A 63,369-nucleotide genomic window follows, 5' to 3' on the forward strand; every position below is an offset into this window, starting at 1 on the left:
TGGGCCTAAAGCCTGGGGTCACAGCTGAGTGCTGGGTGAGCCTGGATCCTGTCTGTTATGGCCAGTCTGGAGGCTAGGTCTGCATATGCCAGACTGATGACTAGGGCTGCAGGGCTGGCCTTGCCCTGGGGCAGGCCTGGAGCTTGATTCTGGGAGGGCTGACTTGGTGCTGGGGTGGGGGTCAAAGCCCAGGGATGCTGAGGCCTACCTGGCACTGGGGCTGATATGGAGCCTAGGGCTACTGGGGTCAGCCTGGCACTGGGGCAAGCCCAAAGCCTGCATTTCCTTGTCAGGCCTGGAGCCTGAATGTGCAATGTCTTGTCTAGCACTGGGGCAGCCTTCGAGATTCAGTCCTCAATTACCATCCTATAGTCTGGGGCTTGTTTGGTACTGGGTTGTGCTGGGGTGGGCCTGGTTTGTGGGTCCAAGGAAAAGTCTGGCACTCACTTTCCTGGAGTGCAGTGGCGTGATCTCAGCTCACTGCAACTTCTGCCTCCCAGATTCAAGCAATTCTCCTGCCTCAGCCTCCTCAGTAGCTGGGATTACAGGCGCCTGCCACCATGCCCGGCTAATTTTTGTATTTTCAGTACAGATGGGGATTCACCATGTTGGCCAGGCCAGTGTCGAACTCCTGACCTCAGGTTATCCGCCCACCTTGTCCTCCCAAAGTGCTAGGATTACAGGCGTGAGCCACCGCACCTGGCCAGCACTTTCTTAATAAAATCATTTACACACAAACCTGTGGTTCAAGGGAACAAAACCTAAGACACTACTTCAATTTTCTATTGGGTTTGACTTCAGGCCAATCCTCCTCTTTTTGGTAGAAGCTTTTTTTTTCTTTTTTAATTCAAGATGTGTTTTGGATATAAGGCCACCTTTCATCGAGAACCTCACATCCCTCCTGGGATGATAAAAGACCCTTTGTCTTTTCTAGCAAATCCTTTCTGGTATAAAGACCGCTGTCCTTCTGGTTTGAGTACTCTGGTTTCTACAGAATTTATCTTCTATCTCTGAGGCATGTCTTTGCTGGTGAATTTACTTTTTTCTGCACACCTAATCTAATATTTTGTTTGATCTGCATGTCTGGTTTAAAATTTTTGTGAACATTCTTATCTTAATTTGATTATGTGCATCTGTAAGTGATTTGGCTTTTTTTTCCCTTGCTTGTTTCTAAAAATCTTCTAAGAGCAAAAATAAACATTCTAAATGTTGGATACAGAATTATTAACTAAACACCACTAGAGCAGTCACCACCACTAAAACACTGATCTAACTCCTGATGTTCTTTGATGCTACTTATGGGATTTTCTTTGCTCTCTAGAAATTAAGGAGAAATGGAGTGGGATTTTCAAACATGAAGATATGCCAGGTTTTCTGGGACTCCGGCTGGCTACATATTACTGACTCAGAGTAAAAATGGCCATTATTCAAAATTTCTTTTAAAAAACAATTAAACCCTGCAGCTATAAAGTTAACATGTACAGACTTCTAAATTCTCTATGTCTCTAAGTGTTTTGTTTTGTTTTGTTTTGTTTTGTTTTCTGCCTACTTGGAATCTGCTAATTTTTCTGCTGGAGTTGAGAGAAAACTTTCTGCTTATGACATTCCAGCCAAGATTTTTAAAGTGCTCTTTAGAAGCTTTCAGACGAATAGCTTTACAAATTATAACAGCCATGGCTATTTCAAGTTTTTGTCATCCACAGCTATTGCTTTGGTTTTTCTCTAAAAGCATTTTCAATTGATTACATTTTAAAATTGTATTTCATGGAAAAGACTCTAACAAGTAGTCTTGAACACAGATTTCTGATAACTTTAAGATCAATGAACTAAATAAAATGTCTTCAAAACTCAAATGAAGAAACTGATGGGTTCATGAAACTGAATAAGATAAAGCACAACAAAATTAATTGCATAAGATTGAATAACTGATGAAGATAATGTTTTGATGACTTTTATTTGAAATGTTCCTTACTTACATGTTTTGTTTTACAAATTTCAGAAAATTTTCCTTTTCAGCTATCCATATGTTACAACAATTTGGTAAAGTATACTTTGTGAACAAAGGTGGAAATATTTGCTTTTTCTCCCTACTTGATTCCTCCAAAATTTAGAAACTATTCTTACTATGTTTTTAGCAATGTGGTTATTTACATAAGTTCAATAAGAATCTGTTCTCTATTTATAACAGGATACAATTGGAAACATTGGTTATATTACCAAGGCTTTGACTAAAATATCATATTTGGGAATGTGCATGAAATGCCTGGCTTCAAAGGTTTACAGCCTTACAGTGAATGAGTAAAAATTGTCACTTCCTAGCAGGCCCAAGAAACTTAAGTCTAGCTCTGTTGCCCAGGCTAGAGTGCAGTGGTGTGATCTCAGCTCACTGCAACCTCCACCTCCCAGGCTCAAGCAATTCTTCTACCTCAGCCTCCCGAGTAGCTGGGACTATAGGCATGCATGCCACCACACTCACACCACCATCCCCGGCTAATTTTTGTGTTTTTAGTAGAGACAGGGTTTCACTATATTGGCCAGGCTGGTCTCTAACTCCTGACCTCAAGTGATCCGCCCACCTCAGCCTCCCAAAGTACTGGGATTACAGGCGTGAGCTATTGCACCTGGCCAAGACTGTAGATAATATCTCAAGTCTGCCTCGATTTGACTTCCTAACTTCAAGAGATTTTTTTAATAAGGGATTTCCTATGTGGTTAGTGTATAGAGAAAAATTTATATTTCTAAAGAAAAGCTATAATATACCTGTTATTACACTGTAGTTTTGTATGTTCTTTCTGTGTTCTTATTATCCATCTACAGACTAGACTAGGTCCTGAATTCTTCTAGATTTCTCCAATCCAACTTTCCTCCATGGAATTACTAAGAATGATAACTTTTCTGTTTCTAAAGCCCTATCAGCAGAAACTAAATGAATTTTAAGAAACAAGTCTTATGCCTGACGTATAGTCCACCCAAAAAGTTCACAAAACCACCCGATGTCATAACTAGAGACATTCAAACTGCAAGCCAGTACGAGAAGTTGATGTTTTCACTCTGTAGATAGCTTTTCTGAGGACATCTGAACAAGACTCTGTATCTTAATGAGACTCTAACCCCTCTTAATGCTACCTTTTACACTTGGCAGGATAATTATCATTTGATTTATTCTTTCAGTTGATTATATGTAAGCCTAGGATCCTGGCTCAAAACCATTATGCAAACTGAGATTGTCATATTAACATTTATTTTATTTGGGAATTTTCCCTTTTTAAACTTTGTGGCTGCTACTTGTTAAATTTTTGTAGAAGTACAACTCTTAACAGAATAATACAGTAGTTCCAGCACTTTGAGATGATAGCAAAAGACTACAAAACAGATGAAATTGAACTTAATAATGGACTCTAGGTAGACTCAGCCTGAGGGCCACTCCCTTCAGAACTCCCTTGTTGCTCAAATGTGGCTTAAAAAGTTTTGACACTGACTTCTAGCCACCATTCACTCCTTCCAATATGGGATGATATCAATAATCCAGGACAGGCCTTTTTTGGCACCAATGGACATCAAAAGCTAACTACAGGATGATTAATTAGTGACGCTTTTGGAGAAAGATCTTGATAAAAATAAAAATAAAAACTCCCTAACAAACAGAGTAAGGGAAGCCCCTAAAGAGAAGGTTCTCATGCATAAATGCCTGATAACAAAAACAATCATGAAAGACTGCAAAAACCATGACTTGTACAAACGACATTGCAACCTTATGCAAAAAATACTTCTGTTGAGGACACTTGCCCAGCCTTGGACTGGCATCACCCTTATTATTAATCCTTGAAGCCAAGGATAACTATCTCAAAATAATTATGTAATCATCCTCATTTTTTCTTTGAAAACCTTTGTCTTCCTTTACTTCCCTGAATATGCACATAGTTTACTGTGGCACACATATTTTCATTGCAATGCCCTATTCCCAAATAAATATTATTTTCTTTTAGAAAGCCTCTCTGCGGCTGTTATTTAGGTTGACAGAGGACAATGGCAGCTAGCAAGGCCTATCTTGACTAATTCAGCTTCCAACTACAGCACAGAGGAAGATGTCCAAACTAATATGGGGAAAAAGTTAAAATTTCTACAATAGAGGGAATGTGGATATATTAATAACCCTATGCTAATTGGCATATACACTGCAGTGGACTGAATTGTGTCCCCCTCAAGATTCATATGTTGACACCCTAACCACCACTTTGATTATATTTGGAGATGAAGGCTTTGGGAGGTAATTAGGGTTAGATGAGGTCATGAGGATGGTACCCTGGTCTGATGGGATTACTGCTCTGATAAGAAGAAACACCAGAACTTGATCTTGCCTGCTGTCTCTCTCTCTGTCTCTCTCTCTCTCTCTCTCTCTCTCTCTCTTTTTCTCTCAACACAGTGAGAAGGCAACCATCTGCAAACCAGAAAGACAGCCCTCACCAGAACCCAATCATGCTGGCCCCCAATCTCGGACTGTCCATCCTCCAGAACTGTAAGAAAATAGATATCTGCTGTTAGAGCAACCTGCCTATGGTATTTTGTTATGGCAAAATGAGCAGACTAAATACATGGACTTTGTGACTACTTAGCAAATAACTAACATAAATTTGATAAATGAACAAACAAAAGACTTCCCTGAATTCTGTGGCCAGACCTATGAAAAGCAGCACTTGACAGTTCCCTTCAAAGCTGTTCCCTCTGTTGCTAAAGAAAGCATTTGGAGGTGATGAGTTCCTTGTTACATGGGCATGGAAAATCCTTTGGTGGATTGCAGTTAAATAGGAGGTAGAAGCAAGTATGTGGAAATGTCTTTAAGAAAATATTTTTTAATTGTCAGATCTACCAAAAAACCAGTGTGATATGCCAGAAACAGCCCAAGAAGTGGAGTAAAAGAACTGGGTTGGGGACCCAGGGTCTCCAAGGTTTGACGTTGAGCAGATCATCCAACCTATCTGAGCCTCCATAAAATGAAAGTAGTAAAGCCCACATCACACAGCCACTGTGGAGCTCACAGCTACAAATCCCTGTCTATATGAATGGAAGTCGTTGTTGCTTCATAGTCTCAACCTATCTGAAAGTCTCTGATGCAGTTTTCAGGTGCCACCTGCATCCCACACACGGCCAAGGGCCGACTTCACCTGCTCCCTGCTGGTGAACAGCAGCACTGCACCTCATGTCTGACACTGGAGCCTCTGCAACCTGAAAGTTTACTGTTCCCTTCCACTCTAGCTGGTATTTGTCTTACTCAGTTGCAGTGTTGAACTGGTAGCCTTGTGTGTATTCATTATTTGCTGATAAGTGTTCCCTGGGTTTAGTCATGATTTCCACACAAAAGAAGGTATAGAGTGTCCCTGTATCTCTATGGACATTAGCAGTAAATAAATAGCTTAGGCTAGATGAAAGTGCCCTGGCTTTGAAGTCAAACAGGCTTGAGTTTGCAGACCCTATGCCATGCCCTTAGCAACAAGGCCATCTTGGGCTTCCCACTGGCATTCATTGAGAGTTGTCACCTTTCTTAAGTCATTTAGTCTTCTAAGAAAATACCAAAATATTAAGAGAAGCAAAACAAACAGTTCACATGACTTCAAAGACTGTCACTCCATCACTGTGGATACAGAGTTTCCCACAGCACCCATCTTATAGATACAGAGTAAGAAACTCAGGTTCAGAGAGATTAGCCAATCTATCCAAGGACACTAAGTTTATGTTTGTTTCTATCTTTATTATTGCTTATTTTAACTGAGATCATCACCTTCAACTTGACGAAAAGCCCATTATGGTAGAGGAAGAATGGGGAGATGCAGAGAGAAGGGGTGGAGGATACAACCGGGAAGTCATTTTCCACAGAGAAAGGCAATTCTGCTTCAAGGAGCCCCCAGCAGAGATTCCCAGTTTCCTTCTGGGGTCTAATTCAGCCTGAACTGCCCCTCCACCCCACCAGCCCCCAGAATGATCATCCAAGCCATTTCCATCTGAGGGTATCCTCTTTCCTTTATTCATGATGAAATTCATCTCTCATTTTCTCAAGCTGTTAAGCTACTGACACAAACTATTAAGCAACAACCACATTCAAGAACGGGGCGAGACCCTGAAGACACAGATGAATGGCATGTTAATTTGATTGATCATTGGAGATGTGTTACAAAATCTAGACTTGCAGATTATACTAAGCAGTATAAAATCCAAGCCAACAGGAAGGGCTGTGGAGACAGCATGCTGCTTCTGGTTTGAATCTTGTCTCTGACCGCGCCTTTTTACTCTTCTCTTTAGGTTTTTTCCTCCACCTGCTTGGCATGTCAAAATTTTCCAGGACTCTGTCCTTTTCTCTTTTTCCTCTACCTTTCCACAGATTATCTCATCATCATCATAGTTTTAATTTCCAATATATTGATAATGCTTGATATATCTGAAAGGCCCTGGCCTTTCCGGAGCCTAAGTTCCAGTGGAGAAACAAACAAATAAACCAATAATACCATTAGTTCATAACCACCTCCCAAAGTGTTTATTGATCATGTAGGGGCTGGGACACCATCTCAGAATAAGACAGAATCTCAGCCTCCACAAAGCTTACAACTTCATGAGTGATGAAGAGAAGTAAGACAAAACCTTAGCACAGCATGAAAAGCAAGAGTTTTCAGGGCCTCTCATTAGGGACCTCTGCCTTGGAGGACTGAGAAGGAATAAACAGAAGACGTGATGTTGGTGCTGGGGTTTTAGGAACCATTAGGTTATCAGGCAGAGAAGCACATTCAGAGGCACTGATCTAAGAACAGGTTCTGGTGTATTCAGGAAACAGGTGTTCTGATTGAGTCCAAGAGAACAACAGGGACAGGGAAAAGAGTGGATGTGGAAAAGGAGGTCTCAGTGATGCTGGCAAAGGGCCTGGTGCATCAAAACAAGAAGTTTCTATTTTATCCCACGGTTAATAGGAACACAAGGGCCTGATAAGTCAGATGTGTTTTGTGTTTGATTGATTGCTTTGTTTTTACAGAAATATTACAATGTAAGTGGTATGAAAAATGAAAGGCAATAGTGTGATTAATGAAGCAACTGGGTGAGAATGATAAGAACATTAACTCAGGCCATGGCATGGAAAGAAAGGGAGGGACTACAGTCAGGAAACATTTCTGAGCTCAAAATCATAAGGCTGGCAACTAATTGGTTGTAAATAATCGATACTATATATATTGAGGACTATTATGCTCTTGGTTGCTATTAGGCATTTCATCTATATTATCTCATAATAATCTGCATTGTCTTCACAATGGCCTTATAGGTTATGAACTTATACATCCCATTTTGCAGATCTGGAAACAAAGGCTTCGATTTGGCCCCAATTCCATCCACATCCAAAGTATAAGTGCTGAGCCGGTAACTGCCTCCCACATTGAATGTGGATGAAGAGGAAGGGGGAAAGGTGACATGGAGTTTTCCAGCTTGGAAAAGGCTGTTGGAGAAAGGAGACACATTCACTGCTGGATATGTGAGAGCTGAGATGTCCACTGCAGAGCCCCATTGCACATATGGGCCTGAAGCTCAGAGAATGATCTTGGCTAGACCCATAGAATCAAGCATTATCAATATATTGAAAATTAAAACCAAGATGATGATGAGGCAATCTGTGGAAAGGTAGAGGAAAAAGAGAAAAGGACAGAGTTCTGGAAATTTTTGACATGCCAAGCAGATGGAGGAACTAAAGAGGAGAGTAATAACGGGCAGTCAGAGACAAATTCAAATCGGAAACAGCATGCTCTCCCCACAGCCCTTCCTGCCGGCTTGGATTTTCTCTGCCAAGGAAAGCTTACCATAATCTGCAAGCCTAGATTTTGTGACACAACTGCAATGATCAATCAAATTAACAAAAAACATATCTGACTTGTCAGCCCCTTGATGGGTCTCAGCTACCCACCCGCAAGACAACATTTTTTATTTTATTTTATTTTATTTAGACATTGTCTTACTGTGTCACTCACGCTGGAGTGCAGTGGCACAAACTTGGCTCACTGCAACCTCTGCCTCCCAGATTCAAGCGATTCTCCTGTCTCAGCCTCCCTAGTAGCTAGGACTATAGGCACATGCCACCAGGCCCAACTAAATTTTTTTTTTTTTTTTTTTTTTTTGTATTTTTAGTAGAGACAGGGTTTCGCCATATTGGTCAGTCTGGTCTCAAACTCCTGACCTCAGGTGATCCACCCGCTTCGGTCTCCCAAAGTGCTGGAATTACAGGCAGGAGCCACCATGCCCGGCCCCAGGACAACATTTTAATGAAAACATTGAAGTTTTGCCAGTCTAGGGCTGACCTCTCAGAAATGACCCTTTTCACACTTCTCCTTGCAGAAAAGTTTTTATTTCTATACTTAGAACAAACCCCTGCAAATAAGAAAACAGTTTTCCCCAGTGCCATACAGAATGCTGTCAAAATGTGTTTCAAAATCCCAACAGGTCACACTTGCATATTCACTCCTTCAGAATGCTGGGATAAATGAAGCAGGCTGACTTTTTTCACAGAAACCCTTTTGCTTTCCACAGCCATGGCCAATCACCAATCACACATCTCAGCTATGGGACTGTCTAGATCAGTCATGCCCAATAAGAGTATAATGTGAGCCACCAATGACAGCCTCAGAAACACAGACATACAGATTAGAAAGGAAGAAATAGAACTGCCTGTGTTCACAAATGATAGGATTGTCTATGAAGAAAATCCCAAAGAACTGACCAAAACAATACCTGGAACTAATAAGTACAGCAAGGCCACAGGATACAAGTTTCACAGACAAAAGTCAATTGCTCTCCTATATACTAGTAATGAACAGTTGAAATGTGAAAGTTCAAATAATACAATTTACAATAGTACCAAAAACAATAAAATACTTAAGTATAAATCTAACTAAAGGCTGGGTGTGTGTGGTGGCTCACACCTGTAATCCCAGCACTTTGGGATGTCAAGCCTGGAGGATCACTTGAGCCCAGGAGTTTGAGACCAGCCAGGGCAACATAGTGAGACCCCACCTCTACAAAAAAAAAAAAAAGTAAATAAATAAATAAATATCGAACTAAAGATGTACAGGATTTATATGCAGAAAACTACAAAACTCTGATGAAATAAATAAAATCTAAATAAATGGAGAGATATATTCTGTGTTCAGAGATTAGAAGACACAGTACTGTTAAGATGTCAACTCACCCAAATTAATCTATAGATTTAATGCAATCCCAATCAAAATCCCAGCAAGCTATTTTGTAGATCTTGACAGAATGATTCTAAAATTTATATGGAAAGGCAAAAGACCTAGAATAACACAGTACTGCAGGACACAAACAAAGTTGGAAGATTCACATCATCTGATTTCAAGACTTGCTAGAAAGCTATAGTAATAAATATTGTGTGGTATTGGTGAAAGAATAGACATATATATCAATGGAGAGCCCATTGGGCCCTAGTCAACTTACCTTTAATAAAGGAACAAAGAAAATGAGTCATTTTAAGAAATTGTGCTGAAATCATTGGGTGACCTATTTCAAAAACTGAACCTAGACATAGACTTTACACCCTTCACAAAAATGAAAAAAAAAGATCATAGACGTAAATGTAAAATGTAAAACTATACAGCTTCTCTAGAAAACATAGGAGGAAATCTAGGTAACCTTGGGTATGATAATGAGTTCTGAAATACAACACCAAAAGCACAAGTCATGAAAGAAAAATTAATAAATTGGACTTCATTAAAATTAATAACTTCTGTTCTGCAAGTGGTAACGTTAAGAGAATGAAGAGACAAACCATAGACTTGGAAAAATATTTGTAAAACACCACGTAATAAAGCACTTATATCCAAAATATGCAAAGATCTCTTAACACTCAACAATAAAACAAACACAAACAACTCAATTACAAAACAGTCAAAATATTTAAGCAGATATCTCACTAAATAAGAAATGCAGATGGCAAACAAGCATATGAAAAGATGCTAAATATAATTTGTCATTAGGGAATTCCAAATTAAAATAACAATGAGATATTATTATGCATCTATGAGAATGGTCAGGATCCAGAAAGCTGATAATATCAAATGCTGGTAAGGATGCGGAGCAACAGGAACTATCATTTGTTACTAGTTAATACAAAATGGTATAGCTCTTTGGGGAGATAGTTTGGAAGTTTTTTACAAACTAAACCTAGTCTTACCACATGATCCAGTAATCATACTTCTAAGAATCTACCCAACTGATTTGAGAACTTAGGTCCACAAAAATGTGCATGCAAATATTTATAACATTTGTGCCATTGACTAAAGGTGGTGACATTTTCATCACATATCAGAGGGTACACACTATCAACATGACATCACTATTGGGTTGACCTGGATCATCTGGCAATGTAGCATTAGCCAGGTTTCTCCACTGTAAAATTACTTTTATTCCCCTTTTTGCACACGGCACTCTTTGGACGAAAGTCACATGTGCAATCCACACTTAAGGAGTGGAGAGTTATGTTCTACCTTCTTCGGGGCAAAGGATCTATGTAAATTATTTGGAATACTTTTTTCTCTTCTCTTCCATTTATTTATTTATTCAATTATTTGTTTATATTAGTATGGAGTCATGGATGTTTATTTTATACTCTAGATTATAATCCAATACTAATTCATTTATGTTCTTGTTCAAATTGTTTCATTTTGGCCATTAAGAATTCTTTCAGTTGGCTCCTGTATTTTTTTATATACCCCACCATTTTACTATTACTATTTTTGAGTAGTGCCTTGCTTACTGGTACTATAAGAGGTTCCAAACTTATATTGTATATTTCTTCTCAATCCTAGAGTCAGCCATTTCTCCAAGAAGCTTTGGTTTATTTCTTAGAGAATGGTATTAGAAACCAAGATCTGGCTACTAGGTGTGCTCACTGCTATCTCTGCACTCTTTCTCCCAAAAGCCCATAACCCCATTCTCATTATGAGAAAGATTAGACAAATCCCAATTGAGGGACATTTTACAAAATGCCTGACCAGTAATCCTCAATATTGTCAAAGTCATCCACAACAAAGGATGTCCCAGAAGCCATCACAACCAGGAGAAGCCTAAGAAGACATGACGACTAAATACCTGGTGCCATCACTCAGGGAAAGCAGAGAAAGCAGATGGAGAGGATCCTTATGATGGGGGAGGGAAAGGAGCCCTTAAGGAAAACAATGAAAGACAAGAAGAAAGAAATCTGAAAGGTGTATTGACACCAGAACCACAGAAAATGAAAGGTTTCAAAAATATGTAAAAAATAATGAGGTGTGTCAGATACAGTAAAGACTGTAAGAAGAGGAGTGAGTGACAACTGTCCCCTTGGACTTGGCTTTTACAGTGTCCTCAGGAAACCAAGTAAGAGCAATTCCAGTGGAGTAGCGCCAAGTGGGGGTAAGGGCAGAACTGTAGTGCAGAGTAAATAGTGAGAAAGAGAATAATCTTTCTAGAGATGTGAGTGAAAAGAATAAAAAAGAGATTAGAAAGTAACTAAAGAGAGCAGTGGAGTTAAAACAGATTTATTTTTGTTGTTTTGTCCAAATTGTTTCAGGATGAAAGAATCTTGAGTATCTTTATAAACTGTGAGTATGAAGAGAGAGAAGATAGTATGTGAAGATGCATTAAATAAATTCATTCTACAAATATTTTTTGGATTCTTGCTCTGTACAAGAACATTTTTTTGAGATGTCTATGTTCAGCAGAAAACAAAACAGCTGAAAATCCCTACTCTCCACGGAGCTGACATTCTAGTTGTGGGAGATAAACAAGATAAATGAGTAAATACATTGTATGAAAGAGGGTGCAATAAAGCAAAGAAAGGAGACAGTGCTGGAAGGAAAGGGTGTTGCATTTGTGGGTGGGGTGACCAGGGAAAGTCTCATTGAGAAAGTAGCATTTGAGTAAGAGCCTGAAGAATATGAGAGAGAGGGCTATGTGAGTGTCTGAGGGAAAAGCACCGCAGGCAGAGGGAACAGCAAATCGAAGACCCTGAGGCAGAAGCCTGCCTGGAATGGTCAAGGAACACCAAAGAAGCCAGTGAGGCTCGAGCAATGAGAGAGGGAAGAAAGAGTAGAAGGTGTGGTCAGAGGCAAAATGAGAAGCTGGATCGTGTAGGACCTTTCAGGTCATAGTAACAACCTTGGCTCTTATTGTGAGTGACATGGGGAGCCATTAGAGGGTCTTGAGCAGAGGAGAGACAGGATCTGATATGGATTTTAACCAGATCTCCCTGGCTTCTGTGTTGAGAATAGACTGAAGGGCTGAAGGACGTCAGAATCAGAGGGACCAATTAAGAGGCTATTGCAGCACTTCATGTAAAAGATGATGCTGACTTGAACCAGAGTAGCAGCAAGGGAGGGTGTGAGAAGTGGCTGAAATAATATATTTTTAAGGCAGAGCCAGCCAGATGAGGGGAATGGGAGAAAGGAAGGAGTCAGTGGTTCTTTGTCATTTGGCTATGGATCATGAAGCTCCATGCAGGCTCCACAGCTTGAATCAAGTATAAGAGTCCTTCCATGTGTCACCCTTGGCTTACTATATGAACACCACACTGTTACCCACATGCGTGGTTCAGTATTAGGGTGATGTGCCCAAAGTTCACCTGGAGAGCTAAGGGTGGGCTCAGGGTCAGTTGGCCGCAGTACCAGGCCTGACAGTGGAATTGCCATTTACTGATTTGTCCTGAGTGTGGAAGTGTCGCTTACTGAGCTGAGGAAGACTGTGGTAAGAGAGCTCTTGAGGCAAGATCAGGAGTTTGGCTTTGGGCATGTATTAGATGTTCTATGACACACAAACGTGGAGAGATAAATACATGGCAGAATTTGAACCTGTATTAAAGAAAAACGTGGTCAGGTGCAGTGGCTCACACCTATAATTGTAGCACTTTGGGAGGCCGAGGTGGGCAGATCACCTGAGGTCAGGAGTTCGAGACCAGCCTGGTCAACAACGTGAAACCCTATCTCTACTAAAAATACAAAAATTAGCCAGGTGTGGTGATGGACACCTGTAATCCCAGCTATTCGGGAGGCTGAGGCAGGAGAATCGCTTGAACCTGAGAGACGGAGGTTGCAGTGAGCTAAGATTGCACCACTGCACTCCAGCCTGGGTGACAGAGCGAGACTCTGTCTCAAAAAAAAAAAAAAAAAAAAAAAAAAAAAAACAGTTTCCACTGTAAATATAAATTTAGGAGGTAAAGGTGATGAGTTTAAAAAGAGAGCTCAAGGAACATGAACAGGATGGGATCGAGGGACGGAGTGAAAAATTGACCTTCTGAAGCTGATGACAAGGAAGCTTTGGGAATGTGGTTGCAAGAACATTTGCAAGGTTGCAGGAAGTGGAGCGAGATCCTGACAGATGGCCTCAACTTTCTCTGCTGAGCTGTAGGGGGTTGGGAAGGAAGTTTTGGGAAAGAGGTAAAATGTGGGCACGAATATACATGAGGATAGTGCTAGCAGGAGCCTAGACAGGTAGGAGACTTGTCCCAAGGCAGTGCTGGGGCCCCAGCCTGCAGGCAGGGGAGGCTTAGTTCCTCTGACCTCCAACTCTTGGGACAGACAGCATCACTACTCTGGCCCCTGATGTGCCAAGAGCAGTTTTGTGGCCAGAAGTACCAGGATGCCAACCCCCCGACCCACCCGTGTAGCAAGCAACTGTCCCAGCAGGTTTGCATCTCCAGCCATTCTCCCGTCCTTTCTGTGCCTGTACCTGCTGGGTGCCCCGCCTCTTCACCAGGCAGGTCTGGGCAATGGCTCAGCTAAGGGTGCTCCAACTCCACACCCACCAGGGTTGGCCCGACCCTAGCCCTGACCATGGAGCCAGCTCACCTGCACCACCTACTGGCGAGGCACGGCAGGACTCCAGCGCCCTTCTGCTGCTATTCCCCAACCCCCCTTCCACACCAACAGCCCCTGGGACTTAGAGCTCACACTAGGACTCAGACTCCAAAGCATTTCAGACCTGGAAAATGCCCAGGTCACCAGCTGCAACCCCACTGTTTTACAAAAGAAGATACTGAAGCTATTCGTTCATTCCACAAATATTTATGGAGCTACCATTATGTGATGGTGTACCTGGCATCACTCAGGAGCTAGGGATGCACTGGGAAGGTCCTGCCCTCATAAATGGAACAGGCCATTGAGGAAGACAGATATAAAATAAATAGCCACAGAATTAAAGATACAGCTTTAAATGGCGCAACGTTGGAAAGGGAAAAGTTTATGAATGAATTTATGGCTGGCAGGAAGGAGGGCTCCTCTCTGAAGACATGACCTTAAGACTGGAAACTGAAGGTTGAATATAAATTGGCCAGAAAAAGAAATGAAGGTGGGAGAAACATTCCAGACAGAGGAAACAGTATGTGAGAAGGCCCTGATGTCCACAGCCTATGAACAGAGGGCCCTGTCAACAACAGGGCTCTAGGGCTCCGTCTCACCTCATGGGGAGAAGAGCCTGTAAGGCACACATCTGTTCCCTGATGGGCCCCTCCCGCCCTCATCCCCCTCCCTCATCCCCCTCATCTCTAAATGAAAGCCTCCCTAAGGGAAGGCAATATTGCTTGCTCTTACTTTAATTGGTTTGAACATATGTATTTTATCCCTCAACTTCATAATATTATGAGTTCTTCCTCTCTTCCTTTAGATAGCAACCCAGAGAATTTCACTGTTGCCCAAATTTGACAGAATAGCAAACCAAGAAGGTTGATCAAGTATCCTTGGCTTCACTGAAACTAGCATCTAAACCAAGACTCCCTGTGCTTTTAAACAGCAACACACCTTTAACTTCCTTAAACACCAGAAGGCTATGCATCATGAAGCTCCATGCAAGCTCCACAGCATGAATCAAGCATAAGAGTCCTTTCACATGTCACCTTTGCCTTACTATATGAACACCACACTGTTACCCACATGCCTGGTTCAGTATTAGGGTGGTGTGCCCAAAGTTCACTTGGACGGCTAAGTGCCGGCTCAGGGTCAGTTGGCCACAATACCAGAAGATGCACCCCTGAAACATGAACCTCATCACCTGTGTGTAAAAAGACTAAGAGAAGAAAGGCAAGTAAGAATGGAGTTAAGGGATATTCTTGCCTTTCAGGGAAAGTCAATAATGAAAATTCCAGATTTGGGATCCATAAGAATATTGGTGATAAATAAAATGATTGTGGGTATTCAGTAAGGAAAATTGACTAATTCATAATAATGAGCAGTGGTGTTGGTACCACACACACACATACAAACACACACACATCAGCCATGATTCCTCTTTCCCTCAGCAGTCACAGAATTACCACGATTGGATGATAGATAGTACCTGTCAGTGCTCTTGTGGGCGGTGCAATGAACAAAAGCAGAGACTTGTGGCTAATGGATTACTGTCAGCCTGGAGGTAGATCTCTGCAAAACCTACACAAGGCTATGGTGGTGTGGGGAAACAGACACTACCTAAGCTGAGTCTGTTATTCATGTATAAAGTTGGGGGGATAATAGTGCCCTCCTCACAGGGTTCTCGTGAAGGTCAAATGGCGTGATCTATGCAAAAGTTCCTGATACTCATTGCCCAATACATGTGGATATTTGGGGCATGGGTGTTAATGAAGGATTTGAATAAAAATGCTGGGCCAGGGGTAATCCCAACACTTTGGAAGGCCAAGGTGGGTGGAGCCCTTGAGCCCAGGAGACCAAGGAGCCCTTCAAGACCAGCCTGGGCAACATGGTGAAATCTTGTCTTTACAAAATACAAAAATTAGCCAAGCATGGTGGTGCACACCTATAGTACCAGCTAATCAGGAGGCTGAGGTGGGAGAATGGCTCGAGCCCAGGAGGTCAAGGCTGCAGTGAGCTGAGACCGTGCCACTGCACTCTAGCCTGGGTGACAGAGTGAGACCCTGTCTCAAAAAAAATAAAACAAAAAACAAAAAAAAAAACAACCTGAAGATGAAGTGAGCAATGACACGTAGAGGATGACAACATCAAAATTCAAAAAGATTTCAACAGATTTGAACTAAAGGGAACACCACTAATACAACACTAATTCAAGACAAACCAGAGTCTTGCAGTTAGGTTGAAAAACAGGCCTGGTGAAGATAGGAAGTGGTGAGAGGTGGGTTAATAACAATCATGATGAAGTGGAGGCTGACGGCATGATGCAGTGGCCAGACAGGTAAAGCAATCTTGGGCTGCATTGCTATGGCCAGGGTTGTTATTATCACATGAATTCAGAGCTACAGCATTTACAGAGGGTTTCACTTGTACCACCTATTAATTGAAGAATATTGTTAGATCAAGGGAAGTGATTACTCCAATGAACGCTGAGTCAGGGAATCCCTGGAATTTTGTCTTCTGCCAGTCACTAAGTGTAAAAGGAATATAAGTAACCAAAAATCCGGTGTAATATGGGCAAAGGAACAAAAACCCAGCTCAGCATTGACACGCACTAGCTATGCGACCTTAAGGAATTGACTTCATCTCTCCAAGCTGAGCCTTGGTTTCTTCAACAGAATGGCAGGTCCTGCCCTATAGAGCCGTCTTGAGGATCAGATGAAATCCCATATACCACGTGCCTACCACAGAGTCTGCAAGCAGAAAAGACAGTCCATTGTCATTAGGCCCTCAGCCCTCTCAATTATCCACTTACGGGTATCTGCTCTGTAGGTCTGCTGGAACCTGGTTTCATTTCACATCAGTTTCCTTCTCACCCCTTTGTCATTACACACTGGGCCCTTCCCCCATCCTCACCCCAGTCGGAGCTGAGTGGGGACAGACCCAGACAAAGCCACTGTACTTGCCCCCTTCCCCAAGACATGCCAATGGACTATCACAGCACGTTCCCCAGACCTGAGGCTCAGCATGTCCAACATGCTGACGGAGCACCAGCTACACACCAGGACTAGGTATGTAGCATCGGTGTGCTAAAGGGGGTTCCTGCTTTCACAGAGCTTATAATCTAGTGGGAAACACAGATGATTGAAACACGTATACACGCACAGAGAGAAAAACACATAAATAAGTAATTACAAGTGAACAGAGTAGAGGGAAATCCTAATTTGGGGACCTCAAGAGCTAGACTCTTAGATGAAGTGGCACATGAGCTGAGCACTGAAGAGAGAAGAGGAAACTCCCCAGCTCCCCTTCCAGACAGGCAGCTGTTTCACTTTTGGGTACCAGAGGGCTCTCAGCCACTCTGAGAGGGAGCCCCAGCTCTCCACCCATGGGGTGACATTCTTACTCCAGCCTACCATGGAAAGTTCCCAAGACATCCCTGCCACACCTCCTGGGAGCTCCACCCCTGCCCACCAGTCCTTCCACCTAATAACCCCTTCCCCTTTTCCAGGGCCAGGCTCTCATTAACGCCCCACCCAATGGAACCTGCTGGGCCAGAAACACACTGGGTGTGCTCAGTCTCGCTCCCAAATGCATACCTTGCCCACAGCCACCCTGCCCCTGGCCTTCTGACCCTCTCCTCCCACTCCCAGCACCCCCGCAGCCCTGGGGCAGGGTGTGGAGATGATTTTCAGGGCACAGCATGGAGATAATTTGTGGGTGTCTACTGTACTGAGTCTCAGACCCGCTTCCCCCACTAATCCTTTCACACTGCCATATTCTAGATGTTGGTGAAAGAGAAGAGAAAGAATAAAGACAGGGACGAACAGGAGCAGACAGACAGAAAACGAGGAGCATGAAGAGACAGGCAGGGAGGCCGCGTGAGAGAAAAGAACAGAGAGGCTGAGAGGGAGGGGAAGGAGGCACAGACAGACACAAGACACAATGGTGGAAAGAAAAACGCCCACAGCATGGAGAGGAAGAGCCCAGGAAGCACGGGGAAGGGTGGTAGGAAGCTCAGGAAGAAAGGTTTTCCTAAGTCAGCCAGTTGGAACAAAGCCACCGCCAGGGGAGCAACTGCAGCCACCTCTCCCGCCCCGCCGCCCACTCTCCACTCCCCCCCCACTCCTCCCCACCCACCCCCAGCCCCAGAGGCTGCATCCACCACAGTGAGGGGTCACAGGAGCCTCCACAGAGGCAGGGTGGAGGGCATTGGTGCTGGAGAAGACAGAATATCTCCTCCAAATCTCACCAGCAGAGGGGAAGCCGCCAGAGGGTAAGGGCCAAGGATGGCCTGGCATTAAGAGGGAGTTCCCTGTGAGAGATCTGCGGAGGCTCAGCTGTGGAGACACTGGAATTTTCCACTCTGCGACAAGCGTCTGAGACCAGCTGAGGGAAACACTGCCTCTGCCCAATCCACCCTGGCTTTCCTCCTACAGACGCTTAGGTGGCCCCAGCAGTGTGCCAGGCCTTGTGCTGGCCCAGGAGAGGGAGTGAGGGAAGCAGGTGCAGCCTTCGGAGAGTCCAGGCCGGCAGGGAGAAGGCACGCGGGCAGCAAAGAGACACTATGAGGCCGGGGCCAAGTCCATGGGCGCCTGCGGTGGGAGACGCCATTTCTAGTTTGGAGAAGCAGGTTCTGGAAGATCAAGCCTTTGAAAAGCAGCTAGAAAAGAAAAAAAAAAAAAATCACCTACCCGGGAGGCTAAGGCAAGAGAACGGCGTGAACCCAAGAGGCAGAGCTTGCAGTGAGCCGAGATTGCACCACTGAACTCCAGCCTGGGCCACAGAGCAAGACTCCGTCTCAAAAAAAAAAAAAAAAAGGGGGGGGGGTTGGAGAGGTCAAGAGAGGGCAAGTTATGCAGACAAAGGCAGGAACATGGGAAAGCCCAGAGTGTGAGACTGCAAGTGACCCGCACGGGCTTGTTCTGTGGGAAAAAGACTGTGGAGGCCCTCACTGGCATACTCATGTATTGTTAGTTGACTCAGTGGGAAAGGAGAGGCCATACCATGATTTTAGCACAGGAGCAATAGGAATCATGCCGTGCCTCAGCCTCGGAATCTGGATGCTCCTTCCTCTACTTAACTCACAGGGCGAACTTGAACAGGTCTTCTACCTCCTTCCGGTTCAGTGTTCGGTGAAACAGGAGGCTTTAACCAGACTGATATTCACTATGCTGGAACCAAAGAAAACTTTGGAATCTTTTTTTCCCAGCTTATAATTGTGAACAACCACTGAGTCAATGAGCTCTGGGCCCTTCCCACCCTGACGATGCCAGGGGCCATGAAGGGGCTGTGCCCCCTCCTTCACCGTTGGCTCCTTCAAACCTGCCCCACCCACTGGCAGGCCTGTCTGGTTCCTCCCTGCTCATCACAAAGTCTGGGCACAACCTGCACCAATTTTCCCCAGGCAGCTGCCGTTGATGCCCACGAAGGCACATCCTTCCTGCCCCTCACACAGGAGTAATAGACAGCAACAATCACACGCCTCACCCGATGCCAGTGGTATGGTTCTCCAATGCTGAGCACGAGTTCTCAGACCCTTACACCTGATCATTCATTTAATCCTCACGACAATCCTCTGAGGTGGGTGTTAGTACTGCCCCTCACTCTAAATGATTAAGGGGAAGCTGGGAAGAATTTCTGTATAAAAAGACACAGGAGAAGCAAACTGCCTGGAATAAGCTGCCTTGAATTTGCCTTGAAAGAGCGTTTGCTGGTCAGGTGCAGTGGCTCAGGCCTGTAACCCCAGCACTTTGGGAGGCCAAGGCAGGTGGATCACAAGGTCAAGAGATCGACACCATCCTGGCCAACATAGTGAAACCCCATCTCTACTAGAAATACAAAAATTAGTCCATCTCAAGTAAAAAAAAGAAAAAAGAAAGAAAGAGCATTTGCTGGTTGAGTGCTCTGATTTTATTTAGTATGTTTAAGATCAATAAAAGTAGATACTCTGGGAAAAACAATAATCCAGACCATGCAGTTTTTGTTTTTTGTTGTTTTTGTTTATTTGTTTGTTTTTTTGAGACTGAGTCTTGCTCTGTCACCCAGGCTGGAGTGCAATGGCACTATCTCAGCTCACTGCAACCTCCACCTCTCCGGTTCAAGCAATTCTCCTGTCTCCGCCTTATGAGTAGGTGGGACTACAAGTGCCTGCCACCACGCCTGGTTAATTTTTGTGTTTTTAGTAGAGATGGAGTTTCACCTTTTTGGTCAGGCTGGTCTTGAACTCCTGATCTCAGGTGATCCACCCACCTCGGCCTCCCAAAGTGCTGGGATTACAGGCATGAGCCACCGTGCCCAGCCAATATTGTTGTTTTGAGGACTTCATGAGTGCTGATAGAGATGGGGAGTCTACAGTCTCTTCCAAAGTTCATAAGGGGTGGGGGTTGGGGAGGGAGGTTAATGAGTCCCTAAGGCCTGGGAATGGTGTTTAAATCAAAAGGAGGAGACCGTCTATTTTGGAGGATTGTAAGGAAGGCCAAGAATTATAAGGATACCTTTCTCATGAAACCATTTCTCAGCATCTCAGTCTACCCCTTTGGCTACTTCCTGCATGAGGGAGTGTTAAACTCACCGCTGCTGGGGAAGGTTCCTCTGGGAAACCTGTGCCTACTCCTACTCCCCACCCCTCCACCAGAAAGGGGCCAGCAGGAGTGTCACTTCTTACGGCAGGAGGAAGACCTTTCACTACACAAGTTCTCCTGGAGCCACCTTCCTCTGATTGTACAAATGGGGCAAGGGTTCTGAGTCTCCCTGGGTTTATGTGACCCTCTAGACAAACCATTCTTCCCCTGCTTACATAACCAGGATGCCATAGGGCAAATGACAAATGGACAGAATCAATCTAATGAGATCGGAGGGACTGTTTTGAAAGCATAGAGCTGGCCGGGCGAGGTGGCTCAAGCCTGTAATCCCAGCACTTTGGGAGGCCGAGGCGGGTGGATCACGAGGTCAGGAGATCGCGACCACCCTGGCTAACATGGTGAAACACCATCTCTACTAAAAATACAAAAAATTAGCCGGGCGTAGTGGCGGGCACCTGTAGTCCCAGCTACTTAAGAGGCTGAGGCAGGAGAATGGCGTGAACCAGGAGGCGGAGTTTGCAGTGAGCCGAGAGTGCGCCACTGCACCCCAACCTGGGCGACACAGCGAGACTCCATATAAAAAGAAAAAAAAAAAAAACCACACAGAACTGTATACAGATTAGGCTGTTAAAGCCTGCCTTGTAAGAGATGTGAAACACTCTAGAAGCAAAGACACAGCATCAGGACTCAAAACATGTACAGGGGGAAGAAAGCCCATGTTTCTGGCTCCCCTTCTTCCTAATCCCCCCAGCTGACTGACAAACCCTCATCTTGGCCAAGGGTATTCCAAAGGAAACCTGAAAATCTAGTTCAGGCCATGTTGGGAAGTGGGGTCGGACATGGCTCATTATACCCTCCTCCCTTAGGGATTCAGGCACAACTGACCAGTATTAACCTTAAAACAGAGATCTTAAGACTGACCAAACAGACTGTTGCAAAAAGATATCAACATGACAGGTAGCAGGCCCTAAAAGAAATTGAAGTATTTTACCCCAAACTATACTTATTTGACATATTTTGAAATGGCCCTGTAATGCTGTCTCTTGTGGGGAAAATTCCCATTCTATAGAGAATTCTCTTCCCCATCCAGGTCTTTTCCCTGATCCAGAAGAGAATTGACGGAAGAGTCTGGCACCTTTTAGGTCTGATGAGAGCTCCGCAGCCTGCTACCTGGAGGTTTCATGTGCATGATAAACCGTGGTCTCCACAACCCCCATCTTAACCCAGACATTCCTTTCTATTGGTTCCAGGTCTTTAGATAATAACTCTTTCAACCAATTGCCAATCAGAAAATCTTTGAATCCACTTATAACTTGGACGCCCTCCCGCCGCCCACCCACCTCCTGCTTGGAGTTGTCCTACCTTTCCAGTGAAAACAATATGCATCTCACATGTATCGATTGATGTCTCATGTCTCCCTAAAATATATAAAACCAAACTGTAGCCTGACCATGTGGGGCACATGTTCTCAGGATCTACTGGGGCTGTGTCACAGGCCATGGTCACTCATATTTGGCTTAGAATAAATCTCTTCAAATATTTTACAGAGTTTGACTCTTTTTGTCAACACCTTCCCTTGTTTCCAGATCAAAACCTGTGAAAACAAGAGCCAGCTCAGGTGCTTTCAGTAAACAGCAATACGTCATCACGCCCCCATCTGAAAAAAAGGAGCTTCCCTCTGGGCAAGAGGAGCCCAGGTAGGGAGGGCTACAGAGCACCAGGGCTCTGGGCTCTTTCTAAGCCCAACACCCAGCGGGGCCCTGCCAGGCAAGGGCAAGTGGCAGGCACTGGGCAGCTTGTGTGGACACAGCCCTGGCCTGACCCTAGGGAAGCACATGCTCCCTGCCTTCAGGGTGCTTTTGGGGGACATGGACGCAGGACCCTAGCAATACAGTCACCATTACAGACAGGCCACCGGAGCCAGCTCTGAGCCTTGGACTGGGAGGGAACAGGAACGGAGAGAATGCTGGTGGGATGGGGACACCATCCAGAACGGCTACCCCAGAGGGGAAGTTCTGAAGCAAATTGGCAAGGTGAACAGGGACCAGGGTCCATTCATTCATTTATTCATCCATTTCTTTAACAAACATCTGCAGAACCTACTAAACTCCAAACACTGCTGAGGAACTGAGGACAGAGATGAATAAAATAGAATTCCTCCCTTGGAGAAACTTACAACCCAGAGGAGAGGACGGACATATCTATAAAAAATTACACCCTTAAGTAAGGGCTGCATCCAAATATGTACCAGTCCATGTGTGAGCAGAGAGGAGGGGTGGGCACACTGACCTGGGTCATGGGTGAGGGGTGAAGGGTGGGAGCTTCCAGGCAGACAACAGGGAAGGCTCACCAGGCAGACAGAAAGAGAGAGAGAGAGAGAAGACAGGGGTTGGGGAGAGAGAGAGAGAAATGCCACAAGGACCAGCCCATTGTCTCACCCGACTGAGGAGGTAGGTGCCCAGGGGAGAGGTAGGTGAGGAGAGAGGAAGTCTAAACTCAGACCAGGAGGGCTGTGAATGCCCAGCTGCGAGGTTTAGGGGCTCCTGGAGGATGTTGGCAGGAAAGGGCATGACCATTCGAACCTGAGAAAGGATGGGCTGGCAGGGGAGGGGGACACAAGGTGCTGAGCCAGGGTGTCTGGTGAGGATTGGAGAGACCCAGCAGGGGAGGGAGGGTAGTCTCAGAGGGAGTGGGGCCTCCTTCAGTGCTTGAAATGAGGCCAGGTGCTGATGATGTTGTACAAAGCCTGCCCAGGGGACAGGATGCTGACCACGTCACTGTGGCCCACCAGCAGGTAGTTTGGAGTCAGGTACCCCTCAACCACGGCACACTGGATCAGGTCCTGGGCCGCCTCCAGAGCTGCGGCATTTGGTGGCTTTTCTGCAAAACACATTTTCCCCATCAGTCATTAGGGGTCAAAGTTTCTTGATTAGGGAAGGGACAAGCACCTAGATTCCAGTTTCTTTCTTCCCCCCGCCCCCGCCCCATTCCACAGTCACCATAGCCAACACATTTACATAAATTGTGGCAATCAGGCACAAAAAGAAAACAAGGTCACAGCTTTCTCTGATTCCTCCATGCCAAAGTTTCTTCCAGAAGGTTAAAAAACTGCTCTGGAAGAGAACTGCAGCACAATACACCACTTCTGAGCAGGTATAAAGCAGATACAGCACCACAGAGACGCCTACTGGTTTTCCATAACAGACATTGGTGCTCCCCAAATTGTTGCCATGACTACCAAGAAAGGGGACCCATTTGCCAACTGAGCGATAAAAGCACTGAAGTTTCCAAAAGACTTTTCCCCCCTTGCTCCATGTTTGCCTTGGATATAGAGCGAGGTGGAGCTGGGCATGGGGATGGGTGGATTTGGGGGTAAATGCTCTGTCTGAAAGGGGATCTTGGTGACATCCTGTATTAAGAGTCCACTTTAAAGCTAAACTGTTCCACTCACACTGCCAGACACTACAGGACTGCCTTTCCCGCCATGCTTCCCAGACATGCCGCCTGGTCTCTCAGCCCCCAGCACCCCTCTACCGCATGCTCACCCCTTACCTACAAAGTAGCCGATGAAGGCAATTCCTAGGGCAATATCATTGAATCCATAAGTGTGAGAGCCTTGGACGTGCCATCCAACCCCTTCATACACGCCACCATCCTGGCCCACCAGGAAGCTTAAGTCAGGAAAAGAAAATGAAGACAGTCACTCTGGGAAACAGAATTTAAATACTTCATTCACTCCTTCAACCATTCGTTCATTCTTTCATCCATTCACCAGATATTGACTGGAGATCTCTTATGTGCCAATGTGGACAAGGACAGAAAACAAAACAAAACAAAAAAACACCACAATCCACTTCAACCTGGCCTTTGTTCCCACCACACCACTAAATCTGACCCCTCCAAGGTGAGCAGTGGCTTCCTGGCACTCAGTACAATGGACACTTATTTTACTTCTGGACTACACTGACCCTGTTGACCACTCTCTTAAAATGTTCCCTTCCCTGGGCTTCCACAGTCGCACCCTTCCACAACCATGACTCACTCCACCCTTCCCCTGCTGCTCTCTCAGGCCCCTCTGCCACCCCGCTTCCCTTCCTCAAACATGGTGGTCCTCTGCACTCTGGTCTAGGCCATTCTCTCACTCAACGTATTCACCCTGGAAAATCATTGCCACAGCTTCAAGAACTACCTGTAAAAACAGTGCAAGCAAACTCGCCTTCTTCTAAAATTTCTCCAGCTAGAAAACTGGACAACACTCTGAATGCCTTCTAGCCTCTCACTCAGTCCACCTGGTCACCAATCATGGCTTGTCAGCTGTGTCTCCTACACAACTTCTAAATTCCTCCACTTCTTTCTAGACCGACTGCCATGGTCCCACTCCAAGTCACTGGATCACTGCAATAGCTTCCTGCCCAGAGTTTTGCCTCCTTCCAATCCATTCTTAAAGTAGCACCCAGAGTGATTTTTCTAAAATACAAATCCTATCATAGGGCATGACCTCCCAAATAGTCTGCAGCTGCCTTTCAAATAAAGTCAGTCTCTCTGAGTCCGCTATGAGGCCCTCTGCAATGTGGCCCCCACAGGCACTCCCACCCTTACTGCTCACCACTCCACTCTTTCAAATCTATTTGCAATGCTCTGTCTGAACCCTGGGCCCTGGCAAATGCTGTTCCTCCTCACCCAGACACTCTTCCTCCTTCCTTGCCTGAATAAACCCCACTCCTTATCCTTGTCCTAATGAAGATACTCCTCCCTCTAGAGGCTATTCTCAGACCCCAGTCACTCCCTGCAAAGCCTTGATTAGAAGCTCATCCTATACATTATCCTGTTCTGCATCCATCACAGTGCTCAACACTTTGACTTGTAGTTACTTGTTAGCCCTCCTTCTCTCATATCTATCAGTGAAAGTTGTCAGAATCAAAATGGAGTCAGTTGTGTCAAACTCTAACAAAAATAAATAAAGCCAGGAGGTTGAGAACGGTGGACCCTCATGCACACAAGCCTACAATAAGAACTAGTGCAAAGACTCTGAAGGACTCTTATGCACACAAGCCTGTAACAAGAGCTTTTGCCAAAAAACGTTCGAAACTGCAGCTTGTTACCAGCCACAAGAACATCTGGTGATGAAGAACACTTGCCCAACACACTGTCTCCACTAACGAACTGGTGTCACCTCCTGCCTCCTGTGATAAGCGCCAATGTTCTCCAGTGTTCCCTTTATTTCAAAACAAATGATGTATACTTTTCCCTTTTGCCTTTAAAAGCTTCCTCTAGCCTGAACCTCTTTGGATATGCCTATGGTTCCTGTAGCATGCATATCCCAGATTTGCAAATTCCCTGTGCACTACCAAATAAACTACTTATCTTTATTCTCTTGCTTTTGTTTTTGGTTTTTATTTTTTTGAGACAGGGTCTCACTCTGTTGCTCAGGCCGAAGGGCAGTGGCAAAACCATGACTCACTGCAGCCTCAAACTACTAGGCTCAAGCAATCCTCCTGTTTCAGCCTTCCAAGTAGCTGGGACTGACTACAGCTATACATGCCACCACACCCAGCTAATTATTTTATTTTTTTGAAGAAATGGGGGTCTCCTTACATTGCTCAGGCTGGTCTCAAACTCCTGACCTCAAGCAATCCTTCCGTCTCGGCCTCCTAAAGTGCTGAGATTCTAGGCATGAGCCACCGTGCCTGGCCAAATTCATCATCTTTGGAGAATCTCTTTCTGTGTGTTGTTAGATTGACATATCTTGTCTAGCACCAGGCATACAGTAGCTATCCAATAACTATTGATTAAAAAGCTAGAAAATAATGTGTGAGTGGATGCTTTGTCCTGATTACAGTCCACATCAGGGTTACAGATGACATATCATGGGGGTGGAGCAGAAGGATATTGCAACAGGTTTTGAAAAGTCAAGGAATGGGGATCGAGTCTCTAAAGACTAAGTGAAAGAGGAGAACAAACATTCCCTCAACTTCTGGCATTTTCCATGTGGAATTTCCAGATTTATAGTCAATTTCCTGTTACCTGTACTAAATAATCATAGAAAGCCTTTGGAAAATCCCGCAAAGTGAAGCAAGAGTTCCCTCCTGGCCGGGCGCAGTGGCTCAAGCCTGTAATCCCAGCACTTTGGGAGGCCCAGACGGGTGGATCACGAGGTCAGGAGATCGAGACCATCCTGGCTAACACGGTGAAACCCCGTCTCTACTAAAAAGTACAAAAAACTAGCCAGGCGAGGCGGAGGACTCCTGTAGTCCCAGCTACTCGGGAGGCTGAGGCAGGAGAATGGCGTAAACGTGGGAGGCGGAGCTTGCAGTGAGCTGAGATCCGGCCACTGCACTGCGGCCCGGGCAACAGAGCGAGACTGTGTCTCAAAAAAAAAAAAAAAGAGTTCCCTCCTGCTTGCAAAGGCTGCTTTTAAAACAGGAGTTAAAAGGAGAGACAGTAGGCCCAGAACAACACATTTGCAAAAGCACGTCTACCTGAGACTTTGTAGTATTTGTTGTGATTAAGTCACAGATGAATAATTGAAATACATTCTACTCTAAAAATTCCAAGACATTTTCCAAATAGCTTCTTCTACCCCATTAGTTTAATGTGTTTCTTTATTACAGACCTGGCATTAAAAGTACCAAAAGAGAATGTTTTGATCTCACCCCCTGTATTCAAACAGATAAAGTATTGTCCCTATTGTAGAGATGAGATAAAAGAGGCCCAGAAAGGTCACAAATTCCTGCACCTATAAGATGAGGTAAGTAACACTGGAAGAATAACAGGATTCTAATATCAGAGAGAGCAAGTTTGGAGCTGGGCAGACTGAGGTAGTAGTGAGCAAGGCCTTTGTCTCTGACAGGTTAGAAAGGATTGCATTAAAAAGGTATAACCCTTCATGGCCTTCCCTGAGGATATCACAGTCTTGCTTTATCACTAGGCTTCTAATTCCTTCTTTTCAGAATCTTCCCAACTACTTGTGGAGATACGTCCAAGCGAGATAACTGACCATTAGCTATGCTCTGAGTGATCCTCAGCCCAGTCTTGTAAAAATAAAATACGATTCCTCATGGAAAGCACCCAGTCCTAAGGAGAGCCTCAGGAAACATCAATTCCCCCCCGCAGCCTTCCTTCCTACAATTCTGAAGAAAAAGAGGCATTGTCTTGGCATTGATCCCACTTACTGATATCCAATGTCACAAAAGTTCCGTGTGTCCATGTGAAAGGACTGTATGTTTCGGACGACAGTCTGGCAGTCTGTGGATACAGTGCAGCTTGTGCCAGCGGTGTGGATGATGATGACGTATTTGGCTGGGAGGTTCATTTTAGGGCAGTGGGTCTCTCTGGCTTCCCAAACAGATCGTTTGATGATGTTGGGGCAAACTGTGGTAAGATGAAAAGTCAAGGGAATAAGAATTTGGTTTTGCCTCCCTGTGAGCAATCGCTCAACTCCAGGTTGAATTATTGCTCAGCCTCTCCTAGGCCTCCAGCACCCACGGGTGCATCCTAATGTAAGATCGGCTGTGGGATCCTGGGGAAGTCCAGATGGAGGGTTTCTGAGTCAGATGGCTGGAGCCAAGGGGCTGAGGCAAAAATCTACAGGCCTGATACCCATAGAAATCAGTGTAGAAGCAGAAGGGAGAGGACTGTGGGTTACACAGAGGCATGGTCATTGTCTTCAAAAGACCGTGCATTGCAAATACATATGCAAGTATGTGTGCTTCTGTATCAGGGCCACTACATGGAAAGTCAGTGGACTCTCTGAACTGATCACACATATTTGGAAAAAACTTAAAATCTAGAAAGAACTGTACAAATATTAAGGAATTATCATTATTGAAGACAGTGCCCGTCCAAAAGCAAGAAATATTTTATTTAGCGATTCACAATTTTAAAAAGCTAATCCTAAAAATATCATTGTTCCCAAGAAAAGGTCCACACTAGCAGAAGTGCTTATTAATTTGACTGGTTTTAGGTTGCTGCTTATTCGCTTCAAAATAATGCTTTACTTTCATTACTCAGCTTTTTGTTATATGCACTCTGATGTCAGCATCATCTGTGAGCATGAGCTTTTCTCCGAGCTGTGGCCATGCTGTGGCCAGGGCAGGTTTTTGCGTTTAGAAAGGTATGTAAGTTTATGTAAGTCTTCATGTCCCCACATAATAGACACAAATGTGTATACATGTTAATCCCACTGCATTCCCGCTCTATTTTTTCTCCATAGCCTTTATGCCATCTAACATCATATGTATTTATTTGTTATTTTGTTCATTTTCTGTCTTTTCTCACTGAAGTGCAAGCTTCCTGAAGGTGAAGAGTTTCATCTGTTTTGTTCACAGCTGTATGCTCAGTACTTAGAACAGTGCCTGCTATGCAGTAAATATTTCTTGATTGAGTGGAAATCTGTGTATATATGTCTTTGTTTTAAGAATAAGTCCATGGCTGTATCATTCTGATGGGATAGAGAGGAGGCCAGGAAGATGCCCTGTCAGAATTTTCCAGATCTCAAAGTAGGCATGACTTATTCTTGGTCCCAGAATCCCAATGGGGTCTAACAGGAAAAAGCACTCCCAAACATGGCTGGGTGGTGACAAGGAGGAGGGAGACATGTCATGGAGGGTCTTACCTTTCCTGGGCATCACCGGGTGTTGAGGGTCCAGGCAAGTCTCTTCTTTCAGAAGAAGTGGCTGAATATACCTGGGCGAAAGGTGACCCTTCTGGATGGCATAGGAGATCAGACCCTCTGCAGCTGACAAGGCAGCAGGGCTGGGACTGCTGCCTTAAAGAGGAGGACAGGGAGTACAGAAATGTAAGAAACTTCACCTGGACCAGATACCTGAAGGAAGGATGATATGACCACTTGAGCTTGAATAACTGGATTGGAAGAGAGGAAACCGATTCAGTTGCCAGAACAGAGGGCCTAAGAGGCAAGAAACTACCTAGATCTCTCAGCAGCCAAGGCTGGCAACTTTTTCCAAGAGTCAAGCTAAGACTTTATCCACTCCATCTCTAGGCAGAAGACCTGGAAGGCAGTGAAGGATACATGCAGAGGGAGGCCCACCTGACCAAGTCAGGTGTGTACTAGCACAGGAGAAAAGGCAACCAGAATTTACTCATAGCTCCCCTGATGAGGTATGCAGTAGGCTCTTTATATCTGTTAACTCATAAGTCTCACAGAAAACCTCTGAGAGAAATGCTGTTACCTAGCCCCAGCGGTCAAATGAGGATGCTGGCAGGTGCTGGTTCTGTACGTATTATTTCTCAACTCCATCCCTGTTCTGTGCTTTTCTCTGATTTTCTAGGGGCTAGAAGCCTGCAAATTATAGCTCCAGGCCCGGCGTGGTGGCTCACGCCTGTAATCCCAGCACTTTGGGAGGCCGAGGCAGGCGGATCACGAGGTTAGGAGATCGAGACCATCCTGGCTAACATGGTAAAACCTCGTCTCTACTAAAAATGCAAAAAATTAGCCAGGCGTGGCGGCGGGTGCCTGTAGTCTCAGCTACTTGGGAGACTGAGGCAGGAGAATGGCATGAACCCGGGGGGCGGAGCTTTCAGTGAGCCAAGATCGCACCACTGCACTCCAGCCTGGGCGACTGAGCAAGACTCTGTCTCAAAAAAAAAAAAAAAAAAAAAAAAAATTATAGCTCCAGATTTCCTTGACTGCTGCCTTCTGGTCAGTTTCTACCAATGGAAGAAACTAGAAGAAGAGATGAGCCATGCTTCTCTGCCTGTGCAGTCACAGCATCTATGTCAGACAACCTCAGACTTTACAAGTGATGGCAATAACTGTGAGCTCAAGCAATGCCCATGCTGGCTTCGGCAATATCACAGGAGTACAGACCAGTAAAGAGAGGCAGAGGACAAAAAGTAGGCATGTCACAGAATTCAAAGGAGAAAAGAACTTCACGAGAAGGGCAATCATCAGATAAGGTAAGCATGATGTAGGGTGAAAAGATGAGCGCTGAGCCTTGGGAGTGGAGGAAGAGAGTGTACACAACTCTCCAGCACAGGGTCCACAGGGAGTGACTCTTACCTATCTTATTGCCAAAGAAGGCGATGCCCAGGGAGATGTTGTTGTAGCCCTGGGTGTGCAAGCCTTGGATGTTCCAGCCAACACCTTCATACACCCTGCCATCATCCCCAACCAGGAAGCTGACAAGAAGGAAATAATGGGTTTATTGGCAAATCCCCATAAATGAAAACCTCTCACTGATCCTCAAAAGGAAAAGGGATTCTGGAGGCTCATAAATAAGTACTATGTTCCAATAACATAACAATGGGAGGTGCAGAATAACCAGTTTTAGACCTCCAAGAGACATGGGAATATATTTTAATTTTTGTTGTGATTTAGCTTACATGTATTTTCCAGAACCTCACTTTAAAAATACTCATTTTGTTCAAAGTGGAATTTGACTGTGTGACACACAAGGACCTAAGGACATTAGTCCAACACTTTTCAAGAGCTTAAGAATTAATACATCATGTTTTTAAATTAAGGGACCAAGCACTTGAACATTCTCTTAAACAATTATGCCAGATTCAATAGTTCCTTTTGTATTGATGTTTTTCTTCAGATTCCCTTTAGGAATTTCCTTAAGCTTTTCTTTACCATAGAAATTTGTTTAGAATGTTCCTTTTTAACATTTATTTTTTAACTCAAATACATTTTTTATTCTACTTCTTTTATTCCTGCCTCTTTATAATTTCTCTCCTCCACTTTCCAATCAGTCTTCAGAACTGATGTTTTCACAACTTTGCCTTGTTCATATTTTAATAGAACGTGAGTTTCCACAGCAAACTGAACACAGAAAGAACACCTCCCTGAGGTCAAGGAAAGACTCTGAACTGAGTCAGACCGACTATCCGCCCTACACCGATGTTGACCTGAGGAATGGGTGTGGAGTCTGGTGTGTCCACCCCTTCCCTGGCTTTGCTGTCAGTACTTTCACAGGTTCCTTGGTCACTCTTACAGCAGCCTGTGGTTAGTCTGGTGTGAACAGTCCCTGACAGCTACTGTCAGCTGCATTGCAAAAACTGGAGATTGTCAGCCGGGCGCGGTGGCTCACGCCTGTAATCCCAGCACTTTGGGAGGCCGAGACGGGCGGATCACGAGGTCAGGAGATTGAGACCACCCTGGCTAACATGGTGAAACCCCGTCTCTACTAAAAATACAAAAATTAGCCGGGCGAGGTGGCGGGCGCCTGTAGTCCCAGCCACTCAGGAGGCTGAGGCAGGAGAATGGCATGAACCTGGGAGGCGGAGCTTGCAGTGAGTGGAGATTGCACCACTGCACTCCAGCCTGGGCAACAGAGCGAGCCTCCGTCTCAAAAAAAAAAAAACTGGAGATTGTCAAATGGTCACTGCAGAAACCTGACTTAGAGACACAGTGGCTGAAATAACTTAGGAATACAGTGACCAAACCAGACAACACAGCAGCGACAATAGCAGGATGGTGGAGGTGCTGGTGGCAGGGGCAACAGGTGAGTCGTGGTTGACACAGCACACACGGTGGGCAGACAGGGAAGACCCAGCCATCCCAGGGGTGCTGGGGGCCACAACCAGGGCCTGCGGCTGCTCTTATTTATTTGTGTTAATAAATAAATAAATAAATAGACTTAGGTTTTCCTTTCCAAAATGGATAATTCAGAAATTATTTATGTTTGTCTTTAGAGTTCCATGAGGGACAGCCCCATTCCCATTCTGTCTTTCCCTCTCCTTCTACATGTGTCTCCTCATTCCTGAGGCTAAGGGAGAAAAGGTTCTGGGCTTCCACTGATGATCCCCAGAGCAGATACTCAATGCACAATGCACAGCTCCTTCATGCCCTCCCTTGTTTCCTCGTGGGGCTCTCTTCCCCGCCATTCCCAACATCCACTCTCCCCTGTGGGGTCACCAGACTCGCTGTCAGAGTGGCCCTTCAGGGTAACGAGTGAGGCACTGCTTCCCAGGTGCGAGTCCCTGTGAGGTGAGGAGGAGCGGGGGCTGCACTGGCAGGCACCCTGACACAGCTCTGGGTACATGCTTCCTCGCTCTGAGCAGAGATTTTAATTCCCCTGAACCATGGCTTTGTCACCCATGAAATAAGGGTAGGAACCCATTTCTCAGAGTAGCTGGGAGGGCCAAATTGGGTGATATTTGTGAAGACCTCTGTAAACTGTAATGTTTCATGAGTTCCAAGGGCTCAGTTAAAACTGCGGTTGTTACATAACCTTCCTTGCTTTTTCACAGGAGCGCCAGAATCGAAAGCCACTTAAATAAGTGGCTTAGAGTCATCCCCCTTACAATCCCCGGAAGATTCGGATTTTGTTTGATTTCCCTTTTACCATTTTTATTCATTACAAAAGCAACATAAATGAAGCCCAGAAAATAAGAGACACAGAGAAGGGGAAGTGGGAAGCACCCCAAGAGGGGTGACTTTGGATGCGGGCCTCGGGGACTTGACTAGCCTCTTACTTGTATGCCACGTCGCACCAGCCTATGGTGTAGATGGAATGGGACTGCAACCCCCGCAGCATCTGGTTGCAAATGCTCTGCTCCTGGCACTGCATCCCTGGGAGCTGGTCTGTGATGATGTAGGCCACAGGCAGGGTCAGCAGGGCCCTGCAGGCCAGTGGTCTTGCCCCCCACTCCTTGCGGGAGACGACAGTGGGAGTATCTGTAGGGAAGACCACAGAATGTCACATGACAGGCCCTACCCATCTTCCCCCAACAGGTCGTCCATGTGCCCTGACCTCTCACACTCAGGCCCAGCCTGCCCTGCGCATGGGAGACACCCTGGGGGAGCTCTTCACCCCCACAGCCCCCTCCTCTCCACTGTGGCTGAACCACTGCCCAGACACACACAGCACTCAGCCTGGGAAGTCATGCCACCTTGTTCCCAGACAATCTCTCCTTGTCTTTCCCTGAAGGGCAAATCTCATCCCCTACTGCCCCCTGGCCTACATGCTCCCCTCCTTCAGAAAGCACCCCAGCCAACCCCGCCGCCCACCCTGGGGCTCTGAGCTGCCTCCTTAGCCAGGAAGCCTGAGGATGTATTGTCCTCACTGGCGTTGGTCCCAGTCTCAACTGTGTCTCTTGTCTTCCCCTCCCCTAAGAACTGTGAGTCTCTGAAGGAAGCTCCATCAGTCTCCTCAACAAGCGGCTCCAGAGCTCACAGGAGGCTCCATGAACACGGTGTCTGCGCCTCTTTCTTCTGGGCGAACACTCCCTAGTGGCAGGGCTGTGAGATCCCACCCGCGGCTGCAGGCTACCTGAGGGCTCCCTTTCTCCATCCTCATCATAGGAGCCCCAGGAGCATGCTGAGGGACAGTTGAGACACTGTCATGCTGGAGCTGAGAGTGGAGGACATGTCTTTTCTCTCTGGGTTTTTTCTCCCTCTGTCTTTTTTTTTTTTTTTTTTTTTTTTTGAGATGGAGTCTCACTCCATAGTACAGGCTGCAGTGCAGTGGCGCAATCTTGGCTCACTGCAGCCTCCACCTCCCAGATTCAAGCGATTCTCTTGCTTCAGCCTCCTTAGTAACTGGAATTACAGGTGCATGCCATCATGGCTGGCTACTTTTTTGTATTTTTAGTAGAGACGGGGTTTCACAGTGTTAGCCAGAATGGTCTCGATCTCCTGACCTCGTGCTCCACCCTCCTCGGTCTCCCAAAGTGCTGGGATTATAGGCATGAGCCGCCACGCCCAGCCTCCTTCTCTCTTTTTTCATCTGGGTTTCTCTTCTTTTTCTCTCCTTAGGCTGAGGAACTCCCCTTTGCCTAAGGACTCAGGATGATCCAAGGGAGTGGTTGGAGATGAACATCTTGGGATTCCTCCCCACCCCATTCACTCTTAGTCTAGATATTATCAAGTCCTGAGAAACATTTCTGACCACTTAAGAAGCCCCAGCCAATCTTCAAACTGCCTCACCATTGAGACCCTTGTGAATGAACTGTGAGATCCTGACAAACAGGTCCATAAGCCTCTGGGACAAGCCTCTGACTTGGGTGTCATTCCAGGAGAACTGTAGAAAATCCCCTGCAAGATAGCATTGGTGCATTGGTGTACTCCTTGGAGTGCACGTGGCCAGCAAGCTCAGAGGCTGAGCCAGACATCCCACTCCGCAGTGCATAGCCTCTCCTCCTCTCCAGGTCACCTAAGGCCCTCTAGGGAGCACACAGAGGAGAACCACAGAAGTCTCTGGCCTCGGACTGACTCTGCCTTCCATATCTTCCCAGAGAGGCCTTTTTCCTCCCACCTCCCCCAGCCTCCCTCCATTCCAGGAACACGGCAGTCTCGCCTGCTGCCTTATCTGGGCAGTGCTACCTTTCCTGGTTCACCTGGAGACCTACTAATCAAACCATGGGTACCCAGCAGAGTGTCACATACCAAGATGGTTGTGACATGTTGAGCTAACACACATGTCTTAATCACCTATTGGTGCCAGACAAGGTTCTTGAAACAGAAATATACAGATCATGGTGACTGCCTTCAAAAACTAGACGTTTCAGAGATGCTTTATTGTGGATTAGCCACTGCCAGCCTGTCCTTATCCCCCACTGCTCCCATTCAGTATGAGGGATCCTGGGAGCAGTGGCCAGTGGCAGCAGTGACATTGTCACCAGCCCCACCTCCCACAGACCAGCCCTGTGATTACAAAGCATGTCTAAGGACGCTATCAGAATTGTGGCTTAAAACAACTTCATGAGTTAAGCAAAGCAACTATGATCTCTATACAAAAGGGAAACCAAGTCTTAGGGAAGTTAGGTAACTTGTCTAACATAACAGAGGTTTTAAGCGTAGATTTAGATTCCAATCAGAATCTCTAACCCCGAAGCCCGTGTTCATAACAACTGTACTCTGCAGCCTCCCCAAAGTTGTCAGATGAACTTGGGTTAGTCACTGCCACAGTGTGACCTGTTTCTCTTCCTACAAGACAAAGTCATCGAGGGTCTCCACCATGGTTCTGGGATTCTGTCTTTCTGTGAAATCAAGAGCAAATACATGACCAGGACACCAAGGCCAAGGTGTGCTAGAGAGACTGCTGAGGACGGGAGCCCACCTCAGCAGGCAGAGGGCCTGAGCTGGGCTGTGAAGGGGATACAGAGGACTGGGGAGGGGGGAAGGCGGAGCCTGGAGAGGACACTTTGCAAATGAAACCCAGAGGACTCTCAGAGTGGAAGAGCAGCCTGCAGGCCAGCACTGACACTTGGCAGGCAGGACAGGGGCAGGGCAGGAACCAGGAGACAGGGATGAAAACCACACACAACTCCCCATCTTGCCTGGGCAAGTTAATTTCCCCATCAGGGCCTCAGCTTCTCCATTCATACAATGAAAGGCTGAACTGTGTGTTCCCTGACCTGTGAGTTTCTCCGGCACTAAATCCAGGTAATCCCATTAAATTTGCTGTCTGAGTAGCAGAGGACAGAAAGAAAGCTATATTACATTATTCCTTCAGAAAGGGGACTGCGTATGTAAGACAAACTGAAAAACATGTCATATTTAAGAATCACCAAGCTCACTTTCGTTTTAATTCAACAGCATTTGTTTATTGAACATTGCTATGTGTCTACTGTTATGTATAAAATGATAAGAAATCTTCTTAATCTAGAGAAAGGGCATTGCTACTCTTGGGGAATTTGCTTTTATTTACAAATGTAGACCCAAGTGCTGGGTTTAACTATGATTGGTATAATAATGATGGTGATAAAAATTAAATCATAGCTACAAATTACCCAGCACTTACTACTTGTGCTTAATGGCGCACACTTGTGAACTAATTTAATCCTCAAAAACAACCCTAAGAAATGAGCAATATTATCCTTTTATCATGGGAACAAATATGATTCAAAGAAATTGAATAACTTGTTGAAGACCATAACAAAGGGCAGGCAAGGATTTGAACAAAAATTGTAAACTCTAGAACAGGGCTCCAAATTGCAAATCTACACTATCCACTAGCAAAGGGAAAGCACTTGGATGGGTTTCTGTTATTAAACTTGAGAACGGTTTTCTCTTGCTCATCAAAAGCACTTCTGATACAAGTAAAGAAAACTTACCCCAAGCCTGGAGACCCAGAATGGAGAAGGCAAGAAGCCACGGCAGCATCCGCATGTGGTCCCAGGACTCTGACCAGGAGAGTGTGAACGGCGGCCCTGGAAGAAAGGCTAACAGCTAACACAACCGTGCTAACTCTGCAAGTGGAGCACCCACCTACTATGTGGCAACCGCTGTCTGCCTCCCCTACCATCCTGTGGCTTCCTGAAGGCCAGCACCTGGCTCAGGCTTCTCAGGACCCCTTGAATACATCAGGTGCCCAATAAATGTGAGGACACTAATGCCTATGTCTAGCCACCCCACTCCCCATCCACCTCCTGTTGCCCTGGGCAACTCCTGGTTCCTCATAGAAGCCCAGTGCCTGATCTTAGGCCTTTCAGGGTAGAAAATAACCATTTCTAAAATCCTCGAGGGAGCTGTTATGAAAAAATCCTGTGTATGTATTTTCATATCTAGTGGTGCAATTTCGTATTTAATCCCATTTTTATAGGTAAGAACATTGAGGCTCAGATGGAGTGAACTACAAGCAGAAGCAGGCTTGGCTTTGTCCCCTGCGCCATTTGAGAGTCTCAGGTACGTAAAGTCATTCAATTCAGTCCTCTTCTCTGCAAAGATCCCTGACAGATGCTTGACTAACCTCTTCTTTAGTGAGAATCATAATAACAGCTACCACTTACTGACTGCATTCTGTGTTCCTAGGTTTTTGCTGAGGACTCCATGGATATTCACTAAGTAGTCTCACAATGACCTATGAGACCCGCACTTATCATCAGAACACTGGGCCTCAGAGAGTTTGAGTCACTTGTTCTAAGTTTCCCAGCTAATAGGGTCAGAGCCAGATTCATACCCAGGTCTGGCTGACTCCAGAGCCTCTGCCTGAAACTTCACAACCTGCTTGAGATTCTGATGATGGACGTTCTCAATGTGGGCCCGAGGTTGAACTATAGGATCACTATAGTCTTTTCCAGCTCCAGGAATCTTTCCTGCTCTTTCAGGTTGAAGTGAATTGCTTACTCATCCTCAGTCAGACTGAAACTTTAGCTCTATGAGCTACCACCCAAAACATCAACTTTCCCCCCAATTTTCCTACTGAGAAACTATAAAGTGGAGTTTGAAACCAAATGGGATAGATCATTGCCATCCAGGGTTTTTAAACTGCAATCAGTAGTCCCCAGATGGAAAAATTTTAAAACCACATCTTAAGAGTAGACCATGTAGAAGCTTCCTGGGTCAGGACAAGCAACCACTTAGCAGATAACATCCAGGATTCCATTCATTCAGGAAAACTGCAGTGAAGACAAAATGAGCCAATTACAAATGAGGCAGGCACCTAATAAATATGAGGGAAAATGTTCAGCCTCCCTTGTTAGTTAAATGAGAGGTAAGGATTCACTTTCCCAAGATTGAAGCCCTGTTAGGAGCTGGTCTCCTGCAAAGTTTCTGGAAGCCACTATCAATTCTGGTTTGGACCCTGGTCATTTAATCATGGTGCTTCCACAACCATGTAATGTCAGTATGGCAAATCCTGCCCCAAGCTTGTCATATCATACATCCAAAATATCAAGGCTTCAGCCCAGTCCCTGACCTTGCCAGAGACAGAACTGATAGTGTCTCCAATCCACACCATGAACTGCAAACACTAAGATGGCAGGATAAGCTAGAGCCAAGGATTTACAACCTTGGTTCACATTGTTGTGCATCCTATATACTTAAAGAAGCATTAGAGCAGGAGACAAGTGAGACATAATAGATAAGAATTTAGGGCTCTACAGAAAGGGAATAAGTTGGGTAGAGGTAACCCCAGAACCCACAGCCTTGCCAAGAAAGATCCAGGAATGATGAAACCAAACTCATTTAGAAGAATTTAGAATGAAGAGACTTTTCTTATTTGGAGAAAGAGTTCCACAAGGGAGATCAGGGTTTCCCTATCATGTGCACATTTTAACCCTATAGACTTCAGTCCCATTGCTGGAAGAGGGCTTGTAAAGACACAGACTCACACTCAAACTCACAGATACCTGTAGGTTCTGTGCTGTCCCAGCCCAGCAGGTCAGAGTGCAGTCGGCTCGCCCCTGATTGGCCAGCAGCTCCTTCCCTTCGAGACTTGGCCTCCAGGCCCTGCCCTTCTTCTCCAGCTGGTGCCTCCTCCCGCCTTCACTCTCCCTGGCCCTAGAGGGCACTCCCTCCCTGGGAATGGAGCACTTGGGCTCTGGCTTCCCAGAGAGAAGAGGAGAACCCAAGATCCCTAACAAAAGATGGAAGAGGAGAGAAAGGCCGAGGGCTAAGGCTCCAAGCCAGCTCCGTTTACAGCATCCAGAGAAACTTAAGTGGGAACAGACTCAGCCTGAAAGCACCTGGGGATCCGCCCTGTGAATAAGCCCAGGTAGCTCCTCCCTGGGAAAGGGCGTGATTGCCCAACACTCCCTGAGTTCCTTCCTCATCCCCAGCCCCTGTGCCTTGTAGACCTGGGGTCTCGGGGGTTCTGTCCCTGACATCTGGGAACTTCTTACCAATGAAGATCTATCTGTTCCAGTTTCCACTGGAGTCACCAGCAGGGGCAGGAGAAAGGGACAGAAATGGAAAGGCACATTCCCAGGAGGCAGCTAGCAATATGTCATCACTAGAACTTATTCTGACCCCATAGCTATCATGCCCATTCATCCACCACCGCATCTCAACTTCAAACTCTTCGCCTGAAACAAACCAAGGCTCTCCTCTCCTCACCCATTCCTGACAGTGGCCCTCAATGCTCAACTCCAGTCTCCAAGAATCACTGTCTCTTCTCTGAAGCAGTTGATGCATAAGACTTTCCAGTCTGGCTCAGTCAGGGGTACCTGAGCTGCAGCCCCCTGGATGGGGAATGCTCAGGCCAGAGGTCTTGGAAAGTACCATTCTCTCTTGAGAAGATACTTGGGTATCCACTCTGTTCTATACACTGATCAGCCCAAACCACACTTCAGGGACAAAAGCTGGGGAGACCTCTGCTAGACCCCACACCTCATATGGCTGCCAGCATCTGAGGGAGACATGCTGAGTGAGCTCCATTTTCCATAGGGTGGGGAATCTTGGGTAAGGACCTCAGAGACAGACATCTAGCAAGGGGACTGGGAATTATAGTTGATGACAATGACAGACACTACCTTATAAGTCTGAAATTTTTATTTATGACTTTGGATCTTTTGCAGTCATGATTAAGTCCTTAAAATGATAACGGTTTATCTTTAGAACAGCACGTTAGGGAGAACTGAGGAGACTGTCTCACTCTGAAGACCAGACATGGAAGAGAAGAAACCCAAGTGATAAAGCGCGCAGTGGCAGCCCACAAAGGGAAAGGAAAATGGGTAGGATCCTGCAGTCCCCAACTAGAGATCGAAGGACACCAAGGGATTAGCTGGCAGAAAGTCTGAAGCAAGACCACTGTTAGCCATATGGTATTTTCATTAACATTAGAGAAAGTGTTCCTTCCACAGGTAAAAGTTGTAGCCAATATGTTAAGGCTAATGAAAACAGGATAAACAGCTACTTTGTATGTTATGTAAATTGAATTATTAAACAAAATAACACTTTGAATTCTTTTTTTGTTTTCTTCACATTTTGAATTCTTAATCACAGTAATTAGGAACTCAAAGTTACTCAGATATACTATGTTTTTTAAATTATACTTTAAGTTCTGGGGTCCATGTGCACAACGTGCAGGTTTGTTACATAGGTATACATGTGCTATGTTGGTGTGCTGCACCCATCAACTCGTCATTTACATTAGGTATTTCTCCTAATGCTATCCCTCCTCCAGCCCCCCACCCTCTGACAGGCCCCTATGTGTGATGTTCTCCTCCCTGTGTCCATGTGTTCTCATTGTTCAACTCCCACTTATGAGTGAGAACATGCGGTGTTTGGTTTTCTGCCCTTGTGATAGTTTGCTGAGAATGATGGTTTCCAGCTTCATCCATGTCCCTACAAAGGACATGAACTCATCCCTTTTTATGGCTGCATAGTATTCCATGGTGTATATGTGCCACATTTTCTTTATCCAGTCTATCACTGATGGACATTTGGGTTGGTTCCAAGTCTTTGCTATTGTGACTAGTGCTGCGATAAACATATATGTGCATGTGTCTTTACAGTAGCATGATTTATAATCCTTTGGGTATATACCCAGTAATGGGATTGCTGGATCAAACGGTATTTCTAGTTCTAGATCCTTGAGGAATTGCCACACTGTCTTCCACAATGGTTGAACTAATTTACACTCCCACCAACAGTGTAAAAGCGTTTCTATTTCTCCATATCCTCTCCAGCATCTGTTGTTTCCTGACATTTTAATGATCACCATTCTAACTGGCATGAGATGCTATACAATTATAGTTTTGACTTGCATTTCTCTAATGACCAGTGATGATGAGCATTTTTTATATGTCAGTTGGCTGCATAAATGTCGTCTTTTGAGAAGTGTCTGTTCATATCCTTTGCCCACTTTTTGATGGGGTTGTTTGATTTTTTCTTGTAAATTTGTTTAAGTTCTTTGTAGGTTCTGGATATTAGCCCTTTGTCAGATGCATAGATTGTAGAAATTTTCTCCCATTCTGTAGCTTGTCTGTTCACTCTGCTGATAGTTTCTTTTGCTGTGTAGAAGCTCTTTAGTTTAATTAGATCCCATTTGTCTATTTTGGCTTTTGTTGCCATTGCTTTTGGTGTTTTAGTCATGAAGTGTTTGCCCATGCCTATGTCCTGAATAGTATCGCCTAGGTTTTCTTCTAGGGTTTTTAAGGTTTTAGGTCTTATATTTAAGTCTTTAATCCATCTTGATTTAATTTTTGTATGAGGTGTAAGGAAGGGATCCAGTTTCAGCTTTCTACATATGGCTAGCCAGTTTTCCCAGCATCACTTATTGAATAGGGAATCATTTCCCCATTTCTTGTTTTTGTCAGATTCGTCAAAGATCAGATGGTTTGTAGATGTTTGGTGTTATTTCTGAGATCTCTGTTCTGTTCCATTGGTCTATATATCTGTTTTGGTACCAGTACCATGCTGTGTTTTGGTGACTGTAGCCTTGAAGTCAGGTAGCATGATGCCTCCAGCTTTGTTCTTTGTGCTTAGGATTGTCTTGGCAATGTGGGCTCTTTTTCGGTTCCATATGAAATTTAAAGTAGTTTTTTCCAATTCTGTGAAGAAAGTCGTTGGTAGCTTGATAGCATTGATTCTATAAATTACTTTGGGCCATATGGCCATTTTCACAATATTGATTCTTCCTGTCCATGAGCATGGAATGTTCTTCCATTTGTTTGTGTCCTCTTTTATTTCATTGAGGAGTGGTTTGTAGTTCTTGAAGAGGTCCTTCACATCCCTTGTAAGTTGTATTCCTAGGTATTTTATTCTCTTTGTAGCAATTGTGAATGGGAATTCACTCATGATTTGGCTGTCTGTTATTGGAGTATAGGAATACTTATGATTTTTGCACATTGATTTTGTACCCTGAGACTTTGCTGAAGTTGCTTCTCAGCTTAAGGAGATGTTGGGCTGAGACAAGGGGGGTTTCTAAATGTACAATCATGTCATTTGCAAATAGAGACAGTTTGACTTCCTCTTTTCCTAATTGAATACCCTTTATTTTTCTTTCTCTTGCCTGATTTCTCTGGCCAGAACTTCCAACACTATGTTGAATAGGAGTGATGAGAGAGGGCATCCCCATCTTGTGCCAGTTTTCAAAGGGAATGCTTCCAGTTTTTGCCCATTCAGTATGATATTGACTGTGGGTTTGTTGTAAATAGCTCTTATTATATTGAAATACATTCCATCGATACCTAGTTTATTGAGAGTTTTTAGCATGAAGGGCTGTTGAATTTTGTCGAAGGCCTTTTCTGCATCTATTGAGATAATCATGTGATTTTTTTCATTGGTTCTGTTTATGTGATGGATTACGTTTATTGATTTGCATATGTTGAACCAGCCTTGCATCCCATGGATGAAGCCAACTTGATCGTGGTGGATAAGCTTTTTGATGTGCTGCTGGACTCAGTTTGCCAGTATTTTATTGAAGATTTTCACATTGATGTTCATCAAGGATATTGGCCTAAAATTCTCTTTTTTGTTATGTCTCTACCAGGTATCAGGATGATGCTGACCTCATAGAATGAGTTAGGGAGGATTCCCTTTTTTTCTATTGATTGGAATAGTTTAAGAAGGAATGGTAGCAGCTCCTCTTTGTACCTCTGATAGAATTTGGCTGTTAGTCCATCTGGTCCTGGACTTTTTTTGATTGGTAGACTATTAATTATTGCCTCAATTTCAGAACCTGTTATTGGTCTATTCAGGGATTCAACTTCTTCCTGGTTTAGTCTTGGGAGGGTGTGTGTGTCCAGGAATGTATCCATTTCTTCTAGATTTTCTAGTTTATTTGCATAGAAGTGTTTATAGTATTCTCTGATGGTAATTTGTATTTCTGTGGGATCGGTGGTGATATCCCCTTTATCATTTTTTATTGAGTCTATGTGATTCTTCTCTCTTTTCTTCTTTGTCTTGCTAGCGGTCTATCAATTTTATTGATCTTTTGAAAATAAAACAGCTCCTGGATTCAGTGATTTTTTGAAGGGATTTTTGTGTCTCTATCTCCTTCAGTTCTGCTCTGATCTTAGTTATTTCTTGCCTTCTGCTAGCTTTTGAATGTGCTTGCTCTTGCTTCTCTAGTCCTTTTAATTGTGATGTTAGGATGTCAATTTTAGATCTTTCCTGCTTTCTCTTGGTGCTATAAATTTTCCTTTACACACTGTTTTAAATGTCCACCAGAGATTCTGGTATGTTGTATCTTTGTTCTCATTGGTTTCAAAGAACATCTTTATTTCTGCCTTCATTTCGTTATGTACCCAGTAGTCATTCAGGAGCAGGTTGTTCGATTTCCATGTAGTTGGGCAGTTTTGAGTGAGTTTCTTAATCCTGAGTTCTAGTTTGATTGCACTGTGGTCTGAAAGACAGTTTGTTGTGATTTCTGTTCTTTATATTTGCTGAGGAGTGTTTTACTTCCAATTATGTGGTCAATTTTAGAATAAGTGTGATGTGGTGCTGAGAAGAATGTATATTCTGTTGCAATATTTGGGGTGGAGAGTTCTGTAGATGTCTATTAGGTCCGCTTGGTCTAGAGATGAGTTAAATTCCTGGATATCCTTAAGTTCCTGTCTCATTGATCTGTCTAATGTTGACAGTGGGGTGTTAAAGTCTCCCATCATCATTGTGTGGGAATCTAAGTCTCTTTGTAGGTCTCTAAGGACTTGCTTTATGAATCTGGGTGCTCCTGTATTGGAGGACAGTTAGCTCTTCTTGTTGAATTGATTCCTTTACCATTATGTAATGGACTTCTTTGTCTCTTCCTCCATCCCTTTATTTTGAGCCTATGTGTGTCTTTGCACCTGAGGTGGTTCTCCTGAATATAGTACATTGATGGATCCTGATTCTTTATCCAATTTTCCAGTCTGTGTCTTTTAATTGGGGCATTTAGCCCATTTACATTTAAAGTTAATATTGTTATGTGTGAATTTGATCCTGTCATTATGATGCTAGCTGGTTATTTTGCCCATTAGTTGATGCAGTTTCTCATATTGTCAATGGTCTTTACAATTTGGCATGTTTCTGCAGTGGCTGGTACTGGTTGTTCCTTTCCATGTTTAGTGTTTCCTTCAGGAGCTCTTGTAAGGCAAGCCTGGTAGTGATAAAATCACTCAGCATTTGCTTGTCTGTAAAGGATTTTATTTCTCCTTCACTTACAAAGCTTAGTTTGGTTGGATATGAAATAATTCTGGTTTGAAAATTATTTTCTTTAAGAATGTTGAATATTGGCCCCCACTCTCCTCTGACCTGGAGGGTTTTCTGCCAAGAGATCCGCTGTTAGTCTGATGGGCTTCCCTTTGTGGGAACTTTCTCTCTGGCTGCCCATAACATTTTTTTCTTCATTTCAGCCATGGTGAGTCTGACAATTATGTGTCTTGGGGTTGGTCTTCTTGAGGAATATCTTTGTGGTGTTCTCTGTATTTCCTGAATTTGAACGTTGGCCTGCCTTGCTAGGTTGGGGAAGTTCTCCTGGATAATATCCTGAAGGGTGTTTTCTAACTTGGTTCCATTCTCCCCATCACTTTCAGGTACACCAATCGAACGTAGATTTAGTCTTTTCACGTAGTCCCATATTCCTTGGAGGCTTTATTCATTTCTTTTCACTCTTTTTCCTCTAATCTTGTCTTCTTTCTTTATTTCATTAATTTGATCTTCAATCACTGATATCCTTTCTTCCCTTGATTGAATCAGCTATTGAAGCTTGTGTATGCTTCATGATGTTCTCATGATGTGTTTTTCAGCTCCATCAGGTCACTTATGTTCTTCTCTACACTGGTTATTCTAGTTAACCATTCCTCTAACCTTTTTTCAAGGTTTTTAGCTTCCTTGCAATGGGTTAGAACATGCTCCTTTTGCTCGGAGAAGTTTCTTATTACCCACCTTCTGAAGCCTACTTCTGTCAACTCATCAAACTCATTCTCCATCCAGTTTTGTTCCCTTGCTGGTGAGGAGTTGTGGTCCTTTAGAGAAGAGATGTTCTGGTTTTGGAATTTTCAGCCTTTCTGCTCTGGTTTCTCCCCATCTTTGTGGTTTTATCTACCTTTGGTCTTTGATGTTGGTGACCTACAGATGGGATTTTATGTGGATGCCCTTTTTGTTGATGTTGATGCTATTCCTTTCTATTTATTAGTCTTCCTTGTAACAGTCAGGCCCCTCAGCTGCAGGTCTGTTGGAGTTTGTTGGAGGTCCACTCCAGACCCTGATTGCCTGGGTATCACCAGCAGAGGCTGCAGAACAGCAAATATTGCTTCTTCATCCTTTTTCTGGAGGCTTCATCCCAGAGGGGACCTCTGCCAGCCAGAGCTCTCCTGTATGAGGTGTCTCTCGGTCACTACTGGAAGGTGTCTCCCAGTCAGGCTACACAGGGGTCAGAGACCCACTTGAGGAGGCAGTCTGTCCGTTACCAGAGCTTGAATGTCGTGCTGGGAGAACCACTGCTCTCTTCATAGCTGTCAGGCAGGGACAAGTCCGGAGAAGCTGTGCCCACAGCTGCCCCTTCCCCCAGGTGCTCTGTCCCAGGGAGATGAGGGTTTTATCTATAAGTCCAGTCTATAAGTCCCTGACTGGGGCTGCTGCTTTTTGTTCAGGTATGCCTCGCCTACAGAGGTGGAATGTAGAGAGGCAGTCGGCCTGAGCTGCAGTGGGATCTGCCCAGTTCGAGCTTCTCAGCAGCTTTATTTACACTATAAGCATAAAACCGCCTACTCAAACCTCAGCAACGGCAGATGCCCCTCCCCCTGCCAAGCTCCAGTGTTCCAGGTCAATCTCAAACTGCTGCTCTAGCAGCAAGAATTTCACACCAATGGATCTTAGCTTGGTGGGCTCCATGGGCGTGGGACCTGCTGAGTCAGGCACCAGAGGGAATCTCCTGGTCTGCCAGTTGCAAAGACCTTGGCAAAAGTGCAATATTTGGGCAGGAGTGTACCGTTCCTTCTAGTACAGTCTCTCATGGCTTCCCTTGGCTGGAAAAGGGAAATTCCCTGATCCCTTGCATTTCCCGGGTGAGGCAACGCCCCACCCTGCTTCAGCTCGCCCTCCATGGGCTGCACCCACTGTCCAACCAGTCTTCATGAGATGAACCAATGAACAAGGTACCTCAACTGGAAATGCAGAAATCACCCGTCTTCTGCGTCAGTCTCTCTGGGAGCTGCAGACTGGAGCTGTTCCTATTCAGCCATCTTGGAAGAGCACTCTCTTGGTTATGCTCAATATGTTTAGTTGCCTTACTTTCTTTTGTTTCTTTTTTCTTTTTTTGTTGAGATAGAGTTTTTCTCTGTCACCCAGGCTGGAGTGAAGTGGCACAATCTTGACTTACTGCAGCCTCAACCTCCCAGGCTTGTATGCACCCACCTCAGCTTCCCAAATAGCTGAGATTCCAGGTGAGCCACCACACCTGGCTAATTTTTGTATTTTTGTAGAGATGGGGTTTCATCATGTTGCCCAGGCTGGTCTTGAACTCCTGAGCTCAAGGAATCCACCTGCCTTGGCCTCCCAGAGTGCTAGGATTGCAGGTGTGAGCCATCATGTCTGGCCTAGTTGTCTTACTTGCTCAAGAGAAATGATCCTGCTTGAAAGAGTAACCTGTCATGTTATGAGAAGGCCTATGAAGGGGGCCCCAGAGTGGATCTGAGAGAAGCCTCTGGGAGCTAAGAATGATTCCAGGCCAGTATCTAACAAGAAAACAGGGGCCTCAGTCACACAGCCATAAGGAAATGAATGATGCCAACAAAGTGAATGAGCTTGGAAGGAGATTTTTCCCCACTCAAGCCTCCAGATGAGAGTGCAGCCCTTCAGACCTTAACTTTGCGCTGTAAGGACTTTAGCAGGGGACCTACATAAATCATGCCCAGATTTCTGACCCATGGAAACTATGAAATAATCAATGTTTTTGTTTTAAGCCACTAAATTTGTGGTTATTTGTTATGCAGCAATAGAAAACAAATACAGTATCTAAGATAATCAGGTAGTCTCCTGGCCATATAGGAGCATGTCAGCAGCTGAGAATGGAAACTTTGATGTATCTTTCTCATAACCATACAAAGATACAAGAAGAATTAATGTCTTAAAATTAATTAATATCTTAAAATCCTACACCTTCAGCAAAATTAGCAGATAAAAAAATCCAATTTTAGTTACAAAGGATGAATATGTTTGGGAGATCCATAGTACTGCAAGTGATCATAGTTAATACTGATATATTGGATACTTGAAAATTGCTGAGAGTAGATCTTAAATCTTCTCACCACAAAAAAATAAAACAAGTATGCGTGGTGATAGATATGTTAATTAACTTGATTTAACCATTTCACAACATATACATGTACCAAAACATCATGTAGTATGCTGTAAATATATACAATTTAAGAAGACAAAAATGTTCACAAACTTCTAGGTATGTGAAAGTAAGTGTGGAGAGGGGAGAGAGCAAGTCAGGAAACTGATACTAGAAGCCATAAAAATGAATGGTGAGGTGGTGGAGTGGTCAGTGCTATGAGGAAACGTGGGGATGGAAAAAGAGACCGTTATAAGCAGAATATGGAATCCACAGCAGATATTCATCACCAGAATGTGAGGGACCACCTAGAGGGGCACTGCTCTGGACAGTTCTAAGAATGAAAAGGGTATTGCATGAGAACTGGTGGAGATCGACAGAAATGACTGGGAGAGCAAAGAGAACAAGGTAGTATCACAATATATCCAATAAACTACCCATTGAGTGCAATAGATGGAAGAGCCAATGAGCTGAGAAACAGGAGAAGCTACATTAATTTTCTCCCACCTCCAAATACAGCTGCCACAGGATACTCCTGTAGCAAATGGACCAGAAAAAATCCAACTCATCTAAATATGAATAATAAAAGGCAAACTGTCACATCCAAAGGCTCCATTTAAATATATGACATAAAATCATATTTTATTAACAAAAGTCATCATTAAAAAAGGTTAAAATAGGCAGAGGGGAAAAATATTTCAACATAATTTTCCTAATTGTCTACCTATAAAAAAGTTTACAAAACAGAAGTAAAAGACCTCAGAAAAGAATTTAACTAGACAATAGAAGGATGTGAAAGAGAAGTGACATAATCATCTCAGGAATTAAGACTGAAATACAAGGAGTACAAAGGGGAGCATGTGCCCCAGAAAACACATGTCAGGGGTCTAGAGAAAAGAAATTTTAAAAGTCCAAGGAAACTAAAAATTTTTTAAAAGACAGAGATAAAAAAAGAATTAGAGAGAGTTTGTACACAATATGATGTATTTATTATCTCAGAGCTGTACACTTAATAATACTTAAGATGGTAAATTGTATGTGTATTTCGCCACATACACCTCCAATAAAAAATTGGAAGAAAAAAGAATTAAAGCAAAAGTGATCAATGTAGAAGACAGGCAAAGGAGATCCAACATACATATAATTCATGAACCAAAAGAAGAAAACCAATGTAAAAGAATAAATACTTTAAACAATAATTCAAGAAACGAATGTTTTGAAATCAAAGATATGACTCTACATATCGAAAGGCCACACTTTTACCTGGGAGAATAACTGCAATAGTAATTGCTAAACCATATTATAGTACTTAAAATATGAAGAAATAAAATTTAGTCAGTCATGTGAAGAGACCAAGTCATTTAAAAGAGAAAAAATTAGATTGCCATCAGGCTTCTCAACAACAACATTCACATGCAGATTGTGGAGAAGAACCTACAAGACACTCATCAAAGAAAAGAGATAACATGAGCCAAGGATTTTACGTCCAGCCAATCTATCCTTCAAAGTATAAAGGCTACAGATAAAAACTGTTTTGAATATATAGTAACTAGGTAAATCTTGTTGCTCTATGAGCCCTGCTATGGTTTGAATATGTTCCCCAGAATCCATGTGTTGGAAATGTAATGCCCAATGTGATAATTCTGAAAGGTAAGGCCTAATGGGAGGTGTTTAAGTCATGAGGGCTCATGCCTATCTGCCTTCCACTATGTGAGGATATAACAAAAACACCCTCACCAGATGCTTGTGCTGTAGTCTCAGACTTCCCAGCCTCCAGAATGGTGAGCCAATAAATTCCTGTTTATTATCAATTACCCAGTGTCAGGTATACTGTTATAGCAGCACGAAATGTACTAAGGCAAGGCTCTTTTTTGAGCACTTTACTAGAGAATAATCTTTATCTGGTCAACAGATTATTGGAGAAATTTCGACCAAAAAAACCCTAAAAACTTGTGGTGAGCATTGAATGTGTTTAACTGTAGAACTAGGGCTAAAACAAGTCTGAAGGACACAAAAGTAGATCCAACAAGTAAATGGGCATTTTTAATAAATGTTATTGAAACAAGATCTAGTTCTAGATCCTCCCATTCACAATTGCTTCAAATAGAATAAAATACCTAGGAATCCAACTTACAAGGGATGTGAAGGACTTCTTCAAGGAGAACTACAAACTCAATGAAATAAAAGAGGACACAAACAAATGGAAGAACATTCCATGCTTATGAATAGGAAGAATCAATATGATGAAAATGGCCATACTGCCCAAGGCAATTTATAGATTCGATGCCATCCCCATTAAGGTACCAACGACTTTCTTCACAGAATTGGAAAAAACTACTTTAAAGTTCATATGGAACCAAAAAAGAGCCAGCATTGCCAAGACAATCCTAAGCCAAAAGAACAAAACTGGAGGCATCATGCTACCTGACTTAAAACTATACTGCAAGGCTGCAGTAACCAAAACAGCATGGTACTGGTACCAAAACAGATATATAGACCAATGGAACAGAACAGAGACCTCCGAAATAATACCACTCATCTACAAACCATCTGATCTTTGACAAACCTGACAAAAACCAGAAATGGGGAAAGGATTCCCTATTTAATAAATGGTGCTGGGAAAACTGACTAGCCGTATGTAGAAAGCTGAAACTGGATCCCTTCCTTACACCTTATATGAAAATTAATTCAAGATGGATTAGAGACTTAAATGTTACACCTAAAACCATAAAAACCCTAGAAGAAAACCTAGGCAATACCATTCAGGACATAGGCATGAGCAAGGACTTCATGTGTAAAACACCAAAAGTAATGGCAACAAAAGCCAAAATAGACAAATGGGATCTAATTAAACTAAACAGCTTGGGCACAGCAAACGAAACTATCACCAGAGTGAACAGGCAACCTACAGAATAGAATAGTGGCCAACATGGTGAAACCCCGTCTCTACTAAAAATACAAAAATTAGCTGGATGTGGTGGCACACACCAGTAGTCCCAGCTACTCAGGAAGCTGAGGCAGGATTAGCTGGATGTGGTGGCACACACCAGTAGTCCCAGCTACTCAGGAAGCTGAGGCAGGAGAATCACTTGAACCTGGGAGGAGGAGGTTGCAGTGAGCCGAGATCACACCACTGCACTCCACCCTGGGCAACAGAGTGAGACTCCATCTTAAAAAAAAAAAAAGAAAGAAAGAAAGAAAGAAAAAAGAAAAGAAAAAGAAGCAGCAGCAAAGTGTATTTTTCTGTCTTACTAGTATTGATCTGGTCGTGTGACTTGCTTTGGCCAATAAGTAGAACGTGGAAGTAAGGTGCAAAAGTTTGAAATTTACATGTGCAGTTGAGCCCCAGAATAAATATGTATGGGTCTGATCTGTGCCTAGTCTGGAGCAAGAAGCCAAACCCAGACAGAGCCACAGCTTGAAGCAAAGCCTGTCAGTCAACTCTAAATCAGCTCATTCACACTTGTTTCTCAGTGTGAGAATAAATGCTTATTGCTGTATTCTGCTAAGTTTTTTATTGCTGTATTCTGCTAAGTTTTGAGGTGATTTGTGAGGCAACATTATTGTGGCCAGTGCTACATTGGGGAAACAATATATTATTTTAAAGAATCAAGATTTTGTTTTGGGGTGTGTGTGTGTGTGTATGTGTGTGTGTACGTATTGTTTTTTATTTTTTCTGTATAAACTCTATCTCATGGTGTTCAAATGGTTGGTAAAGGGAAGTTTCTCTTTATAAAAGTATTCCAGCTAATAAATGAAGGTGGAATGATTGAATTATAATATCAGCATTTTATCACCCCTAATGAATTTCTGAACATGATTATCAGTGGCTGCTAACATCAAAAAGAAAAGCTAAACAGGCCATCAGGCATTATGTGACTTCTAATGGAAGAATCTAACCCCATCATTAAGTATTCTCGCCCTCAAATAAATTGAACCACAAACCTCTAGATCTGCCAACTTACAGGAAATTTCAGAGCAGAGAGATGTGTTAAAATGTACCATGGATACACAATTGCAAAATTTATGCTGTGGAAAACTGTAGCAAACCAAACTCGTTTCTTCAACAAATAAATAGTAAGGAAAAAAAAGAGATGCTAGGAGCCTACAGATTAGAGAAATTATAAAAGACGACATATCAAACACAATGTATGGACTGGGTATGGTAGCTCACACCTGTAATCCCAGCACTTTGGGAGTCCAGAGTGGGTGGATCATTTGAGGCCAGGAGTTCAAGACCAGCCTGACCAAAATGGTGAAACCTTGTCTCTACTAAAAACAAAAAAATTAGCCAGGTGTGATTAGTGAAACCCATCAGACTAACAATGGAACTCTCGGTAGAAACTCTACAAGCCAGAAGAGAATGGGGGCCAATATTCAACATTCTTAAGGAAAAGAATTTTCAACCCAGAATTTCATATCCAACAAAACTAAGCTTCACAAGTGAAGGAGAAATAAAATCCTTTACAGACAAGCAAATGCTGAGTGATTTTGTCACCACCAGGCCTGTCTGAAGAAGCAAGAGCTCCTGAAGGAAACACTAAACAAGGAAAGGAACCAACAGTATCAGTCACTGCAAAAACATGCCAAATGGTAAAGACCATCGATGCTAGGAAGAAACTGTATCAACTAACGAGCAAAATAACCAGCTAACATCATAATGACAAGATCAAATTCACACATAACAATATTAACCTTAAATGTAAATGGACTAAATGCTCCAATTAAAAGACACAAACTGGAAAATTGGATAAAGAGTCAAAACCCATCAGTGTGCTGTATTCAGGAGACCCATCTCACGTGCAGAGACACACATAGGCTCAAAATAAAGGAATGGAGGAAGATCTACCAAGCAAATGGAAAACAAAAAAAAAGCAGGGGTTGCAATCCTACTCACTGATAAAACAGACTAAACCAACAAAGATCAAAAGAGACAAAGAAGGCTGTTACATAACGGTAAAGGGATCAATTCAACAAGAAGAGCTAACTATCCTAAATATATATGCACCCAATACCAGAGCACCCAGATTCATAAAGCAAGTCCTTAGAGACCTACAAAGAGACTTAGACTCGCACACAATAATAACAAGAGACATTAACACCCCACTGTCAACATTAGACAGATCAATGAGGCAGAAAGTTAACAAGGATATCCAGGAATTGAACTCAGTTCTGCACCAAGCAGATCTAATAGACATCTACCGAACTCTCCACCCCAAATGTTGCAACAGAATACACATTCTTCTCAGCACCACATTGCATGTATTCCAACATTGACCACTTGGTTGGAAGTAAAGCACGGTTCAGCAAATGTAAAAGAATAGAAATTATAACAAACGGTCTCTCAGACCACAGTGCAATCAAACTAGAACTCGAGATTAAGAAACTCACTCAAAACCACTCAATTACATGGAAACTGAACAACCTGCTCCTGAATGACTACTGGGTACACAACGAAATGAAGGCAGAAATAAAGATGTTCTTTGAAACCAATGAGAACAAAGGCACAACGTACCAGAACCTCTGGGACACATTTAAAGCAATGTGTAGAGGGAAATTTATAGCACTAAATGCCCACAAGAGAAAGCAGGAAAGATCCAAAATTGACACCCTAACATCACAATTAAAAGAACTAGAGAAGCAAGATAAAACACATTCAAAAGCTAGCAGAAGGCAAGAAATAACTAAGATCAGAGCAGAACTGAAGGAGATAGAGACACAAAAAAAAACCCTTCAAACAAATCAATGAATCCAGGAGCTGGTTTTTTGAAAAGATCAACAAAGTTAATAGACCGCTAATAAAGAAGAAAAGAGAGAAGACTAATAAAGAAGACCGCTAGAAGACTAATAAAGAAGAAAAGAGAGAAGAATCAAATAGACTCAATAAAAAATGATAAAGGGGATATCACCACTGATCCCATAGAAATGCAAATCACTATCAGAGAATGCTATAAATACCTCTACACAAATAAACTAGAAAATCTAGAAGAAATGGATAAATTCCTGGACATATACACCCTCCCAAGACTAAACCAGGAAAAAAGTTGAATCCCTGAATAGACCAATAACAGGCTCTGAAATTCAGGCAATAATTAATAGCCTACCAACCAAAAAAAGTCCAGAACCAGACAGATTCACAGCCGAATTCTACCAGAGCTAGAAAGATTAGCTGGTACCATTCCTTCTGAAACTATTCCAATCAATAGAAAAAGAGGGAATCCTCCCTAACTCATTCTGTGAGGTCACCATCATCCTGATACCAACACCTGGTAGAGACATAACAAAAAAGAGAATTTTAGACCAATCTCCCTGATGAACATCGAAGCAAAAATCCTCAAGAAAATACTGGCAAACCAAATCCAGCAGCACATCAAAAAGCTTATCCACCATGATCAAGTGGGTTACATCCCTGAGATGCAAGGCTGGTTCACCATACGCAAATCAATAAACGTAATCCAGCATATAAACAGAACCAAAGACAAAAACCACATGATTATCTCAATAGATGCAGAAAAGGCCTTTGAAAAAATTCAACAGCCCTTCATGCCAAAAACTCTCAATAAATTCGGTATTGATGGAACATATCTCAAAATAATAAGAGCTATTTATGACAAACCCACAGCCAATATCATACTGAATGGACAAAAACTGGAAGCATTTCCTTTGAAAACTGGCACAAGACAGGGATGCCCTCTCTCACCACTCCTATTCAACATAGTGTTGGAAGTTCTGTCTAGGGCAATCAGGCAAGAGAAAGAAATAAAGGGTATTCAGTTAGGAAAAGAAGAAGTCAAATTGTCCCTGTTTGCAGATGACATGATTGTATATTTAGAAAACCCCATTGTCTCAGCCCAAAATCTCCCTAAGCTGATAAGCAACTTCAGCAAAGTCTCAGGATACAAAATCAATGTGCAAAAATGACAAGCATTCCTACACACCAATAACAGACAGAGAGCCAAATCATGAGAGAACTCCCATTCACAATTGCTTCAAAGAGAATAAAATACCTAGGAATACAACTTACAAGGGATGTGAAGGACCTCTTCAAGGAGAACTACAAACCACTGCTCAACGAAATAAGAGGACACAAACAAATGGAAGAACATTCCATGTTCATGGATAGGAAGAATCAATATCATGACAATGGCCATGCTGCCCAAGATAATTTATAGACTCAATGCCATCCCCATCAAGCTACCAATGACTTTCTTCACAGAATTGGAAAAGTTCATATAGAACCAAAAAAGAACCCACATTGCCAAGACAATCCTAAGCAAAAAGGACAAAGCTGGAGGCATCATGCTACCTGACTTAAAACTATACTGCAAGGCTACAGTAACCAAAACAGCATGGTACTGGTACCAAAACAGATATATAGACCAATGGAACAGAACAGAGACCTCCGAAATAATACCACTCATCTACAAACCATCTGATCTTTGACAAACCTGACAAAAACCAGAAATGGGGAAAGGATTCCCTATTTAACAAATGGTGCTGGGAAAAGTGACTAGCCATATGTAGAAAGCTGAAACTGGATCCTGTCCTTACACCTTATATGAAAATTAATTCAAGATGGATTAGAGACTTAAATGTTACACCTAAAACCATAAAAACCCTAGAAGAAAACCTAGACAATACCATTCAGGACATAGGCATGAGCAAGGACTTCATGACTAAAACACCAAAAGCAATGGCGACAAAAGCCAAAAAAGACAAATGGTATCTAATTAAACTGAAGAGTTTCTGCACAGCAAAAGAAACTATCATCAGAGTGAACAGGCAACCTACAGAATGGGAGAAAATTTTTGCAATCTACCCATCTGACAAAACGCTAATATCTAGAATCAACAAAGAACTGAAACAAATTTACAAGAAAAAATCAAACCACCACATCAAAAAGTGGGTGAAGGATATGAACAGACACTTCTCAAAAGAAGACATTTATGCAGCCAACAAACACCTGAAAAAATCCTCATCATCACTGGCCATCAGAGAAATGCAAATCAAAACCACAATGAGATACCATCTCACACCAGTTAGAATGACAATCATTAAAAAATCAGGAAACAACAGGTGCTGGAGAGGATGTGGAGAAATAGGAACACTTTTACACTGTTGGTGGAACTGTAAACTAGTTCAACCATTTTGGAAGACAGTGTGGCAATTCTTCAAGGATCTAGAACTAGAAATACCATTTGACCCAGCCATCCCATTACTGGGTATATACCCAAAGGATTATAAATCATGCTGCTATAAAGACATGCACACATATGTTTATTGTGGCACTATTCACAATAGCAAAGACTTGGAACCAACCCAAATGTCCATCAATGATAGACTGGATTAAGAAAATGTGACACGTATACACCATGGAATACTATGCAGCCATAAAAAAGGATGAGTCCATGTCCTTTGTAGGGACATGGATGAAGCTGGAAACCATCATTCTGAGCAAACTATCGCAAGGACAGAAAACCAAACACCGCATGTTCTCACTCACAGGTGGGAATTAAACAATGAGAACACTTGGACACAGGGCGGGGAACATCACACATAGGGGCCTGTCATGGGTTGGGGATAGGTGAGAGGGATAGCATTAGAAGATATACCTAATGTAAATGACGAGTTAATGGGTGCAGCACACCAACATGGCACACGGATACATATGTAAGAAACCTGCACATTGTGCACGTGTACCCTAGAATTTAAAATATAATTAATTAATTAAATAAATAAATAAATAAAATAAAGATTAATTTGAGATTTTCTGTTCTATTTTATTAATTCTTTCCTTTTCTTTTCTTTTTTTTTTTTTTTTTTTTTTTTTTTTTTTGATGGAGCCTTGCTCTGTTGCCCAGGATAGAGTGCAGTGGCACGATCTCAGCTCACTGCAACCTCCACCTCCTGGGTTCCTGGGTTTAAGCAATTCTCGTGCCTCAGTCTTCCGAGCAACTGGGACTACAGGTGCATGCCACCACACCTGGCTAATTTTTTTGTATTTTTAGTAGAGACGGAGTTTCACCGTGTTAGCCAGGATGGTCTTAATCTGTTGACCTCGTGATCTGCCCGCCTCAGCCACCCAAAGTGCTGGGATTACAGGCATGAGCAACTGCGCCCAGCCTATTTCATTAATTTCATCTACCTTCATTATTTCCTTTCTTCCACTATCTTAGGTTGATAGTGCTACTTATTTTCTAACTTCTTGTGGTAAAATTTTATCTCATTAGTTTTAGTTTTCTCTTTTCCAATGTTTGTGTTGAAGGTTATAGTTTCCTATAAGTACTGCTATAGCTGCATCCCACACATTTTGTGTGGAGTATTTTTATTATTATTTGATTCAAATATCTTCTTATTTCCATTTTAATTTTTTCTTTGACCCATGAATTCTCCATCCCTTACATGGTCAATTCTTGTATGTCCAAAAGTCATTGCTCACAATTAATTTGATAATTTACTTTATGTATATCTCCCTGGCAGACTTTAAACTTCAGAGGGCTGTGAGTCTTTAATTAACTTTTTATCCATGGTATTATCACCTTTCCTAGCAAAGCACATTATAAAAATATTTTGAAAGAATGACAGAATATATAAATAAAGTCTTCATGTAAATAATCAGCCCAAAAGCTAAAGGCTGTCTCGACTGGATAAGGCCAGGAGAAGGCAGTATAGACTCTTTGGTGACCTTAGAGTTCACATTCCCATCATTAGGAATTTCCCAAGTCTCCCAACTGCTTCAGCTTTTCTCTTAACTGTATATCAAAACCATTATTCTGCACACAACTGTCAGGGGTTTACTCTATGTGAAGTTCATCGTCATCCAAAAATAAATGACACAATAATTAGTTTACTTTCGAAGAGTTAATGATAGGATAGTGTGGGTCACAGGCTCAAACACCAGTAATTTTTTTGACAGCGAGGTCAAATATGGTAACCCGTGTGCTTTCTGTAAAGAGATATCTAAGAAAAGGAATTCTAAGGAAGAATGCAGAAGCCAGGAATGGGTTATTAAGGTGGGAATTAAGGCTATTTAATGGGCTATTAAGTCATAACCCTTTGATTTCATGCTTGGATTCAGCAAGGAGTAAAATGGTGAGAATGGTGAAAATTTTAGAAATGTAAGAGACTGGAAATATAAAAGAAATCTCCAGGGTTCTCAGTTTGGGAGGGGATATAGTTATGAGTGATGCTGAGCTTGAGCTCTGTGACTAGGAACCTCTGAGATGAAGTCAATGGGGAGCATTTAGAGTTGAGAAGGTTGAAGGAACACAGATAATTTGTGTTCTTCTTATCAATGCTGAAGCAGCCTGAAGACCAGAGGCATAATCAGGTCTTGGTCTGGATGGAGCCCAGAGGGCAGGGCCATGATCTGAAAATACCTTTGGGCTGTGACCTTGTAATGCACAAGAGACACCAAGGGAGTGGATAGACAGAGAATGTATTAGAAAGTGTCAGCAACTGTGCAGATAATAGTGCCAGATAATAGTATGGTTGCAGAAAGTATTTTGGAAGATGACTTGGAATAAAGGGAGGGGATGAAGAGGCAGTGGGTTGGAATATATTCTTGCTGGCTAGGCTCAAAGTTTACCTCTGAGAGTCTGTAATTCTTCCCCAGACCTCAGATCGCTATGTGAGGGGTCAGTGTGCATGGACAGAATAGGGACGTTTTTGCTGGTGGGGCCGCCCAGAAACCTGGATTCAGAAGAGCACCCTGGAGTCTTGTGGCTCATTATAATACAGCAACTGAAAACTCCAGTGGACTCTAGAAATGGTCTAGACTCCTTATTTTAAAGAAAAAAATACTAATGTCCAGAGAGGGAAAGACTTTCTCAAGACCACAGAGGAAGTCAGGCAAAAAAAAAGCCAAATCTAGAACTCAGCTCTGGTGCCCATGGTCTAGTGGGCACTTTCAGCCAGGACTTTGAAACTTCAGAGCTAAAAGAAGAAAACCTGGGACAATAATTATTTGTGTCTGAAGTGACAATGCCCTATCACCCCCTGGTGACTGGCAAAAGCCCACTGATTATTATCTAGAAGGAGTGAAGTTCCCAGAGGCACATCAGGATGTGGAGACGGAAAGAGGCATTGGCTCCCTCACTGTCCTGGGGATGGGAGAGAGTGCTGTTTCACTGTACGTATATAAACCTCTGTTTTGCATTGTTTCATTTTGTGTTCAAATAACCCATTTGAAGAAACTTCAATGACTCCCACCCAGTGAGTAAAACACCACACCAAAAACAGTGAGGACAGTTGCCTTATTTCATGCACTAGCAGAGTCGCCTCCTTATTGATAAATAAGACACCTGAAAGAAGAAATTTACCTACTGCGTCCCCTCATTCTTAACTGCGAGCCTTGGTTACAGTGAGAAGTAATCGGGGGTAAGAGCTCCCATATATCAGGCTAAAGGTCAGAGCCTTGAGCCCCTCAGCCCTGCAGAGGTTGGAATAATCATCTGCCTGCTACATGCATTAAGTGGGATTCTTCAGTGACGACTACCCTCTGGGGGGCCTGCAGTGAATGAGGGCTCTTGGCGTCAGTCCACCTGCCCCTGCCAAACTTATCCCAGTCCTGCTTCCTTCTCCTCTCCTCCCCTTATTTTATTTTCCACCTGAACCAGATATATTATATATGGCACATATAATGTATAATAATATACAATATGTGATTATATGAAATTACATGTAATATTATATATACTTATGAATTATATATAATATTTATCATGTGATTATATATCATCACAGCCTGTGACTCTGAGCAAAATTACAGGGCAAAGGTAAACAGATCCAGTGTTTATTCATTTGTTCCTCCACCCATTCATCCCTTTATTATTCAACATGTATTTATTCAGCATAAACTATGGGCCAGGCACTGCCCAGCACTGTGCTAAGCATTGAGGGTAGAACCACAAATAACAGCCTGGCCTCAAGGAGACTGTAATCTAGGGAAGACACAGAGACATGCAAAGTGGTAAAGCAGGGTGCTGGGCAGTCTGATTTAATAGAAGGACGTGCACAGTGTCAAGGTAACTCCGAGGGTCTTCCGTTGATAATGCAGGTTCAGGGTTCAGGCAGGTGAACAGGAGGCCATCAGAAGTGAAATCTTCTCAGAGAGGGAAAAATTTGAAATGGACTCCAGAAATTCAACCATTTAATGAGCTACCTTGTGCCTGGTGCTTAGAATAAAGAGACAAACAAGACAAGGCCACCAACCTCAAGGAGCTCACTGCCAAAAAAGGGAAACTAGCCCTGTACACTAACAGCCCTGCAGAGCAGAGGTTACAACCCAACTGCTTGAATATACATTTTATTGGGCCTGCATATTATTTTTAATTTTATGTTTCAATTAAATCAGTGTTCTTTTAAAATCTGGAGATTTAAAATTAAAAATTGAGATGTATTGATACCTTACTCAGTTTGGGTGCCTCAACAAAATATCATAGACTTGGTGACTTAAACAACATTTATTTCTGACAGTTCTGGAAACTGGAAGTCCAAGATCAGGGTGTCTGTATGGTCATGTTCTGGTGAAGGCCCTTTTCCTAGCTTGCAGATGGCTGCCTTCTCACCACTTGTTCACATGGCCTTTACTTGGGGGAGGGTGTGTGTATTTGTGTGTGTATGTGTGTGTGTGTGTGTGTGTGTAGACCTCCTGGTGTCTCATGAAGGCACTGATCCCATCATGAAGGTCTTACCCTCATGACCTCATCTAATCCTAATTACCTCCCAAGGGCCCATCTCCAAGTGCCATCACATTGGGAGTAAGAGCTTCAACATATGAACTGAGGGGGACAGAGTCAGTCTATAGCAATTGGAATATCAGGAGATCCGAAAACACAGCCCACAATCCAGAAATTAAGAACACTCATTCGTTGATTCATACAACAAATATTTATTGAGCTAACAGTATGCTTCAGTGGTCCTCCCATCATGTTAGGAATTGGGAATACAGTGGAGAGCAAAAGACAAGTCAGCCACCACCCAGCAGTGTTCTTTCCACATGCCCCCTCAAAACACAATGCTGAGGCAGACACACATGGTTCAATAACTGGCTGGTGTCTGACATTAATTGAAGGGCCTTACAGGTCATGAAATGCCAGAAACTTCACACTTGAAATGTGAACTAGTGCCCTATATATTTTTTTTACTCAAACAGATAAAGGAAAAATTAAGGACAGAGTTAAAGGAATCACTTACCTAAGTGAAAAAAGGATTGAATAAACCATATGGGCTGACTGAAAATGTTGGACAATTGTGGCAATATGTATACACACACACACACAAATTTCAGCCATTATTTCCTCCCTCTATAGCATTATAAAACAAAATGGGCTACATGGTAGTACTTCTCATTTTGTCATTATGTTTGTGACTGATAAATGAAAGGAAAGGTGTGCGCTTCATGAAGTGGGTGGCCCTGGAGGAGGTCACTGGTGAAATCACACAAGCTATGATGAAATCACCAGAAGCTATGATAAAGGAAAGCTGACAGTGAACCCAGAGTCAGGGGCCTGGTTCAAAGCCAGCTTGTACTCTGTCTGCCAGGTTAATTCTTGGGCACCTCTTGGTGCCTTCATCTGCAAACAGACATTATAGTACCTACTTCACGGGGGTTTTATGATGGTTAGGTGGGGCAATTATGCGGAAGTACCTGGCACACAGCATCTAACGAGTGTGGTCTGAATTCCCTACGGGAAGAATGTTGATGGAGAATACAATAAGGCAGAGAAGACATGCTGCTCATATTTTCAGATGACCCAAAAGCGCTGAGTGCACAGTGAGCTCAAAGCAGATGACAAAATCGAGATTTTGAAATATTTCATGGCTGAAAAACTATGATGCCACTAAATCAGGACAAACTATACTCTTTTAAACACTGGGTATGATTAGGCACATTGGTTGAAATGTGGATTTATATAACTTCTTTATAGAAAACCTGATCGTTTTTCCCATCTGCCAAATCAATGAAGGTGATCAGAAGAATATAGATATCAAAATAGATCATGCAGTCTTAGGCCTTATAATTATTACAACTATCAATTGAGAACTATATCATTCACAAAGCATTTTCATATGTATCACCATATATAATTAGTGTATTGTAATAAGAGAAATAATGGCTCCACTCAGCTCCGCCTGAGTCTGGAAACCCTTGGAGTATTGTGTTCACTTCTGGTCACAGCATTTAAGAAGGAATTTGAAATCCAAAAAAGCTTGCCATGGTATAATTCCCAAAAGATATGATGTCAGATATACCTAGATGCAAGCCCATCTTGGAACTGACACCCAGAAGTTATATGACATTAGACAAACTTATTAACCTCTCTGAACCTGTTTCCTCAGCTATCAAGCAGAAATGACAATACCTAGTCCACAAAATTGTTATGAAGATTCATGAATCCCCATAGACTCTGTGCACACAGAAAAGACTCAGTAAAAATTGCCACCTCACATAGGCTACATGTTGACTCTGTGGGTCTGCTCTAATTGGGTTCAATCCTGGATATGTTTCCTTTTGACCCTTCCATCCTCTCACTCCCAACTCCCCACCCTGCAGCCAACACCAATTCCCATGATGAACATGTGGGATCTTAGGAGGGCCAGATCCCATCAAGCCTATACCACTCTGGATCAGCTATTAAAACAATGTCAGATATTAAGGAGTATATTCCCTGGAGTCTTAGGATTCTACATTCATCCAACTTAGCTTATGTTTAGTTAGCAACTACTACATGCAGCAGCTAGATAAACGGTGGTGAAAAGACAAGCGTGTTTCCTGAGTCCACAGACCTTTCATCAGCTGGGAGCTGTGTGTGTGATGCGTTAATGCCTAGGTTTTTTATTAGGGCTTGCAAGGTGATGATATTCCATTTCTACCATTACTTTTTCATTTATTTGTTAGAGTACATCTATTAGGAGAAGTTCTCTATTATTTGGTTATTCAACTGTATTCTTTGTATAGGAAAGGAAGAATAGGTACTTTTCTCTTTCCCTTTTTTTACAAGTTTTAAAGTAAAAAAGTAGATTCAGTGGATGTCCTAGAAGTGACAATTCAGGGGGTTTTTTTGTTATTATTATGAATGTGTTGATTTAAACTTAACAAGCTCAGACACATTGCAATTATTGTTGCTATTGATGCTCACATTGTCATTAGCCGTTAGACACTGGAATTTTCCCTTTAGACAGTAGAAATTTCCCAAGTCCTTTCGACCCAATATGAGAAATATTTAATAGCTTCATTGTTATCTGATATGATAAAATGTTTTAACTTATATGTTTCCCATCCCAGACCTGAAATCAGCCATTTCTCTAAGAACTGTTGATTTCTTTTACTGGGAAGTGGTATTTTAAGATCACAACTTGGGTTCTATGGATACTTATTGCTACCATATTGATCAGGTTTCTGGGCCCTTTCAGTGAGCAAAGGTAAAGTTATTTAAGATGAAACACCTCATATGTTCATAAATGAGTTCACTCTGTTATTTTTTAATTCACATCCAGGGACACAGTGTATCACTTAACCTCTGCTGTGTTCATCTGTATCTCCTTGTCCCACACTGAGAATCCTACTTCAAAAACACTGGGGATGATGGAATTAGAATATCACATAATTACTCATTTGTTTGATTCAACGTCTCATACTAAACTTTCTTCCAATAACAATATTAATATTAGAACTACAATATGATTACTAAAATGGTTTTTAAAATTAACTTGCAGATGCTCTCCTTATTCTCTCCCCAGTTTTTTACAGTTCTACCTTATACTACACTATCAGAGTTCATAACCATTACATACAATACTATTTTTCTAATAACCTTCATTTGGTCTTAATTTTACAAGTAAATATATATTAAATGCTTACCACCAGTCATAATGCCAGTGTCTCTCCAGTTATTTTGGTCATTTTTAAAGACATTCTCTTGTAGGTTCTTACAAAGAGTCTCATGAGAATAATATTCACAGAATTCTTCCATGTTTATGAGAGTTTATTTGTGACCTTTATACATAAAAGTCAATTTAGTTGAACATAATCCTTGG

The 63,369-nt window shown here is 43.2% G+C and overlaps 1 protein-coding gene across 1 annotated transcript; it reads right to left on the reverse strand.

Moving 5' to 3' along the window:
- Nucleotides 1–23,044: 23,044 nt before the first annotated feature.
- Nucleotides 23,045–36,562, reverse strand: PGLYRP3 (peptidoglycan recognition protein 3). Its single transcript, XM_025357616.1, has 7 exons — nt 36,461–36,562; nt 32,879–33,080; nt 30,459–30,577; nt 29,052–29,204; nt 27,610–27,808; nt 23,990–24,108; nt 23,045–23,317 (listed from the first exon to the last, which is right to left on the reverse strand). The coding sequence occupies exons 1-7, from the start codon at nt 36,513–36,515 to the stop codon at nt 23,139–23,141; spliced, it is 1,026 nt and encodes a 341-aa protein (XP_025213401.1). The 5' UTR covers nt 36,516–36,562; the 3' UTR covers nt 23,045–23,138.
- Between the last annotated feature and the right edge of the window lie 26,807 nt (nt 36,563–63,369).

This window comes from Theropithecus gelada, chromosome 1 (assembly GCF_003255815.1).
Source record: "Theropithecus gelada isolate Dixy chromosome 1, Tgel_1.0, whole genome shotgun sequence".
Taxonomy (NCBI): Eukaryota; Metazoa; Chordata; class Mammalia; order Primates; family Cercopithecidae; genus Theropithecus; species Theropithecus gelada.

What these genes read in the sequence shown, in the direction of transcription:
- PGLYRP3 (XM_025357616.1), bottom strand. Translation starts at nt 36,515, where the DNA reads ATGCGGATGCTGCCGTGGCTTCTTGCCTTCTCCATTCTGGGTCTCCAG. An exon ending in TCTGGGTCTCCAGGCTTGGG is followed by an intron (nt 33,081 to 36,460) that starts GTAAGTTTTCTT and finishes TCTTCCCTACAG; the next exon opens with ATACTCCCACTGTCGTCTCC. An exon ending in CTTCATCGGCTACTTTGTAG is followed by an intron (nt 23,318 to 23,989) that starts GTAAGGGGTGAG and finishes TGTGTTTTGCAG; the next exon opens with AAAAGCCACCAAATGCCGCA.